The sequence below is a fragment of the Salmo salar genome, chromosome ssa18 (assembly GCF_905237065.1).
Source record: "Salmo salar chromosome ssa18, Ssal_v3.1, whole genome shotgun sequence".
NCBI lineage: Eukaryota > Metazoa > Chordata > Actinopteri > Salmoniformes > Salmonidae > Salmo > Salmo salar.
The window spans coordinates 70,790,692-70,857,112 of record NC_059459.1 but is presented as its reverse complement, the minus strand read 5'-3'; the positions used below and the strand labels follow the sequence as shown (position 1 = coordinate 70,857,112).

General features: G+C 41.7%; 2 protein-coding genes and 1 pseudogene across 2 annotated transcripts; 1 reads left to right on the top strand and 2 right to left on the bottom strand.

The window, feature by feature from the left end:
- LOC106578001 (uncharacterized) overlaps positions 1 to 16,097 on the bottom strand; it is a 34,916-nt pseudogene extending 18,819 nt beyond the window's left edge.
- A 25,586-nt stretch (positions 16,098 to 41,683) lies between these two features.
- Positions 41,684 to 54,861, top strand: LOC106577826 (kelch-like protein 33). Its single transcript, XM_014156187.2, has 4 exons — positions 41,684 to 43,732; positions 51,234 to 52,173; positions 52,298 to 52,468; positions 52,606 to 54,861. The coding sequence occupies exons 1-4, from the start codon at positions 42,868 to 42,870 to the stop codon at positions 53,126 to 53,128; spliced, it is 2,499 nt and encodes an 832-aa protein (XP_014011662.1). The 5' UTR covers positions 41,684 to 42,867; the 3' UTR covers positions 53,129 to 54,861.
- Positions 54,862 to 59,121: 4,260 nt separating this feature from the next.
- On the bottom strand, positions 59,122 to 64,883 carry si:ch211-63p21.8 (kelch-like protein 33). Its single transcript, XM_014156189.2, has 5 exons — positions 63,715 to 64,883; positions 62,860 to 63,470; positions 62,323 to 62,660; positions 61,932 to 62,102; positions 59,122 to 61,430 (listed from the first exon to the last, which is right to left on the bottom strand). Exons 1-5 carry the CDS (start codon positions 64,565 to 64,567, stop codon positions 60,902 to 60,904), a joined length of 2,502 nt encoding a protein of 833 aa, XP_014011664.2. The 5' UTR covers positions 64,568 to 64,883; the 3' UTR covers positions 59,122 to 60,901.
- Between the last annotated feature and the right edge of the window lie 1,538 nt (positions 64,884 to 66,421).

Below are 66,421 nucleotides of genomic sequence, written 5' to 3'. Positions count from 1 at the left end.
GGAGAGGGGTGGATGGGTCTGAAATTGAGGTGAAGAGTTCACAGTGATTATTACAATATCTATATAAGAAGTAAATACAACATTAAAAGTGTGACTGCAGAAGTAAGTCTAGCTAAAAAGAATATGACTGAAATCTAGAGTTAAATTGCAATCAGCAAGCACACTAATTATAGTTCTATAACATTTATGTTCTGGTATGTAAAAGTAATGTAAAACTTACTTGATGATAAAATTGAACAGTGAAGACAGTTACAGATGATTACCTGCAGGAGTGCCATATACTTCCAATTCACACAGAGTGAGATATTCCTTCCTGTCAGGGATCACCACAACAACATAGCGACCCTGCGTCTCATTACACTGGAAGGTGTAGGTCTCTCTTGCTGGGATGTGGGAGATGACAACACATCTGAGAGAGAGAGAGAGAGAGAGAGAGAGAGAGAGAGAGAGAGAGAGAGAGAGAGAGAGAATGAGTGTGAATTAGGACTCTCTAAAATGTACCATCAGTCTGTTGACTACATAACCACAGAATGCCTACAGATGCATGGATGAAGACCAATGTATCCAAACACCTTCAAGACAGGACATAACAATGTACAGATGTCTGCAGTATGTGTCACCTGGGGTTGTTGGTGCCGTTGTTCTCCAGGGAGTTACCGATGCGGATCTCAGCACCATCAAGTCTCTCAGGAACAACATCTCCTCTGTTGGTGATGGTGACAGCTGTCACTCTGTACACATCCAGCAGGTCCACTCTCCACCAGGGGTTGGTCTCCTGTGCAGTGTGGGTGCAGGATCTTTTGTGATAGTCTGATTCTCTGTTCCCATCAATGGCATTGTGAGCCTGGCCATCCCCATACAGTGATGACTGGGTGGCCACTCCTTTCAACGCTACATTTACTACAGGGATATAGTAGAATGTTTTAATACCTAAATTAAACGTTATTGTTAATCATCTGACAGTGTGTGGAGGAGTGGAGGGAAGAGGGTGGATTTTTCTGAAGAATGGAGCGAAGATAGGGGATAGTAGTGAGTGGAAAAAAAAAGTGAAATCATGTGCTTTTTTGGCACACTTCACGTGATGATATTCCTCATGAGGTTTCACATGTGGATTCAAATTTCACATGAGATTTCACTGTTGATAACCTGCAAACAAAATGTGCCGATATTATACACACACTGTGTTTTAAACTTATATTTGACATAACTACATTGTGTACATGTTCCCCGGGCGCTGAAGATGTCCCCCGCACCTCTCTGATTCAGAGGGGTCCGTTCAAATGTGGAAGACACATTTCAGTTGAAGGCATTCAGTTCTACAACTGACTAGGTACCCCCCTTTCCCTTACAGCTGTTTATACAGTATTTATTTTTCAACATGTCCTTACCTTGGATTTGAACTCACAACCTCTTGGTTCACTGCATTCCAATCGCCTTGCTAAGCCACCATATCTGTGTCAGTAACTTACTTCACCTGTATTACTACACTTTGGACTTCAAAGTACATCTCAGCTTTGTTAAAAATACATTCAAGACAAATTATTATATTTTTCATAGTTTCAAGCTTTAATGTCACTTGCACAAGTACAGTGAAATGCCTTTCTTGCAAGCTCTAAACCCAACCTTGCAGTAATCAATATCAATGTAGTCCTAAAGTAACATAAGGTAGAGCAAAAATACACAAGATATAAAATAAGAAATAAGAAGAACAGGAGAAAGTAAGAAGCTGTATACAGGGTCAGTTCCAACACCATATTTACAATGTGCAGAGATACTGGAGGGATAGAGGTAAAGATTTTGAGGGTTAAGGTGACTAGGCATCAGGAAATATGATAAACAGAGTAGCAGCAGCGTAAATTCTGATTGTATGTGAGTGTGTGTGTGTGTTTGTGTAGAGTCAGTATAAATGTATGTGCATGTTATGTGTGTGTGAGCAAATTAAGTGAGTGAGTGTGTGTGTGTGTGTGTGTGTGTGTGTGTGTGAGTGAGTGAGTGTATAGTCCTGTGAGTATGCATAGATAAAAAATAAATATTTAGCAGTTATGGCTTTTGGTGTCAGACTTGACGCACCGGTACCGCTTGCCATGCGGAAGCAGAGAGAACAGTCTATGTCCAACAAGCTCTCACAATCTCACGTCAAAATATGAAGCTTATCCATGTTTCTCAAATGTCAAATTTCGAACGGCAACTCAGACATCGATGGATGTATAATACTGACTTGTGCAACACGTGACCTGGCTGCTATGTCATGGGTGGTTGGAGTCTTTAATGGTTTTCTGGGACTTCCTTTCATACCACCTGATATAGAGGTCTTGGATGGCAGGGAGCTCGGCCCCAGTGGTGTGCTGGGCTGTCCGCAACCACCCTCTGTAGCGCCACACGATTTTGAGCGGTGCTGTTGCCATACTAAACAGCGATGCAGCCAGTCAAGATGCTCTCAATGGTGCAGCTGTATAACTTTTTGAGGATTCTTCATGACTGTGCGTGTGTGTTGTGGACCATTTTAGGTCCACAGTAATTGGGATACAGAGGAACTTGAAGTTGTTGACCTACTCCACTGCAGCCCCGTCAATGTGGATGGGGGTGAGTTCGTCCCCCGTTTTATGTAGTTCACGATCAGTCTTACTGACGTTGAGGGAAAACTCTGGAAATGTTTGTTTTTTTGGACACGTATACAATGCATTCGGAAAGTACCCCTTGACTTCTTCTACATTTTGTTACGTTCCAGCCTTATTTTAAAATGGATGATAGTTTTTCCCCCCCCTAATCAATCTACACACTGTCGTGTCTTTGGGCACCATTAACTGAAGACATGTTTATCAAAATAACCCCCTGTAATTATTATCACGCGATTAAACTGATTAATCATTTAATTGTAATTAACTAGGAGATCGGGGCACCAAGGAAAATATTCAGATTACAAAGTTATAATTTTCCTAATATAACTTTCCTATATTATAACATTATATATTATATTATAGTATCTGACCGATTATCTTCTGGTTTAAATGGTGTATTTTACCTCGCGTCAGTCTCATTCCAAACGTCGTAAATTGTTGTATCTGCACGAACCCAGTCTTTACTAAATACATCAACTGTCTTAAAATCATTTATTTACTAAACAAAGTAATTCACAGAAAGTATACAAACAGTAATTATCGTCACAAAGAATTGGTAGAGTAATGTGCCCTAGTGGGCTAAACCGGCATGGCGGCTTGTTAAACCAACAAGGGGGGGTCAGCTGAGAAGACCCTACAGAGTTGATAAATATTAACAATTGATATGCTAATCCTTTGCACATGAACGCTCACTCATTCGGGAACAATTGCAATCAATATATATTTACGCTCAGTGTGTCGTCGGGATCCTTGTTGGAGAGTTTTTGTCCTGTTGGAGAGGTTTTGTCCGCGTTCTCGCTCTCTCGGTTAGAATGGATATTTCAAAGCGACATTCATTAATGTCGTTATAGAATGGAATGTTTCGTCGGTCTTCGCGTTCGATGATATCAAATTTCTAGCTGCAGACTATTAATTAATATCAAAGACTTGTTATTATTCTGTCGGTATCGATAGTCTAAAAGTTTAACCACGTGGTATGGTTAAAGTTCAGAAGAGGGATGCATGGTCAAACCTATTGGCCAACTCATAATGGAGTGGAGGCCTGGTCTCAAGAAAGTAACCCTGGGTGGGGGTTTTATTCGGAATGACAGAAAAAGGCTGTCTCATGACGCCAGGTCTTGTCTGTGTCCCTGGGGGCGTGCCGATGACTGAGTTAAGCTTTGAACAGAAATACAATTCTATCACATAGCCTCTCAACATATTCCAAATAGCTTTAATCTTATTAACCTGTTGGGGATAGGGGGCAGTATTTGCACGGCCGGATAAAAAACGTACCCGATTTAATCTGGTTACTACTCCTGCCCAGTAACTAGAATATGCATATAATTATTGGCTTTGGATAGAAAACACCCTAAAGTTTCTAAAACTGTTTGAATGGTGTCTGTGAGTATAACAGAACTCATATGGCAGGCAAAAACCTGAGAAGATTCCTTACAGGAAGTGGCCTGTCTGACCATTTCTTGCCCTCCTTGATCATCTCTAACAAAAACAGGCGATCTCTGGCATGACGTGACACTTCCTACGGCTCCCATGGGCTCTCAGAAGGCGGGAAAAAGCTGAACGATGTAATTCCATCCCCAGTCTGAAACACATTAGCGCGTTTGGCAAGTGCTCTATCAGAGGGCCAACAGACTGAGGCTCGTGCATGAGGGGATAGCATGCTTTTACTTTCACTCTCTTTGTATTAAAAAACGATTTCCCGGTCGGAATATTATCGCTTTTTTATGAGAATAATGGCATAAAAATTGATTTTAAACAGCGGTTGACATGCTTCGAAGTACGGAAATTGAATATTTAGAATTTTTTTGTCACGAAACGCGTCGTGCTCGTCACCCTTATTTACCCTTTCGGATAGTGTCTTGAACGCACGAACAAAACGCCGCTATTTGGATATAACAATGGATTATTTGGGACCAAACCAACATTTCTTATTGAAGTAGAAGTCCTGGGAGTGCATTCTGACGAAGAACAGCAAAGGTAATAACATTTTTCTTATAGTAAATCTGAGTTTGGTGAGTGCTAAACTTGCTGGGTGTCTAAATAGCTAGCCCTGTGATGCCGGGCTATGTACTCAGAATATTGCAAAATGTGCTTTCACCGAAAAGCTATTTTAAAATCAGACATATCGAGTGCATAGAGGAGTTCTGTATCTATAATTCTTAAAATAATTGTTATCTTTTTTGTGAACGTTTATCGTGCGTAATTTAGTAAATTCACCGGAAGTGTTCGGTGGGAATGCTAGTCACATGCTAGTCACCTGCTAATGTAAAAAGCTGGTTTTTGATATAAATATGAACTTGATTGAACAGACATGCATGTATTGTATAACCTCTATGGGACCGGCGGGACGAATTCGTCCCACCTACGTAACAGCCAGTTGAATCCTGTGGCGCGATTTTCAAAACCTTTGAAATGCTATTACTTCAATTTCTCAAACATATGACTATTTTACAGCTATTTAAAGACAAGACTCTCGTTAATCTAACCACACTGTCCGATTTCAAAAAGGCTTTACAACGAAAGCAAAACATTAGATTATGTCAGCAGAGTACACAGCCAGAAATAATCAGACACCCATTTTTCAAGCTAGCATATAATGTCACAAAAACCCAGAAGACAGCTAAATGCAGCACTAACCTTTGATGATCTTCATCAGATGACACACCTAGGACATTATGTTATACAAAACATGCATTTTTTGTTCAATCAAGTTCATATTTATATCAAAAACCAGCTTTTTACATTAGCATGTGACGTTCAGAAAAAGCATACCCCCCGCAGACTTCCGGGGAATTTACTAACAATTTACTAAATTACTCACGATAAACGTTCACAAAAAGCATAACAATTATTTTAAGAATTATAGATACATTACTCCTCTATGCACTCGATATGTCCGATTTTAAAATAGCTTTTCGGATGAAGCACATTTTGCAATATTCTGAGTAGATAGCCCGGCATCACAGGGCTAGCTATTTAGACACCCGGCAAGTTTAGCCTTCACCAAAATCCCATTTACTATAACAAAAATGGTCTTACCTTTCCTGTTCTTCGTCAGAATGCACTCCCAGGACTTCTACTTCAATAACAAATGTTGGTTTGGTCCCAAATAATCCATCGTTATATCCAAACAGCGTCGTTTTGTTCGTGCGTCCCAGACACTATCCGAAATGGTAAATACGGTCGTGCGCATTGCGCATTTCGTGACAAAAAAATTCTAAATATTACATTACCGTACTTCGAAGCATGTCAACCGCTGTTTAAAATCAATTTTTATGCCATTATTCTCGTAAAAAAGCGATAATATTCCGACCGGGAATCTGCAATTAGCTAAACAGCCGAAGGAAAATACTGCACGGGGTCGAATCGGGCACGCGCCTAATTCCATTGTCCTCTGATGGGCCACTTGGAAAAGGCGATAATGTGTTTCAGCCTGAGGCTGCCTCGTCATCGTTCAGGTTTTTCCCGGGCTCTGAGAGCCTATTGGAGCCCTAGGAAATGTCACGTTACAGCTAAGATCCTGACTCTTCAATACACAGAAGCAAGAACAACAACACCTTGTCAGACAGGCCACTTCCTGCATGAAACCTTCTCAGGTTTTTGTCTGCCATAGGAGTTCTGTTATACTCACAGACACCATTCAAACAGTTTTAGAAACTTTAGGGTGTTTTCTATCCAAAGCCAATAATTATATGCATATTCTAGTTACTGGGCAGGAGTCATAACCAGATTAAATCGGGATACGTTTTTTATCCGGATGTGAAAATACTGCCCCCTAGCCCAAAGAAGATAACATAATGTCCTAAGATTGTCATCTGATGAAGATCATCAAAGGTTAGTGCTGCATTTAGCTGTGGTTTGGGTTTTTGTGACATTATATGCTAGCTTGAAAAATGGGTGTCTGATTATTTCTGGCTGGGTACTCTGCTGACATAATCTAATGTTTTGCTTTCGTTGTAAAGCCTTTTTGAAATCGGATAGTGTGGTTAGATTAACGAGAGTCTTGTCTTTAAAATGCTGTAAAATAGTCACATGTTTGAGAAATTGAAGTAATAGCATTTCTAAGGTATTTGAATAACGCGCCACGGGATTACACTGGCTGTTGAGTAGGTGGGACGCAAGCGTCCCACCTAGCCCAGAGAGGTTAAATCATTGTATACAACCATTTAGATGCAAGTCCCGTAGCTGAGGCTATTATATAAACCTTAGTATGGTAATATGCCACTATTGTCTCTAATGAGTATCACAAAATTGTACCAAGCGGACCAGTTCATAGCTGGATTCTTCACCGATCTTTTATACCTTCTCCAGAACATAAATGTCATTCGGTTCCCCAATTCTGTGAGTTGGAAGAATTCCTTTGTCTCTCTATGAAACCCCTCTCTGTCTCAAAACTGGGCCATGCGGCAGGACATTCTCCTTTAGAATTTTACAACCCCTCTCACCACAGCAGTGTCAGAAGTATAGAGGTCGGGGGACGGTGCATAGAAAAGGCCTGGTGCAGAGGGAAGGGGTTCAACTGTGTTCTCTGTACCCAGAGAGAGGGCAACGTCATAACAACACAATACACCATAATGACAAAGCAAAGACAAGGACATTGAGACAAAAATAAATACCTTATTTACATAACTATTCAGACCATTTACTATGAGACCTGAGTATGAGCTCAGGTGCATCAGGTTTCGATTGATCATCCTTAAAATGTTTCTACAACTTGATTGCAGTCCACCTGCGGTAAATTCAATTGAATGGACATGATTTGGAAAGGCACACACCTGTCTATATAAGGTCCCACAGTTGATAGTGCATGTCAGAGCAAAAACCAATCCATGAGGTTGAAGGAATTGTCTGCAGAGCTCCGAGACAGGAGTGTGTCGAGGCACAGATCTGGGGAAGAGTAACAAAACATTTCTGCTGCATTGAAGGTCACCAAGAACACAGTGGGCTCCATTATTCTTAAATGGAAGAAGTTTAGAAACACCAAAACTGAGCAATCTGGAGAGAAGGGCTTTGGTCAGGGAGGTGACCTGGAACCCAATGGTCACTCTGACAGAGCTCCAGAGTTCCTCTGTAGAAATGAGAGAACCTTCCAGAAGGACAACCATATCTGCAGCACTTCGCCAATCAGGCCTTTATGGTAGAGTGGCCAGACAGAAGCCACTTCTCAGTAAAAGGCACATGACAGCTCGCTTGGAGTTGCCAAAAGTCACCTAAAGGACTCTCAGAACATGAGAAACCATGCTCTACCAACTGAGCCACAGGGAACACCTCTGGAGAGACCTGAAAATAGCTGTGTAGCGATGTTCCCCATCCAACTTGATAGAGCTTGAGTGGATCTGCAGAGAAGAATGGGAGAACTTCCCAAATACTGGTGTCCAAGCTTTGAGCATCATACCCAAGAAGACTTGAGGCTGTAATCGCTGCCAAAGGTGCTTCAACAAAGTACTGAGTAAAGGGTCTGAATACTGATGTAAATGTGATATTTCTGTTTAAAATGTTAATACATTTGCAAAAATTTCTACCTACCTGTTTTTGCTTTGTCATTATCGGGTATTGTGTATAGATGGATGAGGGGAAACAAAACAATTTAATCCATTTTAGAATAAGGCTGTAAACATTTTTGGAAAAGTCAAGGGGTCTGAATACTTTCTGAATACACTGTATATTATCAAGCATTTCACACTTATTATCCAGATACTGACTGTTAGCGCTTGATGGTTAGCGCTTGACGCTTGAGAGCTGTTGTTTTTTTCTTGTTTCCTGTTTCCGGTCACAACTTGCAGACTTGTTTACGCTGCTGTGCGTTTTTGTTGCCGATCTTACTTTGATACCTGACGGTTTTTTACTTTTTCATTACCGTATATTTTTACTTTTTCCCTCACTCAACTTTTTTCATTCAACTTTTTCACCCCGGAGGTTTTATCTGGACATGGTTCGTCAGGACTTCAAACAGCCGAAGCTAAGTAACATTAACATGATGCCTTCTAATTGCAGTCGTTGTACTTATAATATACAGGAGAACGATCGCCTTACGGCAAGGATAGCTGTGCTGCAAGCCCAGCTTCAGACGCGATCGTTAGGCAAGGGTAATTTCAGTGTAGGAAAGGATGAAACAGCGTCTGTGCCACCAGTAAGTACAGATAGTAACGTTAGTATAAACCCCCTCGCACGGTCCCCGCAGCCGGACATCTTTCTCATGGCTTCTGGAGGGAAACGCTGTAGGAATGCTCAACCGGTGTCGCTTATTCAGCCGACAGAAACTTTCAACCGGTTCTCCCCATTAAGCGAGTCGGAGTCGGAGGCCGAGACTTCTCTGGTCTCTACTCCTCCCGTTGTGGGGTCTGAGACGCCGACGGCTCCCACCATTAGCTCTGACAAATTGAAAACCCTAGTCATTGGCGACTCCATTACCCGCAGTATTAGACTTAAAACTAATCATCCAGCGATCATACACTGTTTACCAGGGGGCAGGGCTACCGACGTTAAGGCTAATCTAAAGACGGTGCTGGCTAAAGCTAAAACTGGCGAGTGTAGAGAGTATAGAGATATTGTTATCCACGTCGGCACCAACGATGTTAGGATGAAACAGTCAGAGGTCACCAAGCGCAACATAGCTTCAGCGTGTAAATCAGCTAGAAAGATGTGTCGGCATCGATTAATTGTCTCTGGCCCCCTCCCAGTTAGGGGGAGTGATGAGCTCTACAGCAGAGTCTCACAACTCAATCGCTGGTTGAAAACTGTTTTCTGCCCCTCCCAAAAGATAGAATTTGTAGATAATTGGCCCTCTTTCTGGGACTCACCCACAAACAGGACCAAGCCTGGCCTGTTGAGGAGTGACGGACTCCATCCTAGCTGGAGGGGTGCTCTCATCTTATCTACGAACATAGACAGGGCTCTAACTCCTCTAGCTCCACAATGAAATAGGGTGCAGGCCAGGCAGCAGGCTGTTAGCCAGCCTGCCAGCTTAGTGGAGTCTGCCACTAGCACAGTCAGTGTAGTCAGCTCAGCTTTCCCCATTGAGACCGTGTCTGTGCCTCGATCTAGGTTGGGCAAAATTAAAAATGGCGGTGTTCGCTTTAGCAATCTCACTAGTATAAAGACCTCCTCCATTCCTGCCATTATTGAAAGAGATTGTGATACCTCACATCTCAAAATTGGGTTACTTAATGTTAGATCCCTCACTTCCAAGGCAGTTATAGTCAATGAACTAATCACTGATAATAATCTTGATGTGATTGGCCTGACTGAAACATGGCTTAAGCCTGATGAATTTACTGTGTTAAATGAGGCCTCACCCCCAGGTTACATTAGTGACCATACCCCCCGTGCATCCGGCAAAGGCGGAGGTGTTGCTAACATTTACGATAGCAAATTTCAATTTACAAAAAAAATAACAACAATGACGTTTTCGTCTTTTGAGCTTCTAGTCATGAAATCTATGCAGCCTACTCACTCACTTTTTATAGCTACTGTTTATAGGCCTTCTGGGCCATATGCAGTGTTCCTCACTGAGTTCCCTGAATTCCTATCGGATCTTGTAGTCATAGCAGATAATATTCTAATTTTTGGTGACTTTAACATTCACATGGAAAAGTCCACAGACCCACTCCAAAAGGCTTTCGGAGCCATCATCGACTCAGTGGGTTTTGTCCAACATGTCTCTGGACCTACTCACTGCCACAGTCATACTCTGGACCTAGTTTTGTCCCATGGAATAAATGTTGTGGATCTAAATGTTTTTCCTCATAATCCTGGACTATCGGACCACCATTTTATTACGTTTGCAATTGCAACAAATAATCTGCTCAGACCCCAACCAAGGAGCATTAAAAGTCGTGCTATAAATTCTCAGACAACCCAAAGATTCCTTGATGCCCTTCCAGACTGCCTCTGCCTACCCAAGGACGTCAGAGGACAAAAATCAGTTAACCACCTAACCGAGGAACTCAATTTAACCTTGCGCAATACCCTAGATGCAGTTGCACCCCTAAAAACTAAAAACATCTGTCATAAGAAACTAGCTCCCTGGTATACAGAAAATACACGAGCTCTGAAGCAAGCTTCCAGAAAATTGGAACGGAAATGGCGCCACACCAAACTGGAAGTCTTCCGACTAGCTTGGAAAGACAGTACCGTGCAGTATCGAAGAGCCCTTACTGCTGCTCGATCATCCTATTTTTCCAACTTAATTGAGGAAAATAAGAACAATCCGAAATTTCTTTTTGATACTGTCGCAAAGCTAACTAAAAAGCAGCCTTCGCAAATGGAGGATGGCTTTCACTTCAGCAGTAATAAATTTATGAACTTCTTTGAGGAAAAGATCATGATCATTAGAAAGCAAATTACAGACTCCTCTTTAAATCTGGGTATTCCTCCAAAGCTCCATTGTCCTGAGTCTGCACAACTCTGCCAGGACCTAGGATCAAGGGAGATACTAAAGTGTTTTAGTACTATATCTCTTGACGCAATGATGAAAATAATCATGGCCTCCAAACCCTCAAGCTGCATACTGGACCCTATTCCAACTAAACTACTGAAAGAGCTGCTTCCTGTGCTTGGCCCTCCTATGTTGAACATAATAAACGGCTCTCTATCCACCGGATGTGTACCAAGCTCACTAAAAGTGGCAGTAATAAAGCCTCTCTTGAAAAAGCCGAATCTTGATCCAGAAATTATAAAAAACTATCGGCCTATATCGAATCTTCCATTCCTCTCCAAAATTTTAGAAAAAGCTGTTGCACAGCAACTGACTGCCTTCCTGAAGACAAACAATGTATACGAAACGCTTCAGTCTGGCTTTAGACCCCATCATAGCACTGAGACTGCACTTGTGAAGGTGGTAAATGACCTTTTAATGACGTCAGACCGAGGCTCTGCATCTGTCCTCGTGCTCCTAGATCTTAGTGCCGCTTTTGATACCATCGATCACCACATTCTTTTGGAGAGATTGGAAACCCAAATTGGTCTACATGGACAAGTTCTGGCCTGGTTTAGATCTTATCTGTCGGAAAGATATCAGTTTGTCTCTGTGAATGGTTTGTCCTCTGACAAATCAATTGTAAATTTCGGTGTTCCTCAAGGTTCCGTTTTAGGACCACTATTGTTTTCACTATATATTTTACCTCTTGGGGATGTCATTCGAAAACATAATGTTAAATTTCACTGCTATGCAGACGACACACAGCTGTACATTTCAATGAAACATGGTGAAGCCCCAAAATTGCCCTCTCTAGAAGCCTGTGTTTCAGACATAAAGAAGTGGATGGCTGCAAACTTTCTACTTTTAAACTCGGACAAAACAGAGATGCTTGTTCTAGGTCCCAAGAAACAAAGAGATCTTCTGTTGAATCTGACAATTAATCTGGATGGTTGTACAGTCGTCTCAAATAAAACTGTGAAGGACCTCGGCGTTACTCTGGACCCTGATCTCTCTTTTGAAGAACATATCAAGACTGTTTCAAGGACAGCTTTTTTCCATCTACGTAACATTGCAAAAATCAGAAATTTTCTGTCCAAAAATGACGCAGAAAAATTAATCCATGCTTTTGTTACTTCTAGGCTGGACTACTGCAATGCTCTACTTTCCGGCTACCCGGATAAAGCACTAAATAAACTTCAGTTAGTGCTAAATACGGCTGCTAGAATCCTGACTAGAACCAAAAAATTTGATCATATTACTCCAGTGTTAGCCTCCCTACACTGGCTTCCTGTTAAGGCAAGGGCTGATTTCAAGGTTTTACTGCTAACCTACAAAGCATTACATGGGCTTGCTCCTACCTATCTTTCCGATTTGGTCCTGCCGTACATACCTACACGTACGCTACGGTCACAAGACGCAGGCCTCCTAATTGTCCCTAGAATTTCTAAGCAAACGGCTGGAGGTAGGGCTTTCTCCTATAGAGCTCCATTTTTATGGAATGGTCTGCCTACCAATGTGAGAGACGCAGACTCAGTCTCAACCTTTAAGTCTTTACTGAAGACTTATCTCTTCAGTAGGTCCTATGATTAAGTATAGTCTGGCCCAGGAGTGTGAAGGTGAACGGAAAGGCTGGAGCAACGAACCGCCCTTGCTGTCGCTGCCTTGCCGGTTCCCCTCTTTCCACTGGGATTCTCTGCCTCTAACCCTTTTACAGAGGCTGAGTCACTGGCCTACTGGTGTTCTTCCATGCCGTCCATGGGAGGGGTGCGTCACTTGAGTGGGTTGAGTCACTGACGTGGTCTTCCTGTCTGGGTTGGCGCCCCCCCTTGGGTTGTGCCATGGCGGAGATCGTTGTGGGCTATACTCGGCCTTGTCTTAGGACGGTAAGTTGGTGGTTGGAGACATCCCTCTAGTGGTGTGGGGGCTGTGCTTTGGCAAAGTGGGTGGGGTTATATCCTGCCTGTTTGGCCCTGTCCGGGGTATCATCGGATGGGGCCACAGTGTCTTCTGATCCCTCCTGTCTCAGCCTCCAGTATTTATGCTGCAGTAGTTTATGTGTCGGGGGCTAGGGTCAGTCTGTTACATCTGGAGTATTTCTCTTGTCTTATCCGGTGTCCTGTGTGTATTTAAATATGCTCTCTCTAATTCTCTCTTTCTCTCTTTCTGTCTTTCTCTCGGAGGACCTGAGCCCTAGGACCATGCCTCAGGACTACCTGGTATGATGACTCCTTGCTGTCCCCAGTCCACCTGGCCGTGCTGCTGCTCCAGTTTCAACTGTTCTGCCTGCGGCTATGGAACCCTGACCTGTTCACCGGACGTGCTTGTTGCACCCTCGACAACTACTATGATTATTATTATTTGACCATGCTGGTCATTTATGAACATTTTAACATTTTAACATTTTGACCATGTTCTGTTATAATATCCACCCTGCACAGCCAGAAGAGGACTGGCCACCCCTCATAGCCTGGTTCCTCTCTAGGTTTCTTCCTAGGTTTTTGGCCTTTCTAGGGAGTTTTTCCTAGGGAGTTTTTCCTAGCCACCGTGCTTCTTTCACATGCTTTGCTTGCTGTTTGGGGTTTTAGGCTGGGTTTCTGTACAGCACTTTGAGAATATCAGCTGATGTACGAAGGGCTATATAAAAATAAATTTGATTTGATTTGATTTGATTTGATGGTGTATAGCAACTTGCCACAAAAATGGGCTTTAGGTGAGACAGGTGAATCTCTAGCCACATTACTTCAACAGTATTTGACATGAGATCCTCTCTTAGCTTTACAGGAATGTGGCTGTGAACATAAACCACAACACCACTCCCATTGGAATTTTTGTATTGTCTGTATATGTTATAACCATGTATTTCTACCACTATATTATCAAAAGTATTATCCAAGTGAGTTTCAGAGACAGTAAGTATATGAATGTCATCTGTTACAAGCAAGTTATCAATTTAATGTCAGTGAGAGAATTACACGGTTATGAATACTTGCCAAGGCAGGCCTACACCAAACACAAATTCACATAAATTAAAATGACAATAAAAAAAAAAAAAGTCTAGACCCGTTGTTTACGAAGCATGTGTTCGTAAAAATGTGGGAATTTACCAGTGGTGAAGTTGTAAATACCAGTTGGATGCATTCATGTGCTTTGAACAAGCTGTGTCAACCATAAACTAAAAGTACAACTATCATACTTGTAAACAAATTATACAGTTCAAAAACCATACTAATAGATCCTTTTTTATAAATAGCGTTTTGTTGTTCCGTTTACCTGCAAAAAAATGCTGTTATTGAGGTAATTTCCTTAGTAGGTGATGTCAGAGGTCAGCATGTGGGAGAAGTCGGAGCTCAGGGACGATAGACACGTTTCCCACTAGTATTTATCAGTTGGAGGGCAATTCAGTGGATATTTCCTAGTCGTATTTGGTAAATTCTCAATTTCCACTTGGTTACAAATGCAACATTAAATACAATCATTGGTGCACTTTGAAATGTAGGTGGGAGCAATGTGCTGGCTGTGGCTCATTAGCATATTAGGGCGCATGGTCTAAAATATGTTGTATTTGTGCCAACCGTCAGTGGAAGGGTTGTACCAGTTTGCGCATGCTCTGAGTAATCCGCCCTTCTCAATATTGACCTCTTTAAAGGTCTTGCTCACATCGGCTACAGAGAGCGTGATCACACAGTTGTCCGGAACAGATGGTGCTCTCATGCATCCTTCAGTGTTGCTTGCCTCGAAGCAAGCATAAAAGGCATTTAGCCCATCTGGTAGGCTCACGGCTGGGTTTCCCTTTGTAGTCCTTAATAGTTTGCAAGCACTGCCACATCTGACATAGAAGGATTCAATCGTAGCCCTGAATTTATGCTTTTCCTGTTTGATGGTTCATCTGAGGGCATAGTGGGATTTCTTACAAGTGTCCAGATTAGTATCACACTCCTTGAAAGCAGCAGCTCTAGCCTTTAGCACTGTGTGGATGTTGCCTGTTGGCTTCTGGTTGGGATATGTACATGCGGTCACTGTAGGGATGACATCATCAATTCACTAATTGATGAAACCAGTGACTGAGCTGGTATACTCCTCAATGCAATTGGATGAATCCCAGAACATTTTTTTTTACCTTTATTTAACTAGGCAAGTCAGTTATTTATTCTTATTTTATGCTTATTTTCAATGACGGCCTAGAAACAGTGGGTTAACTGCTTTGTTCAGGGGCAGAATGACATATTTTTACCTTGTCAGCTCGGGGTTTCGATCTTGCAACCTTTCAGTTACAAGTCCAACGCTTTAACCACTAGGGTACCTGCCGCCCCGTAACATATTCTAGTTTATGCTAACAAAACAGTCCTGTATCGTAGCATCCGCGTCATTTGTCTGAGCGAGTCACTGGTACTTCCTGCTTTAGTCTGATGATGTATGACATAATGGCAACATTGAATGTCCACCGAGTGAATAAATCTTTGAGCATCAAAAATATGGTGTTTCCTGCTTATGCGCTGTAGGCATCCAAATCCTCTGGATGCCCACCGACACCACCACAATGTTTGAGAGAGGTTGGTGTTGTCTAAATTTTGTTTTTTTAGTGAACAATAATTTTTAGGCACATCCAGTCCACAAAAACAGTGCAAAAATGTCCCGTGACCACACCTGACACCACTTATTAAGACATCTGGCCATTTCTAGTTGTTAGGTCTGTCAATCCCATTTTATTCTGATATTGTTCACATGTTATTATGGGTACCAACAGGGCACAAACCTCTATCCAGGCTCTGTGTAATAAAGTTGGCATTAACTCCCAGGAAGGACGGTCTGAACTCTCAGAAATAGACACCCACTTACCCAGAGTCTGAAAGAGGCTGCGCTGCTCCAATGACCTCAGGAGTTCCTCAGAGGTTGAAGGGGCAGCCTGGGAGCTGCCCACTGAGAGAAGTCCCAGGACAACAGTGACACACACCACCAGCATTATATCTCAGATGGCTCACTATAATATCTCAATATGTCTCCATTTGTCTCTGCACACAAAGTCTGTCTCACTCTGCCTGTGGTTGTTTCAATGGTGTCAAGGATAGTCTGTCTTTTATCCAGTCTGTTGTTTGCTCTCCTGTGCCTCAGTAAGGCACAACAGGTCAGATTCCAGGAACATTTGCTGTTTGCGCAGACTTTGTCCTTCCACTGTTGTTAAATCTAAACACGGCAAAGGTCAGAAATCAATTTAGTATGAACCAGTTTCTTTGATCACACGGCCATAGATGGACTACCTCTTCCTACTGAATGCAAGACACATTTTTGTCTTCCTGTTCCTGCTTACATCTAGCAGAATATATTTGTTTTCAAGCAGTTTGAATAATTTTCAGTGGTTACTTCCTTTTGTGGTTTTTTTCCTTTGGAGCAGAAGAGCTAGTGTCAATGTGCAGTGCATTGGGAAAGTATTCAGACCACTTGACTTTTTCAACATTTTGTTACGTTACAGCCTTATTCTAAAATTAATGAAATTAACAAAAATCCTCAGCAATCTACACGCAATACCAAATGTGACTCACCACCTGGATTTGGTCTTGTGTCGCAAAATGTGAAATGATGTTTTTTACATTGGATAAAAGTAGAGACAAAATCCTATATCATACACTGCATCTGAGGAACAATGGGGAAGTAATCCTGCTTTGAAAGTTGATCAATTTGAAAACTCACTTTTGAGAAAATTGCCTTTGAATGTTTTGGTGTCTAGTGAAGAGCTCTTCGTTGTCCACACCCATTCAGCATCGTTCACACCCTCTTAAGCTTTAGCCCCATCCATCTCGTTTCGCTCTCGGAGTGCACTCTTGACGCTCTGGCCGATGATTTGTTTACCTCTGGATAAAATGAAAACAGCCTAACCAGCTCTGCTGGCAACAATTTCATTACGTTTTTTTACAGATGTTTACTGACACCGGCCATATTCAATGGGTGTTGTACACACGTCATGTAACATTAGCTAACGAGCCAGCTAGCTAACATTAGCTATTTAAACAACAATGAACAAGTCCCAACACTGCCTAACATTAGGCTCTAACTAGAAAAGCATACAGCTCTGGGAAACGAATAATAACGTCCGCTAGGGAGCCAGCCAGCATTAGCTAGCTAGCTAACAGTTCACTTTAGCTTAAGACATGTAGCTAGCGAGATAAACAATGAACCTGACTTGGTTAGTTAAATAAAGGTTAAATACATTTTAAAAAATGTAATAAAAAGCTAGGTTAACAACTTTTAAGACCACACACGTAACGTTAGATAACGAGCCAACCAGCTAACGTTAGCTAGTTAAACAACAATGAACAAAGTGGCAACAATGCCACAGTGCTGGGAGCTAACCAACCAGGTCCAATGTTAGCTAGCTAACATTAGACTCTAACTAGAAAGCAAACGGCTCTGGGAAACAGATAATGTCAGCTAGGGACATCGTGAAAGAAGGTTTCTACACACCTATTCCGCAAGAGACATACAGTGCTGAGAGAAAATTTGTGAAGCCTTCAGTAGTTTATGTATTTCTGCATACGTTTGACGATAATGTTTCTGAACACTTCTAAATGAATCCTGATTATGCCATGATTAAGAAAAACATGAATGAATCATGAATAATGACAAGTGAGAAGCTTACAGAGGCTACAAAAAAAACATGCTAAAATGCTAACACAGGTTCATCATTACCAATGACTTGGGAGAGCATATTAGCATGTTAATATGTTTTGTTGACTCAGAGGCTTGGAAGATAAACTGAACTCTATAGAGCAGCAGGAGATGGATGGACAGTGAGTGTTGGGAGCAGGGGCGTTGCCAGAATGAAGAAAAAAAAACTACTGGGCCGCTAACATAGAAATAAGAATGTTTCAGATTAAATAACGTACTGAACAATATGTGTTATTAAATGTACTAACCATAAGCTTCTGCTGCTCTATACTACAATTGTGTATATTCTAGTTTCTACCTTCATTCTTTGCCTATATTAACAGTATTGCAAACATTTTTGGTTCCTAATGTTAACAAAAGCTGTCTGTGTCATGAGATTTTTGATGCTTTATTATAAATAACCAAACAATTGGTGACTTACTTTTTAATATATGGTATTGTAGTCCATTTTAATGAAGAAATGACCAATGATCCATGTTTCAGATTAAAGAATGTATGACCAATTCTTATAAACAAGGCTAATCCTCTTCTGCCCTTTGCATAATTCCTAAATATATGCCTAAATAACATACCCAAAATAAAAAATGTTCCAGAACTATGTGGACTGCAGGCATAAATGTGGTACCTACAGAGAACAAGCATCTGTGAAACTGCAACTGTATTGTCAAGACATTATGTGGGCATTCCTGAGTAAATTCAACAGGAGATTAACCATAGCAGAAAATACTCTGAAACAGTACTTTGCTCATCCCTGGGCAGGCTTGGGTAGAACAGTGGCATTTGTCCTTGTTTGTTCCCTGTAAACAACAAGAGCCCAGCGTCGAGCCTTCTTGTGAGCAAACTCATTTATAATGCCTTTAAAGTAAAATTTTCTAGAAAACTGGTTTTCAACTGAAAGGATGGCAAGGCTGTTCAACCTGTCTTGGCACATTGTAGATCTCAGTTTTCAGCTTACTGAAGGCACGTTCACCTCCAGCAACTGTTACAGACATTGTACAGTAGAGTCGCAGTGCAATGCACGTCTCTCCAAAAATGCTCTGTAGCTGCATCTTGTGGATCCCATTTAGGAGCTCTACAGGAGAAAGACTTTCTGAAAAAGGGGCACCATATATGTCGCACTTCAATTTCAAATCCATCTGTGAGATCTTTGGAGTACTTGTTTCTCAATTTGTGGCAAGACACACAAATTTGGTTTTCAGTCATTTTCCTAAATGAAAGTATTGGTGAAAACTCCTCGCATATAGCTGCAACCGTGTGGAACCCCATGTCCAAATGACTGATTATACTATCCAGAGCTACATCAAACACTGTGTTGCGAAATCCACTGTCTGACTTCTGTTCATTTGTTATGTCATCTTCAGTCTTATCAGGGAAACGTTTTCTTTTTTTCTGGAGGCGGCTCCTCTGTTCACTGTGAAATTGAGTAGTTATACCCATTTCATTTGACACCATGGAGGCTTCTGCCAGAAGAGCGTCCCGTTGATTACACAGAGCCTGTATTTCTTCCTGTAGTGTCTTATTTTGAGCTGCTTCAGTGTCCAGAGAAATATTTCCTGACTGAAGAATTAGGCTTCTATTCTCAATACACTGCAAATCTTTTACCCAGAAAGTGAGCAGGAAGATTGCCTTGGAAGACATGAAGTAGCTTTTCAGACCTTTTTCCTCAGATTTGGCTTTGTTTGTCAGGCTGCAGGTAGAGAAGCATGTCTAGGGCCTTGATGATAGACTGTAAATGAGTTGCCACTGGTCGGACTGCAGCAATATGCACACCATCACATGGCTGAAAGGCAGTTAAGACAGAAGCCAGTCTTTTCCTTGAGAATGGCCCATCGCTCTGGGCTGCCACTGAACAGACTGTAAAGATGATTCACAGAGCCAAAAAAGGTTGATACTTCTGGGCACGACTGAACTTCATGTACACCCACATGATTAAGAGTATGGGAGGCACAAGGTGAGTATATGGCCAGTGGATTCTTTTGCAGTATGTGTGCTTGATCTCCCTTCACTTTCCCTGACATATTTGCACCATTATCATAGCCTTGACCACGGCAATCTGCTATGTCAATACCATGCCCTTCCAATGCACTCAAAGTCATTTCAGAAATCTTTCTAGCAAAATCTTTAAATTCAAGAAAACGTTAAATTATTTCCCATTCGTCTGTTCCCTGGACTTTATCTTTGTGTACATATCTCACCAATAATACATTTTGCTCGGTATGGGAAATGTCTGGAGTTGCATCACAAATAACCGAGTAATAGATTGCATCTTCTCTTTCATAAAGTATGGTTTTCAAAACCCTTTGACCACATATTCCTATGAAGTCGTTTTGACTATCAGGGCTGAGGTAATGAGTCAGTCGTGCTCCTTTCTTTATGTCCCCGACTTCCTGTAAGTGCTCACGTAATAGTGGGTCATAATTTGACCACAGTTCCAGTAAGCCTAGGCAATGTCCATTATGCACATCATCAAGATTAAGTGATTTCCCCCGGAATGGCAGATTCCTAAATGCTAAGTACAGTGTCTGACTGGATTTGTTTCTGCAGCTGACTGTCTATACCTGTAGCTGTTGTTACGGTATTCTGCAGATTTTTCAATTTCCAGTAACAGTTCTTGTGAGACACACCATCCTCATGCTCTAGTAGTCTGACATACATTCTCCGCCATTTCACTGATGATATCTTATAGCCATCGTTACTATTCAGAGAACTGGGTGATTGTTTACTTTGCTCATGAGAAAAGAGAACACATGGAATGCAATATAATGCCTTTACGCTCTTATTATAAAGAAGCCAGTCTCTCTACACCTTTTCTCTTCTGTTTGCTGACTTACTGTACTGTAAATAGTTGTGCAATGGCTTGCCTTCTGAGTCTGGGGACATGATTTTATACAGTTCTGTCTCCTCACCACACCTGTTGGCTAGTCTGTGAACAATAGCGTCTCTTTCATGGTCTTGTACTTTCTTTGGCCATAGTGCTGGATCATCTAAAACCTCATCTTCCTCACTTCAAATCTGCCCATACTCTTCCTTTCCCTTATTACTTGCTTGTTCAATCTCTTTAACTTTACTTACACTGCTGCTACTCTTTAAAACTTCTTCGGGATCGGTGTCCTTTCCACAGGACGGTTGAGGTAACGTAGGCTAATGCGATTAGCATGATGTTGTAAGTAACAAGAAAAGTTACATTTAAGTTACAATAAGTTTAAAAATAAATTACAACAAAAGTTCCCAGCATGGTGTTACCAAATAATCCAAATTGAGTTGTTTTTAACCCAGCTTTTTTGTGTGCAATAACTGGGGTAAATTTAATTCAAATCATATTTCCTTCAGACTTATTTCGAATTAGGTTAGCAGATGTCACGACTCCCGCCGAAGTCGGCCCCTCTCCTTGTTCGGGTGGCGTTCGGCGGTTGACGTCACCGGCTTACTAGTTGCCACCGATCGATGTTTCACTGTTCGTTTGGTTTTGTCTTTATTGTGTACACCTGTTTTTCATTTCGCTAATCAAGTTCATTATTTAACATCTGCATTTCCTGTTTGTTTTGTCGGTGATTGTTTGTCTGTTTTGTGTAATTGGAGGTGTTTTCTCCAAACCATGTATTTGTCGATGAGAAGTTTTATTGATAATTTTAGTAAACACGTTTGTTTACCTTTATCCCTGTGTCCTGCGCCTGACACCTCCACTTCTCTAAGAAAACCATTACAGCAGATTGTCGTATATGTATGTTTTTTTTTATTACTTTCATTGAGATAATGGCAATAGGGCCAGATTCAAAAGTTTCCTTAAAGGGGCAATCCTTAGTTGAAACATCCATTTTTGGACTTATAAATCAATGATATGTACCCATTGATTGTTGAAGAATATAACTTAGAAATGCCTCCTGAGCTTAGTTGTAAGTCATCAGAACCAAATATAAGTATGTTTCACTCCAATGTTTGTTAACAAAGTAAATGTAAACAATAACTAAGTAGCAGCAATACTCAATAAGTGGACCAAAAACGGGTCAATACGGACCGCCGATACGGGCCAAAATTTGGGGGGGATTTGGTATGGATTTGACTCCTGATATCAAATGAACAAACATAAGACATGAACATGTGTAGAATTGAGGGTTTAATTGTGTAGAATTACGGCTTTAAAACTGCTATATTTTCCCTTCACTCCATGGCATAATGTGTAGTATTGCCAGAATTTAAATTTAAAACTGATAATTGTTCTCTCTGCCAACAAGAGGGTTGTGAACAGCTTGAACAGCATGGGTTGCGAGGTGGGGATTGTTACTATGCCGAAAAATGACAATATCCATCTGGAATTAGTGTGACCAAACCTTTTCAAATCAAATTTTATTAGTCACATGCGCTGAATACAACAGGTGTAGACCTTACACCTTTTGTGAATGCTTACTTACAAGCCCCTAACCAACAATGCAGTTTAAAAATACGAATAAGAATATTAAATAAAAGTAACAAGTAGTTCAAGAGCAGCAGTAAAATAACAATAGCGAGACTATATACGGGGGTACCGGTTAGTTGAGGTAATATGTACTGTAAATGTAGGTAGAGTTATTAAAGTGACTATGCAAAGATAATAACGGAGTAGCAAATGTCGCGTCTTTGGCATCATTAAAGTGAAGACTCAATTCTCTGTAATTATTATTACGAGATTAAACTAATTGTCACGCTCGTTGTAATGATGGGACCAAAACGCAGCGGGTATGTGAATGCTCATCTTCTTATTTTATTTTAATAAACGTGAACATTTAACAAAAATAACAAACAACAACGACGAAAACAGTCCTGTAAGGCTACACAGCTATACATGGAACAACTACCCACAAACACAGTGACAAAAACCCCCTACTTAAATATGGCCTCCAATTAGAAGCAACGAAGAACAGCTGCTTCCAATTGAAGCCAAACCAAAAAACCTGAACATAGAAATAGACTAAATAGACATTCAAACATAGAATTAGACAACATAGAACATTACCCAAAAACCCAAGACACATAAATGAAACACACCCTCTGCCACGTCCTGACCAACTAATATAACAAAACAACCCCTTTACTGGTCAGGATGTGACAGTACCCCCCCCCAAAGGTGCAGACACCGGAAGCACCTTAACTATAAAGTAAACAAAACAATCCCAACCTAAAGGGAGGGAAGGGAGGGTGGCGACCGTCACCGACGGTTCTAGTGCAACACCCCCCCTTTCCCAACACTCCCCCCCCTACGGAGGTGGCTCTGGTCTTAGTCCCCAATCTAACCCGCTCACCCCCGCTGAAGTCTCTAGGTCACATACCCCCACTGAAGACTCTGGATTGAGGGGCGACTCTGGCTGCGCCGGACTGGTGGGCGACTCTGGCTGCGCCGGACTGGCGGGCAACTCTGGCTGTACCGGGTTATGAAGGTGCACTGGAGGATGAGTGCGGGGAGCAGGAACAGGACGTACTGGACTGGGCTGGCGCACTGGAGGCCTGATGTGTGGGGCTGGCACTGGAGGTACCAGACTAGTGACACGTACCACAGGGCTAGTGCGAGGAGCAGGAACAGGACGTACTGGACTGGGCTGGCGCACTGGAGGCCTGATGCGTGGGGCTGGCACTGGAGGTACCAGACTAGTGACACGCACCTCAAGGCTAGTGCGAGGAGCAGGAACAGGACGTACTGGACTGGGCAGGCGCACTAGAGGCCTGATGCGTGGGGCTGGTACTGGAGGTACTGCACTAGTAACACGCACCACAGGGCTAGTGCGAGGAGCAGGAACAGGGTAAACTGGACCCTGGAGATGCACTGGAGGTCTGGAGCATACGGCCTGCACAACCCTTCCTGGCTGAGTGCTCAACATAGCCTGGCCATACTGAGGAGCTTTCACCAATTGCACCGGCCTTTGAATGCGTCTGGGCAATATGTGCATTTCCGCATAGCTCGGTGCTTTCGCGATCCGTCACTCCCCGTAATAAGCACGAGGAGTTGGTTCAGGCCTATTGCCTGACTTACTCCAACTCCCCGTGTTCCTCCACCCAACATTTTTGGGGGCTGCCTCTCAGGCTTCCTTGCCAGCCGTGTTCCCACATAACACTCCCTGTTTTCTCCAGCCTTCCTCCATGGTCCTTTTCCAGCCAATATTTCCTCCCATGTCTCCCGTTGCTCCTTCTTCCGCTGCTTTGTCCTTTCTTGGTGGGTAGTTCTGTCACGCTCGTCGTAATGATGGGACCAAAACGCAGCGGGTATGTGTATGCTCATCTTCTTATTTTAATAAACGTGAACACTTAAAACCTGTTAGGGCTAGGGGGCAGTATTTGCACAGCCGGATAAAAAAACTTACCCGATTTAATCTGGTTACTACTCCTGCCCAGTAACTAGAATATGCATATAATTTTTTGATTTGGATAGAAAACACCCTAAAGTTTCTAAAACTGTTTGAATGGTGTCTGTGAGTATAACAGAACTCATATGGCAGTCAAAACCCTGAGACAAATCCTGACAGGAAACTGAAATCTGATGTGTGGATATCACTTCAAACATTTGCCATTGAAACACACAGGGGCTTGCAATTCATTTAGCACTTCCTATGGCTTCCACTAGATGTCCCCAGTCTTTACAAAGTGGTTTGAGCCTCCTACCATCAAAATTGACTGAAAGAGAGGATGTTTACCTTGGTCACAGGGGATGGGCCATTACCATTGTGACGTCGGCGCCCATGGGTACTCTCCCTTTTCGAAACGTTTTGAAAGACAATGCAACCGTCCCAATGGAATATTATTGAAGCCCTGGTTGAAAAAGCCCCTAAAGATTTATGTTATACAACGTTTGACATGTTTGAACGAACTTAAATATATTTTTTTGCTCATTCCTGACGACAAGTCAGACGCACACGGTACATTTTTACTAGCCTTCGGAGCGCGCTAACACTATTGGGACATAAATTATTAACTTTTTTGAACAAAACTACATTTGTTATGGACCTGGGATTCCTAGAAGTGCCTTCTGATAAAGATAATCAAAGGTAAGGGATTATTTACAATAGTATTTTTGATGGTTGATCGTTCCAAGATGGCTCCAACATAGACTTCTTTTCTGGGCATACCACGTCGTTTATTGCAAAGTGTGATTTCCCAGTAAAGTTATTTTTAAATCTGGCAAAGAGATGGCATTCAAGACATGTTAATCTATAAGTCTTTGAATGACAATATTACATTGTAACAATGTTTTCGAATAGTAATTTTGTAAATTGTAGCGCTGATCATCGGAAGCATTTGAGGGAAAAGATTTTCTGAACGTCATGCGCCGATGTAAAATGCTGTTTTTATACATAAATATGAACTTTATCGAACAAAAAATGCATGTGTTGTGTAACATGATGTCCTAGGAGTGTCATCTGATGAAGGTTGTCAAAGGTTAGTGCTGCATTTAGCTGTGTTTTGGGTATTTGTGATGCATGCTAGTTGCTTTGAAAATGGCTGTGTGATTATTTCTGGCTGGGTACTCTGCTGACATAATCTAATGTTTTGCTTTTGCTGTAAAGCCTTTTTGAAATCGGACAACGTGGTTCGATTCAGAAGAGGTGTATCTATAAAACGGTGTAAAATAGTCATATGTTTGAGAAATTGAAGTTATAGCATTTATGAGGTTTTGCATTTAGCGCGACGCGATTCCACTGGCTGTTGATTAGGGTGGGACCCAAGCGTCCCACTGGCCCAGACAGGTTAACAAAAATAACAAACAACGACGATAACAGTCCTGTAAGGCTACACAGCTATACATGGAACAACTACCCACAAACACAGTGACAAAAAACCCCTACTTAAATATGGCCTCCAATTAGAAGCAACGAAGAACAGCTTCTTCCAATTGAAGGCCAAACCAAAAAACCTGAACATAGAAATAGACTAAATAGACATTCAAACATAGAAATAGACAACATAGAACATTACCCAAAAACCCAAGACACACAAATCAAACACACCCTCTGCCACGTCCTGACCAACTAATATAACAAAACAACCCCTTTACTGGTCAGGACGTGACACTAATCATGTAAATGTAAATAACTAGGAAGTCGGGGCTCCAAGGAAAATCTTCAGATTACAAAGTTATAATTTTCCTAATATAACTCTTCAGATATTTTAATATCTGATCAATTAGTCTTCTAATTAATGAATTATTCTTTACCTCACGTTAGTCTCATTCCGAACGTCGTAAATTGTTGGTTATCTGCACGAACTCTTTACTATGAATCATCCATACATCAATTGTCTTAATCATTTATTTACTAACTTACTAAATAATTAGAGAAATGCATAAACAAACAAACAGTAGATATAGTTACAAGGAAATGATAGGGGAGGTTCCCTAGTGGGCTAAGCCGATATGACAGCTTGGTGGACACAGGGAAGTGGATGTGGACTGAGAAGGGCGGGAATTACAAGAGTCACTACACAGTTGATAATTATTAATTGAAATGCTAATCCTTTGCACATGAACACTCACTCATTCGGGAATCACTGCAATCAATATATATTTACGCTCAGTGTGTCGTCAGAGATCTCTGTTGGAATCGTCCGTCTTTCTGTTGGAAAGTTCATCCGCTCGTCTCTCCATCTGCTTACAAGAAGTCTTTCGTGGTTAGAATGGCTACTTCAGAGTCCCATTCAGAAATGTTCTTATAGAATAGATGTTTTGGCGGTTGTCGGTCCTCGTATTCCATGGTACATAATTCCTAGCTGCAGACTAGTAATTAGTATCGAAGATTTGCTCTTATTCTGTCGGAATCAATAGTCTCAGAGTTTCAACAACAATTACAACCTTAGATTATACTGAGTTTTTTTGTGGTCTCTACTCAAACTTCACTCCCTCAGCTGATTGTAACATTCTTTATTACTGCATGGTTGGAATTAGAAGCACAAGCATTTCGCTACACTCACATTAACATCTGCTAACCATGTGTATGTGACAAATACAATTTGATTTGATTTGATTTGACCGAGGTAGGCATGGTCTAAAGAGGATTTCTTCAGGTGGGGGTTTTATTCGGAACAGTAGAAAAGGGCTGTCCCATGACGCCAGATCAATGTCTGTGCTCTTTGGGCGGGCCAATGACTTAGTTAAACTTTAAAGGGAATACAATTCTCTCACATTAACAGTTTAAAATCACGTTACATAATTGACTGTTTACTCATTCATTTTATACAATAATTAGATGCAAACCTCATAACGGAGGCTCCTGTATAAACAGAGTTATGGTAACGCGGCTGTATCGTCTTTCCATGAGGTCACAGCATAAAACAAAATGGACCGGTCATAGCTGGCTTCTCCACCGACCATTTACACATTCTCCAAAACATGGATATTGTTCAGTTCTCAAGTTCTGTGATGTAGAAGAAGCTCCTTTGTTCTACTGTGAAACTCTCTCTCTCTATACTGCCTGGCCCTGAGGAGAGTCTCCTCCAGGAATTTACGACCTGAGATAACAGAACCTGGGTAGGAGGGAGAGAGAGGTGGTGAGAGAGAGGGAGGGTACTCGCTATACCCAAAGAGGGCCACGTCATGACACAGCAGTGTAAAAGAGGGGGAAGGGGGCAATGCAATTAGTCTGGGTAGCTATTTGATTAGATGTTCAGGAGTCTTATGGCTTGGGGTAGAATCTGTTTAGAAGCCTCTTGGACCTAGACTTGGCACTCCGGTACCGCTTGCCGTGCGGTAGCAAAGAGAACAGTCTATGACTAGGGTGGCTTGAGTCTTTGAACATTTTTAGGGCCTTCCTCTGACACCACCTGGTATAGAGGTCCTGGATGGCAGGAAGCTTGGCCCCAGTGATGTACTGGGCCGTACGCAGTACCCTCTGTAGTGCCTTGCGGTCGGAGGCCGAGCAGTTGCCATACCAGGCAGTGATGCAACCAGTCAGGATGCTCTCAATGGTGTAGCTGTCAAACCTTTTGATGATCTGAGGACCCATGCTAAATCTTTTCAGTCTCCTGAGGGGGAATAGGTTTTGTTGTGCCCTCTTCACGACTGTCTTGGTGTGCTTCGACCATGTTAGTTTGTTGGTGATGTGGACACCAAGGAACTTGAAGCTCTCAACCTGCTCCACTACAGCCCTGTCGATGAGAATGGGGGCGTGCTCGGTCCTCCTTTTCCTGCAGTCCACAATCATCTCCTTTGTCTTGATCACGTTGAGGGAGAGGTTGTTGTCCTGGCACCACAAGGGCAGGTCTATGACCTCCTCCCTATAGGCTATCTCGTCGTTGTCGGTGATCAGGCCAACCACTGTTGTGTCATCGGCAAACTTAATGTTGGTGTTGGAGCCGTGCCTGGCTGTGCTGGCACGTGTATCCATGCTATATAGCCTCAAAACATGGTTAAAACTATAATGTTTATATCATGGATGGTCAGTCCTTGCAGCCATAGCTATGTCTATGAATTTGAGAGTGGTTACATTTCACCAGCCCCGTCCTTTAGCTTTTTATTGAAACAGGGGCCGGGAGGACATTAAACTGCTTATTTCCACTTTAAATAATTTGTATACATTTGTTTACTAGAATAGAGAATCAAATAGCTTGCCCTTCCATGTTATCACTATCTGTGTTTTAGGGCAGTGAAGAGAAAATGCTTTGTTTTCAGACGATTTTAGACCTAATTACTTTTAGCAACATTTAGGTGTTTTGTACTGTATGTTGTTGATATATTTCTTCTGAGGAATAATCACATGTAGTCCAGTACATAAGCTCTAAAATGGTTCACTTTGGTATAGAATCATTAAAAATGCCAAACTTGTATAAGAATAAATCGTTTTTTCCTCCGCATTGAACAAAATCTGGGCCACGTTCAGTTGCCAAATGTTCTCGAATATTGCAGATAGAAATGCCACGTGAACTCAGCAAAAAAAGAAACGTCCCTTTTTCAGGATCCTGTCTTTCAAAGATAATACGTAAAAATCCAAACAACTTCACAGATCTTCATTGTAAAGGGTTTAAACACTGTTTCCCTTGCTTGTTCAATGAACCATAAAAAATTTATGAACACGCACCTGTGGAACGGTCGTTAAGACATTAACAGCTTACAGACGGTAGGCAATTAAGGTCAAAGTTATGAAAACTTAGGACACTAAAGAGGCCTTTCTACTGACTCTGTTAAACACCAAAAGAAAGATGCCCAGGGTCCCTGCTCATCTGCGTGAACGTGCCTTAGGCATGCTGCAAGGGGGCATGAGGACTGCAGGTGTGGCCATAGCAATAAATTGCAATGTCCGTACAGTGAGACGCCTAAGACAGCGCTCGCAGTGGCAGACCATGTGTAACACCTGCACGGGATTGGTACATCCGAACATCACACCTGCGGGACAGGTACAGGATGGCAACAACAACTGCCCGAGTTACACCAGGGATGTACAATCCTTCCATCAGTGCTCAAACTGTCTGCAATAGGCTGAGAGAGGCTGGACTGAGGACTTGTAGGCCTGTTGTAAGGCAGGTCCTCACCAGACAACACCGGCAACAACGTTGCCTATGGGCACAAACCCACCATCGCTGGACCAGACAGGACTGGCAAAAAGTGCTCTTCAATGACCAGTCGCGGTTTTGTCTCACCAGGGGTGATGGTTGGATTCGTGTTTATCGTCGAAGGAATGAGCATTACACCGAGGCCTGTACTCTGGAGCGGGATCGATTTGGAGGTGGAGGGTCCATCATGGTCTGGGGCGGTGTGTCACAGCATCATCGGACTGAGCTTGTTGTCATTGTAGGCAATCTCAATGCTGTGCATTACAGGGAAGACATCCTCCTCCCTCATGTGGTACCCTTCCTGCAGGCTCATCCTGACACGACCCTCCAGTATGACAATGCCACCAGCCATTCTGCTCATTCTGTGTGTGATTTCCTGCAAGACAGGAATGTCAGTCTTCTGCCATGGTCAGCGAAGAGCCTGGATCTCAATCCCATTGAGCACATCTGGGACCTGTTGGATCGGAGGGTGAGGGCTAGGGCCATTCCCCCCAGAAATGTCCGGGAACTTGCAGGTGACTTGGTGGAAGAGTGAGGTAACATCTCACAGCAAGAACTGGCAAATCTGGTGCAGTCCATGAGGAGCAGATGCACTGCAGTACTTAATACTTAATGGCCACACCAGATGCTGACTCTTACTTTGTTCAGGGACACATTATTCCACTTCTGTTAGTCACATGTCTGTGGAACTTGTACAGTTAATATCTCAGTTATTGAATCTTGTTTTGTTCATGCAAATATTTACACGTTAAGTTTGCTGAAAATAAACGCAGTTGCGAGACAGCAGGTGTGAGACAGCAGGTGTGAGACAGCAGGTGCGAGAAGTAACTTAAATTAAGACAGGATAATTATAACCAACTGACCCTAGCCCCCCGGCACATAGACTATTGCAGCATAGATACTGGAGGCTGAGACAGGGGTGGGGTCGGGGGACACCGTGGCCCTGTCCGACGATACCCCCGGGCAGGGCCAACCAGGCAGGATATAACCCCACTCACTTTGCCAAAGCACAGCCCCCATACCACTAGAGGGATATCAACAGACCACCAACCCTGAGACAAGGCTGAGTATATCCAACGAAGATCTCCTTCACCGCACGAGGCCGAGGGGACGCAGATCCGGACAGGAAGATCACGTCTGTGACTCAACCCCTCTTAGGGGCAGCATGGAAGAGCACTAGTAAGCCAGTGACTCAGACCCCGTAATAGGGTCAGAGGCAGAGAATCCCAGTGGAGAGACAGCAAAGGTGATTCGTCGCTCCAGTGCCTTGCCATTCACCTTTGCCCCCCTGGGCCAGACTACACTCAATCGTAAGACCTCCTGAAGAGATGAGATTTCAGTATAGACTTAAAGGTCGAGACCGAGCATGCGTCTCTCACATGGATAGGCAGATCATTCCATAAAAACTGTGCTCTATAGGAGAAAGCCCTGCCTCCAGATTAGAAATTCTAGGGACATTAAGGAGGCCTGCGTCTTCTTACCGTAGCATACGTGTAGATATGTAATAGGAGAGATAGGTAGGAGTAAACCCATATAATGCTTTTTAGGTTAGAAGTAAAACCTTGAAATCAGACCTAGGCTTAAGAGGAAGCGAGTGTAGAGAGGCTAGCACTGGATTAATATGATCACGTTCTTTGTTTCTAGTCAAGATTCTAGCAGCTGAAGTTTATTTTGTGCTTTATCTAGGTAGCTGGAGAGTAGAGCATTGAAGTAGTCTAATCTAGAAGTGACAAAAGCATTTTTGCATCAATTTTGAACAAAAAGTTTCAGATTTTTGCAATGTTTCGAAGATGGAAAAAAGCTGTCCTTGAAATATTCTTGATATGTTTGTCAAAAGAGAGACCAGTGTCCAGAGTAACGCTGAGGTCCTTCAGTTTTATTTGAGACGACTGTACAACCAGCAAGATTAATTGTCAGATCCAACAGCAGATCTTTGTTTCTTGGGACCTAGAACTAGCATCTCTGTTTTGTCTGATTTTGAAAGTAAAACATTTGCCGGCATCCAGTTCCCTATGACTGAAACACAGGCTTCCAGGGTAGACAATTTTGGGGTTTCATCGAAATGTACAGCTGTGTGTCGTCAGCATAGCAGTGAAAGTTGACACTCTGTTTCTGAATGACATCACCAAGATGTGATATATATTGTGAAAAAAATAGTGGGACTAAAACAGAACCTTGAGGAATGCCAAAATGTACAATTGTCCCCATAGTAGAAGCCTGAAGAACCCTTTTTAGTTCCAGTTAGAACCATTATGGGTTAGATGTTCAACCCTTTTCACAGAGGGTTTTACATGGAACCCAAAAGAGTTCTACCTGAAACCAAAAAGGGATCTACCTGAAACTAAAAAGGGTTCTCCTATGGGGACAGGCGAAGAAATCTTTTGAAACCCTTTTTTGTAAGAGTGTATCAATGGAGATGTGTTCCAATAAGTTCTGTCCCTTGATGAGAAGGGTGTTTTTCATGACCCTAACCTCCCATATATACAATGAAACTACTGTACCTCTTCTGCTCAGAAGAGTGTGTGTAAAAACCACAAAAGGAAGTAACCACTGAACATTATTTGAACAGTGTAAGGGCTGTCTGAAGAGAGAGTGGACCAAAATGCAGCGGAGTTAGTGTTCATCATATTTAATTATAAAATGGAACACTATACAAATACAAAATAAGAAACTGACAGCCAACAGTCCTGTCAGGTGAAACACTGAACAGAAACATTTACCCACAAAACCCAAAGGAAAAACATGCTCCTTATGTGTGACTCCCAATCAGCAATAACGAGCTTCAGCTGTGCCTGATTGGGAGCCACACACGGCCCAAAACAAAGAAATACAAAAACATAGAAAAAGGAACATAGAACACCCACCCAATGTAACACCCTGGCCTAACCAAAATAAAGAACAAAAACCCCTCTCTATGGCCAGGGCGTTACAAACAGCTTGAATACTAAACTATTCTGCTAGACGAAAGCAGGAACAGGAAGACCAAAATTGAGCATCCATTTAGTAGGAGGAGGTAGTCCATATATGTGCGAGTGATCAAATAAACTCTTGTACCTACTGCATTGATTTCTGACCTTTGCCTTGTTTAGATTTAGCAAAAGTGGTAGGACCTAGACAGCACAAATGTCCTTGGAATCTGACCTGTTGTGCCTTAGAGAGGCACAGATGAGCAAATAGCAGAAAGGATAATAGCCTGGAACTATCCTTGGCATAATTGAAACATCAATGGGCAGAGGGAGACAGACTTTCTGTACAGAGAATAAGGGAGACATGTTGAGACATTGGCACTGGCAGCATGTGTCACTGTTGTTCTGGGCCTTCTCTCAGTGGTGGGCTCCCAGGCTCCTTCCACCTCTGACAAACTCCTGAAATCACTGGTGAAGTGCAGCCTCGATCACTCTGGGTAAGTGGATGTCTATTGCTTAGAGTTCAGACTGTCCTTCCTGGGAGTTAATGCTGACTTTATCGCACATTGTATGGATAAAGGTCTCTGTGCAACCAGATCGACACCCTTGACATCACCCATTTCCATGACTTAAGAGGAAAATGCTTCAGGACCATCTCTAACTTGACTTGCAAGGTTTTCTGCTTGAACCCCTAATAGTAAAGAACTCCAAGGAAAATAACAGGGTTTCTTGCAGCTTTACTGCTTGAACATCTAACAAGCAATAGTTACAGAAAAACAACTTAAATGTTTCTAAATACGAGGGTCAACGGCATCATCGCATTTCTCATTCCATGATGGGCATGTGGACCATTGGCAATGTCCGCTCAGTGTTTCGCTGCTCCCAAACATTTCAGTCAAGTTTTAGTGATTAAGATTCATTTCACAAGAAAAGCACTTTATTTATAGACATGGCTGCTCGGTGAATTCATTGGGCAGGATAAAAATCCAGCCTTCATTGAGAGGATGGGAGGCTATGCTTGGTTTTTAATCAAATGAAACAAAATGGGGGGGAAAGCATTTGCTTTTTTATGTTTCTAAATACGAAGTTCAACAGCACAAAAAATAATATATCTTGTTCCATGAGCATATGGGCACTGTGCGTCACGGCTTCTGCTCTAACAATCTTTGCGATTAACAGCGTTATGATTTGTTATTGACCTGATAACAATAACATAGCTGAATAGCCCTGCTGTAAAAGGATTAACATTAATCCTTAATCTCTGTGTTAAAAAGTATTCTCTGTCCCTGTAGTAAATGACACATTGAAAGGAGTGGCCACCCAGTCATCACTGGATGGGGATGGCCAGGCTCACAATGCCATTGATGGGAAAAGAGAATCAAACTATCACAAAAGATCCTGCACCCACACTGCACAGGAGACCAACCCCTGGTGGAGAGTGGACCTGCTGGATGTGTACAGAGTGACAGCTGTCACCATCACCAACAGAGGAGATGTTGTTCCTGAGAGACTTGATGGTGCTGAGATCCGCATCGGTAACTCACTGGAGAACAACGGCATCAACAACTCCAGGTGATACATAGACATCTGTGCATTTTATGTCCTGTCTTGAAGGTGTTTGGATACATTGGTCTTCATCCATGCTTCTGTTGTTATTCTGTGGCTATATATTTTTAACAGACTGATGGTTTTCTCATTCTCTCTATGTGTCTCTAATATCTCTCTGTGTTTCTCTCTCTCTCTGTGTCTCTCTCTCTCTGTGTCTCTCTCTTTCTCTGTCTCTCTCTTTCTGTGTCTCTCTCTCTATCTCTCTCTCTCTCTGTGTGTCTCTCTCTCTCTGTCTCTCTCTCTCACTCTCTCTGTGTGTGTGTCTCTCTCTCTCTCTGTCTCTGTCTCTCTCTCTCCTCTCTGTCTCTCTCCCTGTGTGTCTCTCTCTCTCTCTCTCTGTGTGTGTCTATCTCTCTCTCTCTCAATTTAATTCAATTACATTTGCTTTATTGGCGTGACATAACAATGTACATATTGCGAAAGCTTATTTGGGATATTTACAATATGAAAAAAAAAATAAGAATCAAAATTGTCAACAGTAACAACAATAACCAAGGGTCAAAATAACCACTGAACAATAACAATAAGCATACAATAGAGTACATATGCAGGTTGATTGGTCTGTCAGACACTGTCCCTCAACTTATGGCAGGCAGCAATGTAGTGCGCTGCCAACCCACAGCTCTCTGCGTCCTCCCCCAACAGGACAGGTAGCCTACTCTCATCAGAGAGGTCTTTGAAACCTTTAATAAGGGTTTCAAATTTGGGGAAATGACACTCTCTAATTGTTTTATGTTTTTCAAATTTTGTTAGGAAATGCAGCTCCGTCTCAGGTTCTGCTGTGGTGCAGTGGTTGCAGTTTTCGTCTACAGGGAGACAGGTTTTCCTGTAGCCTGTACTTTGTCAAAGTTTTTCTAAGGTTTTGATCAGTAACCATGTTCAAATAGTTAGCCACGGTGTACTGTCGATTTAGGGCCAGATAGCACTGCATTTTACTTTGTGTTTGTGCTTGTGTTTCCCAATAAGCAATGTAGTTTTGTTTTGACTGTGTTGTAATTTGGTTTATTCTGATTGATTGGATGTTCTGGTCCTGAGGCTTCAGTGTGTTAGTAGAACAGGTTTGTGAACTCAGCCCTAGGACCAGCTGGATGAGGGGACTCTTTTCTGCATTATTTGTAGTTTTCCTCTGGACATGTAGGAGAATCTTACAGAACTCTGCATGCAGGCTTTCAATGGGGTGTTTGTCCCATTTGATGAAATCTTGTTTTGCAAGTGGACCCCACACCTCGCTGCCATAAAGTGCAGTTGGTTCAATTACATATTCAATTCGTTTTAGCCAAATTTGAATAGGTATTTCAATTTGAATTTGCTTTTAAATGGCGTAGAATGCCCTGCGTGCTTTCTCTCAGTTCATTCACTGCCTCATTAAGGTGTCCAGTTGAGCTTATTTTTAAACCTAAGTAATTGTAGTGTGTGTAGTACTCTATATATTTTGTACCAATTGAGAACTTTGGTCTAATTCCCTGAGATCTGGATCTTCTCTGGAAAATTATTATTTTAGTCTTTTTGGGGTTTATTGCCAGGGCCCAGGTCTGGCAGTACTGCTCTAGCAGGTCCAGCCTCTGTTGTAGGCCATGTGCTGTGGGTGACAGCAGGCATAGGTCATCTGCGAAGAGTAGGCATTTAACTTCTGAATTCTGGAGACTAACACCAGGGGCTGAGGATTTTTCTAGAATAGTGGCCAATTATTTGATTTAAATATTGAAGAGTGCAGGGCTCAGATTGCAACCCTAAAAAGTAAAAAAAAAAGAAGTAAAAAGTAAAGTAAGAGTCAAATATACATTGCCTTTTGTATTTCAATAAATTACAATTTTTGATTGTTGGCTGCTAGGGACTTCTCATACTTTGATTCACTTTTCTCTGTCTGCAGTGACCTAATTGTCCTGCACGGATGTGATCAACTGACTATGACAGAGGCTTGAATACTGCACTTGCACCAAAGATTTTTTATAACTTAACCAAGATAGACCACAGGTTGTTGTTTCCAATGGGACAAATGAGTCATGGTTGGCAGAGCCAAGCACTCGCTAGCAATATCCCATTGGCGCGTTCTAGTATGGATCTACATATTTCCGTTAGCGAACGCCTACTGTGAAGTGCGCGTTTACTATAACTCAATTTGCGCTTGTGCTCCTAAACAGCTTGCTTTAAAAAAAAAATGTAAAACTCTTTTGCAAAGGGTAAAGTCTATAATACATAGTCCACTCTGTTTATAACAGATTATAGTTTTTTGAAACAGAACTTTATTGAGATCAAATGTTTAATTGATGAGAATTTGCAGAATGTTGGCCAAAATCCACTGCCTGCCAGTGGGCTTCCTCTCACTACCATATTTGGCAGTGAGTGGAACCGCCAACTGGATGCTTCACGTTTATACATCCTGTGAAATATGTCTCATTGTACTATCTGTGGTAGCACCACCATGTTTGTATTCTTCAATGTTGCTAGAATTACCTAATGTATGCTACAGGAAGGCAACAGGCCTCGGCCTAACTATCCCTTTTTGATTGGATCCATTTGGGCAGTGTGCGAATTACGCAATGACATCCGGGGGGGGGGGTCTCTATTTATGAATTTAATAATAGACGTCATTTAAATAAAAAATATTACCTTTTTAAAGTGGCATGAACACAGCCAGTCATGATATTTTCATCTGATTGTCAAATAAATCACTTCAAAAAGTAGGCTACCTGTGCGTGTTCGTCCACTCCAACATTCCATCATCCAAACTGCTTGTATAGCCAGCCTACTCACGCCATTTGAAGAATGGAAATAGACATCTCTTACAAAACACCAAAAAGTGTGCCCAATGACATTCAGCCATTGATTAGGCCTACATTAATTGATGTCTTGCAGACAAATTGATGTCTTTTGTAGCCTGGAAAGTCCATAATTCATGAGTTAATGCTTAGTCTTCATATATCGTGACATAAAACACTACCTTTCTTCCCTTACATTTATCACAGTGAGGAGCCATGGTAAGGTGCTAGCTAGCTAGCTTATGTATGTAAACTTATCATATAAAAACAATGAATCTTGACATAATCGCTAGTTAACTACACATGGTTGATGATATTACTAGTTTATCTAGCTTGTCCTGCGTTGCATATAATCGATGCGGTGCCTGTTAATTTGTCCTTGAATCACAGCCTACTTCACCAAACGGGTGATTTAACAAGCTGTCGTTGCACCAATGTACCTAACCATACCTACCTACCTAACCATAAACATCAATGCCTTTCTTAAAATCAATACACAAGTATATATTTTTAAACCTGCATATTTAGTTAATATTGCCTGCTAACATTAATTTCTTTTAACTAGGGAAATTGTGTCACTTTTCTTGCGTTCTGTGCAAGCAGAGTCAGGGTATATGCAGCAGTTTGGGCCGCCTGGCTCGTTGCGAACTGTGTGAAGACCATTTCTTCCTAACAAAGACCGTAATTAATTTGCCAGAATTGTACATAATTATGACATAATGTTGAAGGTTGTGTAATGTAACAGCAATATTTAGACACATGGATGCCACCCGTTAGATAAAATACGTAACGGTTCCGTATTTCACTGAAAGAATAAACGTTTTGTTTCCGGATTTGACCATATTAATGACCTAAGGCTCGTATTTCTGTGTGTTATTATAATTAAGTCTATGATTTGATAGAGCAGTCTGACTGAGCGGTGGTAGGCAGCAGCAGGCTCATAAGCATTCATTCAAACAGCACTTTCGTGCATTTGCCAGCAGCTCTTCGCTGTGCTTCAAGCATTGCGCTGTTTATGACTTCAAGCCTATCAACTCCCGAGATTAGGCTGGCAATACTAAAGTACCTATTAGAACATCCAATAGTCAAAGGTATATGAAATATAAGTGGTATAGAGAGAAATAGTCCTATAATAACTACAACCTAAAACTTCTTACCTGGTAATATTGAAGACTCATAGTTAAAAGGAACCACCAGCTTTCATATGTTCTCATGTTCTGAGCAAGGAACTTAAATATCAGCTTTTTTACATGGCACATATTGCACTTTTACTTTCTTCTCCAACACTGTTTTTTCATTATTTAAACCAAATTCAACATGTTTCATTATTTATTTGATACTAAATTGATTTTATTTATGTATTATATTAAGTTAAAATGTGTTCATTCAGTATTGTTGTAATTGTATGTATGTGTGTGTGTGTGTGTGTGTGTGTGTGTGTGTGTGTGTGTGTGTGTGTGTGTGTGTGTGTGTGTGTTATATATATATATATATATATAATATTTTCCCCATTTTTTTTTAAATCGTCCGATTGATCGGTATCGTTTTTTTGGTCCTCCAATAATCGGTATCGGCGCTGAAAAATCAGGATCGGTCGACCTCTACTGCGTAACATTTCATTATGTTTCAGCGTGAAAAGTTCTCAAGGGCACACAAATCCAAAATAATGTAGGCCTATGCCATTGCAAAATCGAATGCTTCTAACTGAATTTTAACCTCATCTGAGAGTCACGTTATAGGCCTACTGTCCTTAACGTATACTTGTTGGATGGATTGGCTGTGCATTAGTGTCTAACGGTAGGCTAGCTGTCTAGTGTCCCATGTGGCTCAGTTGGTAGAGCATGGTGTTTGCAACGCCAGGGTTGTGGGCCAGTACGGGGGAAAAAATAATTTACAATTTTTTTATGAAATGTATGCATTCACTACTGTAAGTCGCTCTGGATAAGAGCATCTGCTAAATGACTAAAATGTAATGTAAATGTAAACCCTGACGAAGGCCTCGCCCCTGGTTAAAGAATTCTGTTAATTTCTTGCCAATTTTAATGCTGCACGTATTGCCAGTATACATTGATTGAATTATGTCATATGTTTTACCCCCTACACCACTTTCAATAACTTTGTAGAACAGCCCTGTATGTGTGGTGTCTAATTTCTGCATTACCAAATGAGGAGAGTTACAAACTTCACACACCAGTCAGAGTTATACTTAAACTACATCTTTAATAATTAAGAGCTTTGCAAAAGCACTTGACTTTCAATCATGCGCTATCTCTAATGAACCATTGAAAGTGTCAACACAAAAGTACAAAGATCTTTTATAGCCAAGATACACCCCTCTCAACCTACATGACGAACCACAGATCTTAGAAACAGTTCACAAAGGGACTTTATATTTGAGAAAGTAGTATCCCTTAGCCAGATAACATTCGCTATAAATTATCATTCAGTTTGGTCCCTAAGACGAGGTTCTAATCTCGTTCCTGGTACTTCATAGCACAAAAACACCATCTCATCCAATAGCATAAATCAATCGTCCGCTCTAGATACTCCCATCTCAAGTAAACCCCCTCTTGATCCCACTCCTGGACAAGCTCACTGAGGGGAGTGACTTGCGCACAGACATTGTGGAGACAAGTAATTGGTTCCCCATTAATCACGCCATCCCTTCACATGGTTTAAGAATAGGTAAAGACACATTCACATATGAAGACAATGTTCCTTTCTGTCCTCTTCCCTTTCTGATATTCTGCATAGCACCAGGGACATGTGAAAAACAAGCCTGACCTCTCCCCTCTCTGGGCCCCAAGTGACTGAGCCCTAGCTAAGGGAAAAGTGCAACTGCCAACACCATAGTCCAAAGTGATACATTCTAATGACAAGTATCTCACATACGCATACCATGCAAATAAACATCTTATTTATCTATGTTACCCAACTAATTCTGATTCATCCGCCACATATGCCAAATAGAATTAAATGCTTTTTGGAAGTCGATAAAGCAAGCGTCTCACTTCAGACAAAGTATTACAGGACACATGAAGTGTCAACAAATAGCTTAGAAACCTTCTGCGAATTTCTGAAGGTTATCATGATCCACAGGTTACTGTAGGGTGTGAGAGGTATTTATATGGGTAGTTGGATCTGCAACGCTTGTGTGTGTGTCAGAGCCAAGATGATTTGGAGTAGTCCAACCTGAGACTGCCTAGCCACCAGGTATTCCTCTTCTGTTCCCATGCTGGAGACCAGGGCTTGATTACCAACTGCGACGATGGCGGCAACATTTTGTGGCTGATCTTTCAGCGGGAAGAGGGTGAACGTGTCAAAGACCTGACTGGGTCCAGCACCGCACGGTATGGCTCGTTATATTGTTGTGTGCGTGTTTATGTACTGAGGAACATGTAACTTGGTTCCAGAAGAAAGCTTACTTTCAATTTCGTTATGTTGGGGGCTTTCAACAAGGTAAATGTTGCCTGGTGTAATGTGACTAACATGACTTCTCTTTAGAGTGTGTGTCATCCTGCAGCACAATATATTACCCTTCATAAAGCACATGCTTATGTAATATTCAACATAGTGGGTTATGACACATTTGACATTGGTGATTATGTCACACAGTTCTGCCACATTTATGAACCCTATATAAAGTATGGCATTCGGTTATAGATGATTTGTGACACATTTATGTAGTGCTTATGAAGGCTTTATTGAGTCTTTATAAGCTGCACCTTCATTTAAAGTGGGCCCCAGACAGTCCACAGTCAGTGAAGGGTTTATAGGGTGTACACTGTTACATTCCATTCCCTGGAGGCCCAGAGACCCCATATGGAATTGAAATGACCTCGGTGTAAGTAACTGATTTCTCTAGGTGTGTTTCACTTCTCTATTTCTGAGTACTGTATGTGACCTTTTTACGGAATGTGTGTGTGTGTGTGTGTGTGTGTGTGTGTGTGTGTGTGTGTGTGTGTGTACGTGTGTGTGTGTGTGTGTGTGTGTGTGTGTGTGTGTGTGTGTGTGTGTGTGTGTGTGTGTGTGTTGTTTACGCTCTACGCTGTGTGTGTGTGATCTTTCTGACTTGTAAAGAATGTGTTGTCCCTTTCTCTTGCTCTAGAATGCATAATGGAGGAGAGGTGCCAAGGCTTTGGGATGCCTTGACATGAGAGAGGCCGTGGATTGAAGCAGCTCAAACAGGCTCCAAGTCAGGCACCAAGATGCCCAGAACAGTTCCCTTTTACATTTCATTAAGGACGGAACACTTTATTACATACAGTACCTAAAACATGCAAGGAGACATGCATGGAGACTGCCTTTGCAACATGTATGCTGTTATCTCTGAGACAGACAGATATAGTCTCATCTAAAAATGCCTTTATCGTAGCATATTAGGGTGAAACTTATAAGTACTTAGTATTAGCCATATACAGAATCTCACAGTTTGACCGACTTTGGACGAACAATGTTCCAATGACTTCGGACATTAATTCATGTTAATTCATCATTTATGAAGGAAATAAGTATGGTATGTAAAAAGAGAGATGGGTCATTAATGTAAACCAAGATCAAGATAAGGTTATGGAAATGCTATCCCCAGAACCACAGTAAGAGCCATCATCAAACCAAAGCAATATGAACCACATATATAGTGGTAATGCAATAATAATAATAATATATATAGTAGTATTGTAATAATATATAGTGGTATTGTAATAATATATAGTGGTAATGTTATAATATATAGTGGTATTGTAATAATATTGTAACGGCTGTCTATGGAAGAAGTGGACCAAAATGCGGCGGAGTTAGGGTTCGTCATATTTAATGTCACGAACACTATGCATTTACAAAAACAACAAAAACTGACAGCCAACACAGTCCTGTCAGGTGCAACCACATTGACAAGCACAATTACCCACAAAACCCAAAGGAAAAACATGCTCCTTATGTGTGACTCCCAATCAACCACAACCCTCTACAGCTGTGCTTGATTGGAAGTCACACGGCCAAAATCAATGAAACAATAAAAAACACACACTCCCTTCTGCCACGTCCTGACCCAACTACACCCTCTACTGGTCAGGACGTGACAAATATATAGTGGTAATGTTATAATATACAGTGGTATTGTAATAACATATAGTGGTATTGTAATAATATATAGTAGTATTGTAATAATATATAGTGGTAATGTTATAATATATAGTGGTATTGTAATAATATATAGTGGTAATGTCATAATATATAGTGGCAATGTCATAATATATAGTGGTAATGTCATAATATATTGTGGTAATGTCACAATATAGTGGCGTTGCCATTCTGCCCTTGAGCAGTTAACCCCCCAACAAAAAACCTGCTCTCCGGGAACCGATGACATGGACATGGATTAAGGCAGCCCCCTGCACCTCTCTGATTCAGATGGGTTGGGTTAAATGTGGAAAAACACATTTCAGGTGAATGCATTCAGTTGTGCAGCTGACTAGGTATCCCCTTTCCTTTCCCAGATTCCCCAGTGTTTGGCTGTGGAGGAGCAACACAATCCCTCTGACCCTCTAAGCATGCCATAACCCAACTGATCCTCTAGTCACATGCACTGGGAGGTGGCAGCCAAGGTCTTGGAGAAAGAAGCCTTGGGATTCGAGGAGCTCGAACAGGCTCCAAGCTTAGAACATTCCCCTTTTTACGGTTCCAGGTTCTTGACCTTCTCTGCTTCAAGTGTAATACACAGTACAAACTACAAAGAAATGAATTGAAACATAGAGCAATTATTTGAGAAAACAAGTCAGGAAATAATGAATGATGAGAAAATGTTATGGGCATACAATAAAGAGAATATGGGAGAATGGCAAGATGCAGTCAGTGTAGGTCATTGTAAGACACATCTCCATCACTAACATAACCATATAGGTATTGCATGGTAAAATTGGGGACATACTTTTGCAACTCTGAATCCAAAAATAAAATGAAAATTGTTATTATTAGTCCCTACCGTTGGAAAACTTTGAGGGATGAGAACATGGACCAGAATCAGAGACAATTATTTATCGTTTACTGTGAGGGCTGATCTGTATGACTTCAGGAGTTTATATATAGCAGTTTGTCTGGTTGAGTGGGGATTTATAAAAGGTTGTGTCAAACAGGAGTTAGAATACACAAAGAAGAGGGAAGGGAAGGAGGAGACAACGTAGATACCTGACCCTGTAGAGAGTGGGGAAGAGAAAACTGCACAAAGATCACCCACAGTCAGTCAGATAGCTATAACTGAGAGCTTTTTTAGTGTGGCGACAGATTTGTGTTGTGTTTTTTATTAAAAAAAACTACATTGATATAATAGTAAGCTGTATGTGTAGGGAGGCAGTGTTGGACATTTGTTGAGATAAAGACTGTTGCTGTTGGAAGCGATGGCTTTATCTGGACCATGCTTCCAGAGGGGTTTGGAGGCTCTATGGAGGCAAGATGAAGAATTTAGGGGGGATAAGCACAATATAGATCGAGATGGAGAAGAGTGTGCAGGAGAAGTGAAAGAAAAGGATTGTGGGGATCAGGTGAACACAGAAGAAGAAGATAAAGATGATGAAGCATTTAGAAGGGAGGAAAACAGTCAAATACATCTAAAGAGAGAGTCAACTGAAAAAGAGGAGGATGAGCTTCAAGAAGTGAAAGAAGAGTGGACAGTTGTTGGAGGGCAGAAAGGTGGAATAGAGGATGTGGATTCAATAAGGGTATACGGCAGAGACTCCTATACAAGAGAAATGTTCCAAACCCTGCAGCAGCTCAGGGACTCCTCTCTCCTCACTGACCTGACTCTGAGCACTGAGGATGGGCAGCGTCTCCACGTGCACTCCCCTGTCCTGGCTGCTGTCAGCTCCCTCGTACACCAGAGACTGCAAGAGAGGGATGAGGAGAACGAGAGGAGAGAGGTTGACATGTATATACAAACAGAGATATCCATCAGTCTGGGTCCTGAGGTGGGGTGTGTGGGGCTGGCAGGGGTGCTGGAGTTTGCCTACACTGGGGCCTTAGGAGCTCTGAACAGACACACACTGGCCCAGATACAGACTGCAGCTACTATACTAGGGGCCCCCAGAGTTCTAGAACTCTGCAGTGAAGAGGAGGAGAAAATGAAGAAGGGAGTAGAGAAGAGAGCAGAAGAGAAGATCTCTGCTGAAGAACAGATGAAGGTCAGTCTTCAGTCCATCAGACAATTGTGGACAAAGAGAGTGGGCTGTGATGTGGAGCTGGAGGTTGGTGGGGCATCATTTCATGGTGAGTAGACTGAAGTCAAAATACATCACGACTATGTATTGTAGAATGATAGAGGAGACTATTTATTTATGGGGGCTCATCCTGGATCAAGCAAAATAACCCCTTATGATGTTAATCATGTTGTTTTTGAGCATATGATGTTAAATATGATGTTAAAGGCCCAATGCAGCCCGTTTAAAAAAAATCTCAATATCAAATCATTTCTGGTAACAATTAAGAACCTAACTGTAATTGATTTAAATGGTGAACAAGAAACAAACACATTTATCAAACAAAAATGTAGCTAGTCTGAGTAGGATGGGTAAAACAGAAAATTAGCTGTTATTGACGGAGAGGTTTGAACCCACTTTCATATTGGTGTATTAACTAATTTGCCACCTGGTGATGTCACCAGGCAGGTCAAACCCCAACACACCAAAACAGACAGAAATTTCAGGCAGTCTTTTCAAACAGCTCCTACACTAAAATTGCATTATCATATTTTCACAATTTCACAGTATAAATCCAACCTCATAGTGTGGAATTATACACTGAGCGTACAAAACTTTAGGAACTCTTTCCATGACATAGATTGACCAGGTGAATCCAGGTGAAAGCTATGATCCCTTATTGATGTCACTTGTTAAATCCACTTTAATCAGTGTACTGTAGATGAAGGGGAGGAGACACGTTAAATAAGGATTTTTAAGCCTTGAGACAATTGAGACGTGGATTGTGCCAATCAGAGGGTGAATGGGAAAGACAAAAGATTTAAGTGCCTTTAAATGGGGTATGGTAGTAGGCAGAGGTGTGGACTCGAGTCACATGACTTGGACTCGAGTCAGACTCGAGTCACAAATATGATGACTTTCAAATCGACTTTGACTTTAACACCAATGACTCGTGACTTGACTTGGACTTGAGCCTTATGACTCGACCTGACTTGATACCCTCCCCAAGCCCAAATATTAAAAATGATGCTATTAAAAAGTGTGCAGCGCATCAACTCTTCATTTAACGGATTACAGTTTGAATCGGACAGCAGCCAATCAAATTGTGCCAGCTGAGAAAAAGTTGTGCGTGGCAGTGCAGAGGAACGTCGACGAGTGAATTCAGATGGAGCCCTTGGAAAGTTGATACCCAAAATTATTATTTTCGGATATAAAGACAAAGCTGTGTCAACAAAAAACGGATTACAGCTAGCAAAACATGCGGGGAAAAAATTACAGACGGAGGCGCAACAATTTCCAACCATTTGAAGCTGCACAAAGAACGGTAAGTCGTGGCTAATATAGCCGACGGCTATAGATTTTATTCCGTTACTATTGTATCATGTAGGCTAACGTAACGTTATGAGCCTCCACACAGTCAATGAGCCTCCACACAGTCAGTCAGTGCGGGAACGTGATCATTGCACCCAAGATTGAGCTACAACTGGCTAGGCAGTTGATAGTTTAAATCCTGCCTGATGTTACTGCTGTTCCTAAAACCATTGACATACGTTTGCCTACTGTAACCACACAGAGAGAGAGTGTGTGTGGGTGTGTGTGTGTGTGCGCATGTGCGTGTGTGTGTTAAGGTTGGGCGATTGTGTACAAGCCAACATCGCCATGATTGCGCCCCATAGCGATCCTCAATAGTCGATCTCTATTGGGGAGGGGGGGGGTAATTTCTCATGGCTACCCATGTATTTTCATGGAAATATAATGTTTATTTGGAAAGTAATAAATATATAGATATTTTTAAAAGCATTCATGATTTGCGTAAATGTAATATACTAACTATTACTCTTGTTAAAAATATAAAATGGTATTACATTTGGTGAAGAGCACATTATGACTTGTTTAGGACTCGAAACTCAAAGTTTAGGACTTGAGACTTGACTTGAGACTTGACTTGATACTTGACGGTCTTGACTTGAGACTTGACTCTGATTTGCCGGTCTTGACTTGGGACTTGACTTGGGACTTGAGTGCTAAGACTTGAGACTTACTTGTGACTTGTAAAACAATGACTTGGTCCCACCTCTGGTAGTAGGTAGGTGCAAGGCGCACTGGTTAGATTGTGTCAAGAATTGCCACACTACTGGGTTTTTCATGATCAACAGTTTCCCATGTGTATCAAGAATCATCCACCACCAAAAATACATCCAGCCAATTTGACACAACTGTGGGAAGCATTGGAGTCAACATGGGCCAGCATCCCTGTGGAACGCTTTCGACACCTTGTAGAGTCCATGCCCCGATGAATTGAGGCTGTTCTGAGGACAACTCAATATTAGGAAGGCGTTTCTATTATTTTGTACACTCAGTGTATATAAAACACTACAAAATCACGTTTTAGACTCCATTGGGTGTTTTCCCTAAGCACTTTTCCCACTCCATTAACTAGGCTTCATTTCATTTAAAGTTTCAATTCGCTAGTCAGAAAAGTCTGTATTTAGAGTACCACAGTATGAGTCAAAGAGGGAAATGGTTCCAATCGTTATTCCACCATTAATTTTTCCCATAGTGGATTTTAGAAACACTTCAAATAAGGGCTGTGTTTCATGTAGGCTTACCCTGGTGTAATGTTTTGATAACTGTGTAAATCTCTCTAGGACAAGGTAACTTTTATCAATATATTCACCTGTATTTACCCCCCCCCCCCCAAAAAAAAATGAAATGCTAATTAGCTGCTAATGTGGGTATCATAAAGAACTACAAACACCATGATGATCTGGAAGAGACTGACAAATCAAGGCAAAGGTAAGAATCTCTGGATTAACGATCTAATTTGAGCTAAATGTAGTAATTAAAACATTGGCAACATTTCAATTCTGTGAATTGTCTTGTGCAAGTTTTAAATTCACACAATACCTTTTAGCAAATGTGTCAGCTAGAGATGACGTGCAGGAGCTTGCAGGGATTTGTAGTCTTGCATGATGTCTATTTTTATGCTAATTATAATTTTTGAATCTGAGAGTAAATAGAGCTGAATATATTGATAAAAGTCACCTTGTATGATAGAGATTTACATGGTTATAAAAATGTCAAGCCAGGGTAAGCCTAGTACACAAAACACAGCCCTTATTTTTAAGTGTTTCTAAAATCCCCTATGAGAAAAATGAACAGTGGAAAACCGATTGGAAACATTTCCCTGTTTGACCACTAGGTTTTATTGGTATTATGACACCTCCACTGTGGGGCTCTATTCTCCCACTAGAATGAAAGATAGGCTATGCATCTTCTAGTGATCTATTCAAGGGCACAACTTTTACTGGGGACTGTGGGATATGTCCCCCCCCACATTCTGAAATATTATATATTATTTTTTGTGCTCTGTGGTTGGCTGTGCGTTGTTGTTGGCTGCTGTCCAAAAAAAATTCACGGAGGAGTGAATTTACACGTCTGTTGTAATGTAAGTGGTAACGATGAGTTGAAATCTACTCATGTGTGGTTTTGTGGAACATTCATTTATTTGATTTAGCGTGTTTCATAGGCCTATATAGCCAGCCATGGAGTCGGGCGCATAGGTAATTTACTGTACTTCGATTGACGACCGAACAGCTTGTGTTGATTAGTTATAAAAGGTGTCGAACTGACTGAATAAATGGTATTGCATTGGGACAAGTAAACAAAATATCTTGTTTGTATTTTCCTTGGATTCTAAGCCCATGTCGAGACTTAGCACCCTCTTCAGCGTCTGATCCCGTTAGCGGGATCAAAATCCAGCGAAAAATCATATCGCCAATTAGCATTAAAAAAAAATCATAATTGAAAAAAAAAACCTTTTTTTTATTTTTTTTTTATAGATACACCTCTCCTGAATCGACCCACGTCGTCCGATTTCAAAAAGGTTTTACAGGAAAAGCAAATCATTAGATTATATTAGATGAGTCCATCGTAAAAAGCAGCTTCATAGCCATTTTCCGACCAACCACTTGCATCACATATAATCAAAAAACAGCTAAATGCAGCACTAACCTTTTACAAACTTCATCAGATGGCACCCCTAGGACATCATGTTATACAATGCATGCATTCTTTTGTTCAATAAAGGTCATATTTATATATAAAAACAGCATTTTACATCTCTGTCTGAGGTTGACTACATAATTTCCCCTCAAAAGCGTCCCGGTAAACAATGCTACATTTCCCTAAATTACTATCCTATAACGATTTTTTAAATGTATATTGTCAATCTAACATTTATAGATGAATATCTCTTGAGAACACCTGTCATACCAGATTTTAAATTAACTTTACTGGGTAATCACACTTTGCAATAAAAGGAGATGCGATACTCAGAAAATGAGCTAATATACAGAGCTCGGCGCCATCTTGGAAGCAATCGCATGTCACATCTCATCTTGTATAATATTGTCAATAATCGCCTACCTTTAGTTGTCTTCATCAGAAAGCATCCCAGGTCCACAACAGATGTATTTTCGGTCAAAAAGTCCATACTTCATGTTCCATTAGCCTGATGTTGGTAGCGCGTCCTATGGCTCTCTCCAAGCTCAGTGCTGAAGTTCAGAATAAATGCAATGCTCGCGCATGTAGGTTCGTTCAAACATGTCAAACGTTGTATAAAATAAATCTTCAGGGCCTCTAACACCAAGAGAGCCAATAAGATTCGAGGGGGATGATGTCATGGCCTTTAAAACCGTATCCAAAGGTGGGGGCAGACATGGCCGCCGGCGTCATAATGGTGATGGCCCATCCCCTGTGACCAATTTCAAACTCGTGTCATTCACTGAGTTTTGACTCTATAAGGCTCAAACCACTGTGAAAGGACTGGCGACATCTAGTGGAAGCAATAGGAAGTGCTCAATGAACCATTGTTAACGGTGTGATTAATAAGGAAAGATGAGAAGTCGAGTCCACAATTCAGAATTCCACTTCCTGTTTCAATCGGTCTCGGGGTTTTGACTGCCATTTGAGTTCTGTTATACTCACAGACACCATTCAAACAGTTTTAGAAACTTTAGAGTGTTTTCTATCCATATATAATAAGTATATGCATGCCCTATCTTCTGAGTTTGATTAGTAGGCCGTTGAAAATGGGAACGATTTTTTTTCAAAATGCGCTGTGGCGCCCCCTATCCTACGGTATCCTCAAGAGGTCAGTGTAGCCTAGTGATGGGTAGGGTTTTTTGCGAATTAAGGACTCTGTCTGAACAAATCTTTTAGGTGACTGGAACCGATCACATTGGTGACTTTCATTTGGCTCCCTAATTTGCATACTGGTAGGCTGCTACTGCTTTTTGGCGATTATCTGCAGATAACCCAGCTAGCAATGAGGAATCGGCCCAGAAGCGGCACTCTGGGCCCTCAGGGGCCGGAACTGATTGAATCGGCCCGGAATCGGGTGTCGGACTCGGCCCGGAATCAAAATGAATGACTACCCAGAATCGGCCCAAGTACATCGGGCCGTTTCCGTCTACCAGAATTCAGCCGAATTTGCCGGCATCTTACCAGAATCCCCCTCAGAAGCGGCCCGATGCAAATTTAAATAAAGGTATACAAAATTACCCGATATAGTCTTTTTAAATATGACTATTATACATTTTATACATACAAATTATACCCATCTACAAAAAAGCTATTTGTGACGGAGGAAACACCATACACCTGGTGACCGTGTCAGCGTGCATGTGCCTAGCCCGCCACAGGAGTCGCTACAGCGCGATGGGACAAGGACTTCCCTAACCCGTACGATGCTGGGACAATTGTGCATCACCTGATGGGTCTCCCGGTCGTGGCCGGCACGGGTCTCAAACCGGAATCTGTAGAAACGCAGTTTGTACTGCGATGCAGTGTCTTAAACCACTGCGGCACTCAGAAGGTTCCATCCACTAAGTTTTTAATGCTTATCAATTGCCTTGCACAAAGTATCAAAAACTAAAATACTACACAGGACTCTTAAAGAATTTAATTTAAATGTTAATTGTATTTTTTCGATCACAGAAACAATGAGAAAATATGGAAAAAATAAAGACATAATGAAATGTTAATTATATAAAGCAGCTCGTGTAATCATCTGACAGAGAGTAGCCCCAGTCAGCCCGAGCCCCAAATAATACATTTGGGCCAGATAACTCACACCGGAATCGGCACGAACTCAATCCCCGGATCCTAGCCATAAGTAATACTGGCGAAGGCGACCCAGACTCGGGCAACATTACGTCGGCCGAGTGTGACTCTCAGCCAAGTGCCCCGACTCTCAGCCGGAATCGGCCCAGATCCACTGTGCTAGCTGGGAAATAATGATAAAACATTCGCAGAAGATGCCAAATCATCACTACAGGAACAATAAGTAGTGGAGAGAGAGTCTCTTTCTGTTCTAAAATAGGATAAAAGAAAACAGATTGAAGGTTGTAAAAGCTAATGTCATGATACTTAAATGGTATTATTAAAGGTATTGATATAGGCCTACTGATTTAATTAAAGTGTCAACAATGGAGTGAGTAGTCAACTTCTGCTTTCTGTGTAGCAAAGTCCAAGTTTAACACCTGCTTCATTTTTCAATCACACCTGTAGGTCTAGTCATGTTCACCTAACTTTGTATAAAAGTGTGGATGCACAATCTGCCAGGGTGTTTCTCAACAGGGAATCCATGTTTAACCTTTTTTCTTCGTTGTTTTGCCAAAATAAACTACATTGAAATAGTAGACTAGATTTAGTTTACGCCACAATAAATGTAATTCAAAGGGCTGACTAGACTTTTTTTCTGACTAGATTACTAATCTACCGCTTTACCTCAAACTCCCACCCACAGTGATTGATTGACAGGTTTGAAACCCTACCAACTCTGTGAGTCAAAGTCATCCTGCCCCCTCACCTGACAATCCCACCCACAGTGATTGATTGACAGGCCAAACTATTAAAAATAAATGTGGTAATTCATATCTTGCAGTAAATATGACTTACATCTCAAGAGAAGAAAGGTTTCATGTAACACAAAATTTGGATCTTACTTAGAAAGTATTCCTGATCATATAGGCCTAGGCTTAGACGTTATCCAAAACAATTTACAACCCACTGAATTCATACATTTTCAGGATTTTTTTATTGCAAAGTCATTTTATTGCAGTCATTGTAAAGTTATTAAAGTATTCAAAATATAGCTGTGTATTTTGGATGGAATCAAGGCATTAGAATGTACCAGAGGACACCAAAATAGAGCTCGTGCTGCAAAAAAAATGGGGGCTATCACCCGTACTTTTCTATTTGGCTGGCTACTCCATATACTTACAGAAAACACTGTAAATAAGAATAATAGGTTGATATATAAATATTATTAGTATATTAATATATAGTAACATAATAATAATCTGATTTTATGAGAAAGATTTAAATGAAATGTTAATTGTATATTTTTTTGTTTATTGTTGGGGACTCGTCTGGGATCAAAACAAATTGTAAGATTATGCGTTTTATGCATAAGAGTTATGATAAACCAGATGTGGAAGTAGTCTATATGAGCTACCTGATGATAACAATAATATTCAATTTCCTCTTCTCTCTCCTGACTCAAGTCCACAGAGTGCTCTTGTCTGCCAGTAGTGACTACTTCCGGGGAATGTTCACCAGCGGGATGAAGGAATCCCAGCAGGCCTGTGTGGCCCTTCCCTTCCTGGAGGCCTCAGAGCTGGAGGCCCTGATTGGCTACTCCTACAGTGGGTCCCTCCCCCTCAGCTGGGGACGTGTCTTTGAGATCACCTGCATTGCCTTCCAGCTCCAGTTCCAGCCCGCCCTCTTGCTGTGCCTCGACTTCCTGAAACAAGAAATGGACGCCCACTCCTGCCTGGACGTGGCGTCCTTCGCTGAGGCTTATGGTATAACAGAACTCCTGGAAGTGGCCAACGACTTTGTCCTGAGACACTTCCAAAATGTGGCAGCCACCCCTAAATTCCAAGACCTGCCAGTCAAGAAGCTTAGAAAGTACCTGAAAAGCAACTCCCTCTTTGTGCCCTCTGAGCTTGTGGTCTTCAAGGCAGTGGTGGTCTGGATCGAGGCCTGTCCCAGCGAAAGGCTTAAACTCACCAAAGAGCTGATGAAGAACGTCCACTTTCCTCTCATGACATTCAAGGAGTTCAGTGAAGTTAAAACCGCAAAACTGTGGACTGAATGCAACATAAAACGTCTCTACCAGACTATGCTGGAGGACTTTCGCTCTTTTCACATTGCATCTGAGACCCTATGCAGGGTCTACCTGCCAAAGGACAGCCTAGTCTTGGTGGGTGGAGACCAGATCTCTGCCGACTTTATCCGGCGATCCCCCAGTCGAGAACTGTGGTTTGGGAACTCTCTAAGGAACTACACAGGCATTGTGAAGACAGTTGAGTGGAGGTTGCTGGGAGAGATGCCAAAGCCACCAAGGTTAAGTCACGAGTTGGCTGTAGTCGCAGGGAAGTTGTACGTGCTCGGGGGACAGAGTTATAAAGGCATGCTTGGCGTTCTAAACTCGGTCTACAGGTGAGATAAGAACTTTTGGATCTGTATCTACTAACTAATGAGGCCATTAGGTATTACTATTTTTACATATTTATGTTTTTACATTATTTTCTTCCTTCATCTCTCATTCTTTGTGTTCTTTCAGATATGATCCGCTTCAGAACCGCTGGGAGAGATTGGCCAACTTGCAGGAGAAAAGGTGTAATTTTTCTGTGGTTGTTCTAGACGAGATGATATATGCCATTGGAGGGTACATTGATCCAGAAACTAACCTGGATAGTGTGGAGCGCTACTGTCCAAATACAGATTCCTGGAGGTAAGGTTTTTCTTTGGTAGGAATGGTAACACAGAATCACTTGCGGTAGTTAATGGTTCCATTGGAAATGGTATGTAACTTAAGTAAAACTTTGTTTCTTTGTTGCGATCTTTACCAAATGTGGCCTTCCCTGTTAGCTTTGCCCAACCCTTGGATATGACCTTGAGTTGCCATGCTGCCACATTGTTGGATGGAGAGGTCTTCATCTCAGGGGGGTTCGACTGCAGGTGCCACTGTCTGGTGTCCATGTTCCTGTACCATCCTGAGAGAGGAACAACCTACCTGGCAGAGATGAGCCAACCTCGAGCCCATCACTGCATGGAGACTTTAAACAACCATCTTTATGTGGCTGGAGGAGTCACTGTTGATGAAAACATGACATCTATTGACCAGCTGGCCTGTGAGGTCTACGACCCTGTGAGTGACTCCTGGAGCGCCCTCACACCCCTGGCCGTCTCCCATGTTGGAGCAGCCTCTGTGGTTCTGGAGGGGAAGATCTATGTGCTGGGAGGATACTGCCAAGAGAGATACAGGGAGACCAGACTGGTGCATCGCTATGATCCCACCATCCAACTATGGGAGAATATCGGCGAGATACCCGGACCTAACACTGACATAAGAGCCTGTTTGCTCCACCTGCCCAAACACTTGAGACAATGAAACATCACTATACATCCTATAACACCACACTAAATATTATTCCATTACATGACCCACACCTTACTCCACCAGTATTCTTATAAGTTAAGAATACTGAGTATACCATCCGTCTAGCTAACACCAAGCTATATTTTCAGTTTTGCAAATCATTTCTGTTGTTAATATTTAGCTCACACCATTTCAGATCATTAATAAAATGATATATACATGTTCTCTACTGTCTCACAGCTAACTGAACCAGCTGGCGGATTGCTAATTTTCTATAGGTAAATTCAATGTAGATGTACAAGTTGATGGTGAAAATCAAGCTATTTAGCTAGACAGCTTTTTTGGCATCTGCTTTAGTGTCACATTCTAGGGCTTGGGTAATAAATGAACTATCATTAGCTAGTTCCAAAATTATAACCAATTGCCATAGCCAACTTATGTAATGTAACATTGATCTTACAAGCATGTATTTCAATGGATGAGGATGTTAATATTGCTTTAACACTTTATGTAGCATGTGCCATACTTGAATCACTATATTCACAAGGACACCAATTAAGCAACTTTAACATGTTTATTTCTCTACATGTGCAGGCTATAAGTGAATTACTATAACAAAACAGGAAGGGTATTACAATTTCAGGGTAGCTTCATGTCCTCGTGAGAAATGAGAAACTGGGAAGTCATACGTCTGACATGAATGTGTTCATTTGCCTTTGAAGTGGGACAAATTATTCAACCAATAAGATTTTAGCTAGCTTGCTAAACTAGCTAACATTGCTAATGATCAAACTAGCTACATTTGTCTACATTTGTCCAAAATCATGTGACATAAAACATGACTTTTCTGTCCTTGCATTTATGGCAGTTTAAGTTGTTATTATATCATATATAAAGCATTAATCAGTTAAATTAGACATTTAACTTGAACCCTGTAAGAATCCTAGATCTAGCTGTCAGACAGTTTTTGTGTAAAGATATCAGAAATGCAGGGTAACTACGTAACATTTCGTGTCTCCTTATGTTACAGGGTGGAAACCGTTTTCATGGGCACACAAATCCAAAATGATGTATGCAATTGCAAAATGGAATGCTTCTAACGAAAGAGTCACCTTAACTTGATACTTAAAACCTAAATCGATACTGTCATTAACATGGTTCTTCAGTAATTAAGCATTCTACTTGTTGGATGCGCATTTGGTGTCCAGCTGATTAGTTACGTTGTAATCGTCATCTGATCCAGGAAGGAATTTTCTGAATGACAGTCAAGTGACGAACAGCTGTTGTGATAGCGCATGCGATATAACAACTGCTGGAAAAAAGGTGTTTGCGAGAAAATTATTTTGGTGTCTCATTCGTTATTCAGGTGAAAACCTGTGTGCCTGGATCCACAGTGAATCTAATATCTCTAGCGAATTGATGTTGATCATCTGTTGTTGTCTGATTGATCTACAGCATGGTCTCATTCGATTTAACAAACAACGCATCAAGGTAATGAATTCATGTTTTCATGTTTTTGTGCCTCCGATTGGAAACCTAGTGTGCACAATTGTAGAGGATAGACTATTGCTCAACACCCAAAGCTCTTCCTAATAAAGGCTGCAATATGTAACTGTATGGGCAACCCGATGAAATTCACATAGAAATGGGAGTTATAGATCTGTCATTCTCATTGAAAACAAGTCCAAGAAAAAAGTACAAAAAAATTATTGAACTTACTAAGTCGCTCTGGATAAGAGCTTCTGCTAAATGACTAACATGTAAATGCAAGAAGCGGTAGATCTGTTGTATGTGTTTTATTTGGATTTTGCCTATTTTACGTTCAGTATTGCACACCAGCTTCAAACAGCTGACCCCCCCCCTCCCCCCCGTGAGTCGATGTTCTGGATGCAATCATCAGAAGAAAGAAAAGTTACATACAATTTCAATACACCACCGCACAACAGGTCAAGAGGGGTTTCTTTGCCAACAATGGGTTCCCAGATACAAACGAGGCAATGATAGGTTATGTGATGCGCAAAATATACTGCTGACTGTGGTGGCAAGGTAGCCAGGTGGAATGCACAACTCATTCATTCTGCAGAACAGCATTGTTAGCCTATACGTTAGCCTATACGCCTACAGGAGTGAGCTGTTGAGGATGGATGGCTTATTGGTGAGTGTTGCCTACTCATTTGAAGTATATTTGCCATTGCTAAAGCAACTTGAATTGTCTTATTGGTCCTCTCTTTGTCCCTATGTTTTAATTTTTACTGGTCAAGCCACAACTGAGCGAGCCAAATAAATGTGTGTCTTTCATGGTACTGCGTTGTATATTCCCATGGGTTTTAACGGGATGATTTTGACCATACGTGGTTAATTAGAGGCGTTTCGAAATGCATATAGCCAAAGTTGTGCAGAAGCACTGAGGCTAAAAACAATTGGTATTTATCAATGGTTATCTCCTACAGGTGTGAGTATGATGCTTGTAGGATTGTTTGATAAATAACACTTTTTCTAAGCATACTAACATTCTAAATTCAGTTTGTAAGTAGTATTTCAGAATAATTTCTATGCAATATTGATAAATGAAGCCCCTGGTGTGGTTATCTGAAGTACCCATAAAGGCCACTAAATGTCATACAATCAGGTAGGAATGCAAATACTAGATAGTACTATACATATAGATGTATTTCTAATTGAACAAAAACCATGTCAAAAAGGGAAAAACAATCAAAAAATGAAGTGTTAGTATAAGGAACCCATACTCAAAAAGAGAGCATTACAGCTGAGAAGTCGGAAAGAATACACACATAGAAAACTATAAACATACAGAACCAGGAGACGTCTAGAAAACAACTAGATAAAGGTTAAAGGGGAACTGCAACAGCTGATTTGGCCTTGTTTTTTGGCTTGCACCTCAAGAAATGCTGGCGGCCATGACAGATGCCAAACGTTGGGGGTCAGTAGCCTACAGAGTAATATGAGCAGAATGCAATTGCTGAATTGATGTAGATATTCTAAACAAATTGTTCTAATGGCTTTCAAATGTAGTAGCAGGTCAATTTGGAATAAACAATCCTTTACATAATACCATGGAAGCAGTGTTCTGCTAATATAGCACCTTTCATTGTCATTCCCAGCGGATACAGATACTGTGCCTATCGGGATTTTGTCAGGTGGTAATGGGGCTACCTTGTCGAACATGTCAGAGTGATCATAACTTCCTGTTTGGTGTCATGTATACAACAGGAGTTCCCTGATCCTGGTGCAGAACACACAGGGGTTTTCCCTCCCCATAATGATGGATACCATTCAATTCAATAACAAAAAAAGACAATACAAGTAAAAGTTGTCTAGTAAAACGTTTATGTTGAGTGCCAGGTCTCTCTCCGTTCAGAAACGTCAGTGTCAAGCCTGTCTGTCAGTCAGGACTCCATCACATCATCATGCAAGTCTCCAAGTGCTGGCTCCGTCGATGCATCTGTGCACACATACACAGTCACTGTTCTATGACCAATGGCAGTTAGAATAGGTGATATCTGCCAAACAAACATATACTATATTGAAGTTTGAACAGGTCAGACTAAACCTACCTAATTCTGGTTTCCCCATCAACGACCGTTGGTGAACAGACGAGGTGAGGCTGGAGGCAATGTCTTTGCCGGCGCCCCATTGATGGGCATGGCAACATATATCATCAAAGATACTGGTCGGTCACACACAAACAGTGCCCTGATTGCATTATTATTGGTGGTGATGATTAGCTTGGTGGAACCAACCTGATTGCTGCGTTCGCCTTTCTATTTCACTTCAGATATCGTAATATGTGAAGTGAAATAGAATGCTAAACGCAGCAATCAGGCTGGTTCCACTAAGCTAGGCAATGAAGATGAATTGGGACAAAACACTAAACTGTTTTGACCTGTGACCAGGTGAAACGTGATCAACCTGATTCAAGTGTCCTCCCTGTTCCATTTATAGGAATACCCACAGCGAGGGCATGTCTGCGTAATGTCTCAGTCACACACGTCCCATTCACATTTAAGAACCATTTAAGGTACCATTTCCCTGAAATATTTCCACAAGTGTACTATAGTGCATTAAAAAATACATCTAGATTGTGAAATAGGTCTACTGAATCGATTCCATGTTTAAAGTAACTGTCCAGTGTTTCCAGATTTATATGAAATTTGATCTATAATTAATTACAATATGAGTTAAATCGTTTTAGTTCCAAAAAATGTATTAAGTACAGTATGTTAAAAAGCAGCTTTTCTGTGTTGGAATGATTGCAGCATACCCCAACAACAATGGTGAGGGTATATAGCGGTCATAAAAAATATTCAAAAAATATTCAAGTAAACCACTGATTGGCCAGCTCATCCTCTTTGAAGAAATAGTAAGTATTTTTTTTGTATCTGTTTAAAATACAAGTTTGAGGTGGCTTTAAAAGACAATTCTCCAATTTACAGTACGTGACACCACACTTTCTGCACTTGTAACGCGTGTCGTGTGTGGAGGACCAAGACGCAACAGGGAAGTGTATACTCATCTTCTTTTTAATACTGAAGAAGGTGAAACAAAAAGAACCACGTATACAATTACAAAAACGACACTAACTGTTCTGTCAGGTGAAGAACACAAAACAGAATACAACTACCCACAATACAAACACACCCCTAATTATAGGACCTTCAATCAGAGGCAACGATAGACAGCTGCCTCCAACTGAAGGCCCCAGCACCAATTAACTAAACATAGAAATACAAACGACTAGACAGAACATAGAAATAAACTAACATAGAACAATAACCAAAACCCTGGACTAATAAATCAAATACCCCTCTCTACATGGACACATACACACAACCACCCTGAACTACATAAAACAAATACCCCCTGCCACGTCCTGACCAAACTACAATAACCAATAACCCCTATACTGGTCAGGACGTGACAGCACTGTTGTTAAAATCATTTGTTTTATTTAGTATAGTATACATTTCTGTGTTAAGCATCCTAAATAATGCCATTGATTCAGTTTTTGAAAAATAGTAAACAAAAAAGGGAAACATGATGCGAACCTGGTAATCCAACTGATTATAGGCTACTGAAACCAATGACTTACCGCTCCACCAGTTTTGCTGAAAATAGTGGAGGAAAAAAAAAAAATCTGAACAATTTGGTGAAAGCCCTGAATCCTTAATAAGAAAGCCTCATTTTTACCATCACTAGTATTGTGTTAAATAATTACATTTTAATGATAACATATTCGCTTAGGATCTCACTTGGTGAAGAAACTGGATGAATGGACTCGCCTGTGGACTGAAACTGGATGAATGGAACAACAATGTCCCTGTCACTAACAAATACAGTCACAGTCATTCACTCGGAAGGCAAGGCACACTGGGAAATATGCAAATAAGTCTTTACACCAAGCAGTATTCCAGACACTGGAATCTGAGGTGCAGTTAACTTTAACTCTAATGAACGTATCCTTTGCAGCAGAGGTAACTCTGGGTCTTCCTTTCCTTTGGTGGTCCTCATGAGAACCAGATTTATCATAGCACTTGATGGTTTTTGTGACTGCACTTGAAGAAACTTTCAAAGTTCTTGAAATTTTCCGCATTGACTGACCTTCATGTCTTAAAGTAATGATGGACTGTCATTTCTCTTTGCTTATTTGAGCTGTTCTTGCCATAATATGGACTTGGTCTTTTACCAAATAGGGCTATCTTCTGTATACCACCCATACCTTGTTACAACACAACCGATTGGCTAAAACACATTAAGAAGGAAAGAAATTCCACAATTAACATTTAACAAGGCACACCTGTTAATTGAAATGCATTCCATGTGACTACCTCATGAAGCTGGTTAAGAGAATGCCAAGAGTGTGCAAAGCTGTCATCAAGGCAAAGGTTGGCTACTTTGAAGAATCTCAAATATAAGATTTGTTTAACACTTTTTTGGGGTTACTGCACGATTCCATATGTGTTATTAAACAGTTTTGATGTCTTCACTATTATTCTAAAGTGTAGAAAATAGCAAAAATAAAGAAAAACCCTTGAATAAGTAGGTGTGTCCAAACTTTTGACTGGTACTGTATATAATTTCATGGAACAAATAACACTCTTTGTAAGGAGGCCATAAGTTAAGTAATACTATCAACACACATACATTCATTTTTGTTTTGTTTTCTACAAACAGTAACAACAACAAAAAATCCACAGCACCCCACAAACAACACTACGCAAAACAAAATGCCCACTACACAACACATCCCCAAAGTGATCAACATATGGTTACCAAATTTCGTCAAACACTTCCGTTTTTTTATTTAATTTAATAATATATAAAATCCAATGGTACAGTATGTAGCTAGATAGTTCAGTCCTCCAGTTTGCTATTAATGGTGAATATGAGGCTTTTCAATTGATGGCTATACGGACCTTGACAACAAAGCTTTCTCTGAGATGAATCACAAATATTTACATATCCCAACAGACAGAACCGTGGAGATGGAGGGATATACATTCACAGTGACAAGGAAATGATAAGACATACAGTACATGATCCCAAAATGGTGTCAGTTTATCACAGGACCAAAGCATATGTAATAGTATTCCTTTGTGCATCTCCAACAGAGATATGACATTTCTGGGTGCGTTATACTGTATGTGTTATGGCAGGAGTGTAAAAAGTCCTATGAATGATCTTAAATTGCAGTTATTTATGTCTTAGGTTGTAGGAGCAGGTATGGACATTTTTACATCTTTGTGACCAATGGTTCTCCTCAATTTCTTCCTTTAGATCTGTTTCCCATTGTTTCCGTATAAGTTCTGAACCATCAGTTAAGAGTTTCAATCAACCCTTGATATAACTTGGCAATCAATTTATTTGTCGTAGCAGCTTCTTTCAGTATTTTTTCTACGCTAGATGCCTTAGGTTCATCCAGATTCTGTTGAAGTGATTAAATAAGACTTCGAAGTTGTAGGAACTTAAAGAAATAAGCCTGGGTTAATCCAAATCTTTCTTGTAATTGACTGAATGACAGTAGATTTCCATCATAGAATGTTAAAAATTCATGATGCCACTTTGGAACCAGGACTTAAAGGTGCTGTCACTTTGGAACCAGGACTTAAAGGTGCTGTCACTTTGGAACCAGGACTTAAAGGTGCTGTCACTTTGGAACCAGGACTTAAAGGTGCTGTCACTTTGGAACCAGGACTTAAAGGTGATGCCACTTTGGAACCAGGACTTAAAGGTGCTGCCACTTTGGAACCAGGACTTAAAGGTGCTGTCACTTTGGAACCAGGACTTAAAGGTGCTGTCACTTTGGAACCAGGACTTAAAGGTGATGCCACTTTGGAACCAGGACTTAAAGGTGCTGTCACTTTGGAACCAGGACTTAAAGGTGCTGTCACTTTGGAAACAGGACTTAAAGGAGCTGTCACTTTGGAAACAGGACTTAAAGGTGCTGTCATTAAACACCTGAGGTAAGGTGGGGTTATTCCAAATACGAATGGAATTGGCTGTTTTTCAATCAAAACAATATATCAATGACATAAAGAATTAGGCATAGCTCTTTCTCTGCGTTTTAGTCATATTTATTTTATTTTATTTTATTATATATGGCAACCCCAGCCCTCTTTCTCACCATGTGACCCTCCCTCTCTCATTGTTTTATTGTCTCAAGTGGGCAAGCAGGTGGAGCATTAAAGTAGACCTGCATCTTTTTCACTCCATAAAAAACAACTTCAATGTAATGTGGAACTTTATCACCATCGAAAGTTCCCTCTCTCATTGTCTCAAGTGGGCGGGTAGGCGGAGCAAACAGGCTCTTATGTCAGTGTTAGGTCCGGGCATCTTGCCCATATTCTCCCAACGTTGGGTAATGGGTTCATATCGGTGAACCAGTCTGGTCTCCCTGTAGTCTTCTTGGCAGTATCCTCCCAGCACATAGATCTTCCCCTCCAGAACCACAGAGGCTGCTCCAACATGGGGGACGGCCAGGGGCGTGAGGGTGCTCCAGGAGTCACTAACAGGGTCGTAGACCTCACAGGCCAGCTGGTCGGTGTAGAACGTACGTAGGTTACACACCCCTCCAACCACGCAGAGACCACCACCACCATGATGCAGTACCTCCATACAGTGCTGGGCCCGATCCTGGCTCATCTCTGCCAGGTAGGTAGTTCCTCTCTCAGGGTGGTACAGGAACATGGACGTCAGACACTGGTACCTGCAGTCGAACCCCCCTGAGATGAAGATCTCTCCATCCAACAATGTGGCAGCGTGGCCACTCAGGGCCTGGTCCAGAGGCTTGGCAAAGCTGGAGATTGGCAATGGTTGGTAAGAGGTTGGAAATGGTACTGATTCAGAACAATCACGGATGGTTCAAATTGAGAGCGCTATTGTTGAATTGAGTCAAAATTATATGCTGCTCTTACATTATTCTGCATGTGTCCGAAATGTAAAACATTCATCCCGTACACTGTAAACCAACTCAAGCATAGCGCCTTACTCTTAAATACCACTAGATGTCACCGTGATGATATTTCTTCGGTTCAGACGCCAGAGTCACACTCAGTTCTTCTTCTAACTCCACAGGTTCTTTCTCTACCTCACAAATCATTTGATCCTTACAAATAAAAACCCTGCAGGAGTTGAGTAAACGATGCTGAATAGTCTTGAAGGGGACTTTTGTTTTGACATTGGGTAAAATCATTTGTGAGGTGAGGAAAACACTTGCAACAGATCCAAGTTTTGAAAAGTCTGTTTAATATACTTTCCTGTTTAATAATACTCTGTCTTCCATGAGGTTCTATCTTACCTCCAGGTGTCAGATACGGGGCTGTAGTCCTCCACACTGTCCAGGTTGGTATTCATGTCCATGTCTCCTCCGATGGCGTAGAGACGATCACCCCGCACCACCACTGAGAAGTTACTCCTGTACTCCTGCATGTCAGCCAACCTCTGCCAGCTGTCCTGCATGGGGTCATACCTGTGTGTGTGTGTGTGTGTGTGTGTGTGTGTGTGTGTGTGTGTGTGTGTGTGTGTGTGTGTGTGTGTGTGTGTGTGTGTGTGAGAGAGAGATAAAGATAAAGAGAACATTTTCAGAAAATCCCTAAGCTCAGCCTCCTCAATGATAATAAACATACATTTTCTACATCAAAAAAAGCAATGTGTATTGTTAAAACAACTGTTCTTGGACCCCTTTATACCTGTATACCGATTTCAGCGTATCAGTCTTTGTGTAGAACTCACACCCTCCGATTACGTACAGCCGTCCCTCCATCACCCCCACCCCGTGTCTAAACCTGGGCTTCTCTGGCATCTCTCCCAGAATCCTCCAGTCCATGGCCTTCACCAGGCCTGTTCCGGTGCGGAGGGAGTTAGCGAACCACAGCTGCCTGCTGGGAAGCCGTTTCCCCAAGTCAGGATCCAGCTGGTCGCCTCCGACCAGAACCAGGGCGTCTTTGGGCCGTCGGACCCGGCACTGGTCCTGGGTCTCGGGAAGACTGAAGCCAAACTCTTTGAGGGCTGATCCGTACAGATCCACCTGTAGTAATAATACAAATTATACATTTTATTCATAATGACCTTTTTAAAAAAACTAATTGCTGTATGTGTGATGTGTATTATACACTATCTGTTATGTCTAAATAAACAGCAGAATTCCTCAAGACTATTTCCCTATACAAGTATAGTTTATCGTGTTATATTGTATTGAGATACAGTTGTATCGTATTGTATCGTACCTCTGTGTCGCTGCTGCACTCCATGCGCAGGTTGATTGCCCTGACCTCTCTGAACTCCTTAAAGGTCATGAGCGGGAAGCGGACTCCTGTCATCAGCTCCTGGGCCTGGGCTAGCCTCTCTGCTGGGTCGGCCTCTATCCAGACCACCACGGCCCTGAACACGGCCAGCTCTGAGGGCGCGCATAGGCCGTCAGAGTGGAGAAAATCCAGCAGTTTATCAGCCGGAAGGTCCAGGAATTTCAGGCTGGTAGACACTTCTTGGAAGTTCCTCAGAACAAAGTCCTCGGCCTCCTTGAGGAGTTCCGGCATCCCATAAGCCAGGGCGAAGGAGGCCACGTCCAGACATGAGTGGGCATCCATTTCCCGTTCCAGGAAATCGAGGCACAGCAAGAGGGTGGGCTGGAACTGGAGCTGCAGGGCGGTGCAGGTGATCTCAAAGACACACCCCCAGCTGAGGGAGAGGGACCCGCTGTAGGAACAGCCAATCAGGGCCTCAAGCTCAGATGCCTCCAGGAAGGGAAGGGCCACACAGGGCTGCTGTGATTCCCTCATCCCGCTGGTAAACATTCCCCGGAAGTAGTCACTACTGGCAGCCAGGAGCACTCTGTGGACTTGAGTCAGGAGAGGGAGGAAAATTCATCATCTGAGTTCAGCATCAGCTGTATCATCAAAACTTCTTTAGAATCATTATTATTACCATCATCATCACCATTGTTATCATAAAGTTACTCCTAAACAGAATACTGGGACTACTCCAGCTTGATCCCCGACAAACCCCCATAAAACCACAAACATTGTCTCCTCTATCGTTGCTTCAGTACATAGTCATGACAGCTTTCATTTCAGTCTACTCACCATGGAATGATGTTCCTCCAACATCCAGCTCCACATCACAGCCCACTCTCTCTGCCCACAGCTCTCTGATGGACTGAAGACTGACCTTCATCTGTTCTTCAGCAGAGATCTTCTCTTCTGCCCTCTTCTCTACTCCCTTCTTCATTTTCTCCTCCTCTTCACTGCAGAGTTCTAGAACTCTGGGGGCCCCTAGTGTTGTAGCTGCAGTCTGTATCTGGGCCAGTGTGTGTCTGTTCAGAGCTGCTAAGGCCCCAGTGTAGGCAAACTCCAGCACCCCTGTCAGCCCCACAAGCCCCACCTCAGGACCCAGACTGATGAATATCTCTGTCTTGATGTCCATGTCAACATCTCTCCTCCCCCTCCTCTTCTTCATCTCTTCATCCCTCTCTTGCAGTCTCTGGTGGACAAGGGTGCTCACAGCAGCCAGGACAGGGGAGTGTGCATAAAGACGCTGCCCATCCTCAGTGCTCAGAGTCAGGTCAGTGAGGAGAGAGGAGTCCCTGAGCTGCTCCAGACCCTGGAAGACCTCTTTAGGATAGGTATGTCTGTAGAATGTACGAACCTTCTCTTCATCTCCCAGTCCTTCCCTCCTCTCATCTGACACTTCCACTTCTTCTTCCTCTTTTCCCTGGCTTGCCGTGCTGTCGTTCCTCTTCTTCACCCTTGCTCCCTCTTTCTCCTTTCTCCTCGTCACGCCCATCCGGTTGTTGTTGTAGGCCACAATCCACCTCAGCTTTCGATCGTCCGCTTCTACCTCTTCTCCTCCTTCCTCAATCATCCTTCTCCTCCTTTCCTTCTCTTTCCTCCACCGTTCCTCCCATTCCATGGGCAGGTAACGTCTGGTAAACTCCATGGCTGTTTATGGCTCGAACTTTAGGACTCAGTTAGAGATCGATCCAACTGCTCTTTAGACAACCTCTCTCTCACAGATTATGTAGGCTATGTATATGTTATGCTAACTATCTACTGCTATACATATAGCCCAGATCTAACCTTTCTCCCCTTCGCTCTCAACCACACTCTTTCTTTCGCCACTCAGACACTTTATGTGTGTCTCTCTCTCATTTTTTCTCTCTCTCTGTCTTTTTCTCTTTGTATCTCTTTCTCTCTTTCACCTTTTCTGTCTCTCTTTCTCTCTCGTTCTCTCTCACTCCGTCTCTCTATTTTTCTCTCTCTCTCTTTTCCCCTCCGTCTATTTCTCTCTCTGTCTCTCTTTTTTCTCTCTCTTTCTCTGTCTCAGACTCCTACACTCTTTCTGATTTTGATCTCACACACGTTCACAGGCTAGGCTTCAGACGTAAACAAGAGTTCTATTCATAGCTACTAGGTCAAGGGGATTATGTTTCAATAAACTCTGGGTCTGCTTACAGGATCATATGAAGTGTAGTCAGGTTGTTGGAAAGTATAGTGGGTCAAGAGAAAGTTCCCAAAAGAGACAAGAAAGTGACCAAACGGTGTGGTAGGTCACATAAAATCATAGTGGATCACATGAAAGTTGGTCACAAAAGGTGTAGAAGGGCTAAGTGACATGAAAGTGTTGTTGGTCACAATATATTTTTGTAAGGCCTTAGCTGGGTTACAATGCGAATGCATCCCAGATTTATCAGGCCTGGTCAATGTCTCCTACCTGTAAATGCAGTATAAAATATACTATCAATGAAGCACTTGGAGGTTAATGCCCTGGCCAAGGAGGTACTGTGTAGATATGGCATATTTTTCTGTAGAACTTCCTTAAACAACCAGTACTTCATGGGACATACTGTTCATTGTTAATCATTGTTAGGCCCATATGCAAACAAAATATTGGTGAGTGTTGTATATATTGTCAGTAAATGCTTGTCAAATTCTCTAAGTATGTAAGACATTTGAGATGTCACTGAAATGCAACCTGTTACAATACACACAGGTGAGGTATTCAGACTTCCATACAGTTCACAGATTATAAAGATAAAATCACAAACACACATCACTCTCGCTAAGTGATTCAGACTCTGAACACTCTTTCTATTTGACTTTGGGCACACACATTTACATGCTAGGGTTCAGACGTAAACAAGAATCTATTCATAGTTACTAGGTCAAGAGGATTCTTTTTGGATAGACTCGTGGTCTGGAGCAGCACATTACAATCTAAGACTAGAGGCGAAAACATTAGGACTTATGAAGTGTAGTCAGACACTGGATCAGGGGAAATTATTGTAGGTCACAAGAACATTCAGTAACAGAAATGTGTGATAGGTCGCAAGAAAATGAAGTGGGTCAAAAAGAAAGGGTGCTGTATGCCTGGTCCCCATTGTCTCATGTCAGAGCGTCGGCCGTCTGCACTGTTCTGTCTGATAACTCGTGAACACCCATGGGATAGCTAAAAAGAAGTTCAGCTGCAATATGCTGTCCTAACTTTTGAAAATGTTACCAAGGTGACATCGTCCACTGAACCCCCTTTCATCCTCAAAAGAGTCCGAGTTAAATCTTACCAAAAACAGTAAACCTGCTAATATTGAAGTTTTTTTTATCCAGTTCTACATCTTGCTTATGAAATTGAAAATGTGCATGAATTTTTTATTTTTTTAGGGGTCTGAAATGTGCATGAAATTGTCTTTGCTTGCTGGCTGAACCAGTCTCGAATCAATCCATATGAAATGAAAGGCAGGGATGCTAACAACGCCAGTTCAAACATACAACGCTGAGTACTCCCTCTTGCTAGGTA

Bases quoted from the DNA above. Each gene is read 5' to 3' on its own strand.
- LOC106577826 (XM_014156187.2), top strand. From the start codon at position 42,868: ATGGCTTTATCTGGACCATGCTTCCAGAGGGGTTTGGAGGCTCTATGG. The intron at 52,174-52,297 runs GTGAGATAAGAA...GTGTTCTTTCAG, and splicing joins GTTCTAAACTCGGTCTACAG to ATATGATCCGCTTCAGAACC. The intron at 52,469-52,605 runs GTAAGGTTTTTC...CTTCCCTGTTAG, and splicing joins CCAAATACAGATTCCTGGAG to CTTTGCCCAACCCTTGGATA.
- si:ch211-63p21.8 (XM_014156189.2), bottom strand. From the start codon at position 64,567: ATGGAGTTTACCAGACGTTACCTGCCCATGGAATGGGAGGAACGGTGG. The intron at 62,661-62,859 runs GTACGATACAAT...TTATTACTACAG, and splicing joins AGTGCAGCAGCGACACAGAG to GTGGATCTGTACGGATCAGC. The intron at 61,431-61,931 runs GTAAGATAGAAC...GCCAATCTCCAG, and splicing joins CCCGTATCTGACACCTGGAG to CTTTGCCAAGCCTCTGGACC.